The following is a 72089-nucleotide window of genomic DNA, read 5'->3' on the forward strand; positions in this document are numbered from 1 at the left end:
GAAAGAGCAATCAGGGAAGCCAAACAATCAAAGCAATTAAAACTGTTTACAGAAAAACAATCGGTTGAAATTTCGTTTTAACCGGTTGTTTATAGCAACAGAGACAAAAATTAAATCAAACAGTTTATAATGAGTGAGAGAGAGAGAGAGAGAGAGAGATTACACAATCAATTTATACTGGTTCACTCAACCTCTGAGCTACATCCAGTCCCCAGAACAACCACTAGGTATTTCACTAGCAATCAATCACAGATTACAAACACTCAACACCACAAAAAGGAGATCTTGACCACACAAGAACACTCACCCTTTTTTCTTTTCACACAACTACAGTTAGAACACCCTCTGACCTTACAGGTTAACAAACTTTACAAGTATAACAAAAAAAAACAATTACAAGAATAAAATAGGAACAAATTACACCTGGTATTTTAGGAATCACAGAGCTCCTAAGATCAGTTCTTAAACCAATGCACATCCTTTAGGCAATCTTCCAAAACTTTGAATCAAATCTCTTCTAAAAAACATGTTCAATCTCACTTTCTGTATGTTTTTTAATACAAAGAGAAACCATATTTATAGATCTTAAATCTAGTAGTTTTAGGGAGTTAATCATGAGCCAAATCAGTTTTAATTCAACTAAAAATAGATTTAACAGGTTTTTGAAAAGCTGTTAAGAAATGTGACAATCAACCGGTTGAAATGTTGTTTTAACCGGTTGAATTGGTTTTGATAGTTAGTTAACCAAATCAAAAACAATTTTGAAACCCTTCAAACAAGCTAGGTGTAAAACAACCGATTATATTGTGAATTCAACCGATTGTTTTTCTCTTTGCTTAGAAAAACATTTTTTTCTTCTAAAACATATTGATTCAGCCTGTACATAGGATTAAGAATCGCCTTTACAAGAATTCTAAACACCCTAGAACTAAGCTTCAATCAAAGCAGAAAAGCATCAAGCTCTTATCACATATTTGGTTTCATCAAAGCCTTCATGTTCTACAACAACATCTAGGAGCATCTTTGTATCATATTTGAGACCATTAAGAAATATGCTCAGTTGAGCAATATCTTCAAACCCATGATTTGGGCATTTTCTCGGCATCATTTTGAATCTCTCCCATGTCTCACAAAACGCTTCATTTGCTCTTTATCTGAACATAGAAATTTCAGACTTTACTTTTGTTAGAATATGTGGCCTTAAACGAGAAAGGGGTTAATTGTTTAAAGGGGGTTTTTGAAATTTTTTTCAGCTAGAACAAAATCCTTTGTATGAAACTCAATCAGAAATTCAGTTAGCCAAGATATAAAGCACAAAACAACAAAGCACCAGAAAAACAATCGGTTGTTTCTTCGAAACAATCGGTTGTTTATACCAGCAAAGAAATAACAACTGAATTTAAATGAGTTTAAGGGAAGAAAGAGATACACAAACAGTTTATACTGGTTCACTCTTAAACCAAGAGCTACATCCAGTCCCTAAAAGCCATTGGGCAATCCACTAAGCAATCAACACCGATTACACACAAACCACCAAAGAAGTGACATTGAACCCTTCAAGAAACACACTTCCTTTGGCATAGCACACACCAAGTATGTTGATCTTGACAACCTCGAGCACACAACACTCCTTGGCAACAACACCAGAATTTACAAAATGTTCAGAACGAATTACACTTGTTTACAGAACAATCTGAAATCAATACATATGTGATCCACCCTCTCTTGAGAAAACCCAAAGCTGAATGTGAATGTTCAAAACTTGAAAGCAATCTTTCTCAACTGAAAAACTCAAATATGTTTTTCTTGTTTGTTATAAAGCATAAATAAACTATTTATAACTTTCAAAGATTGGTCAAAGCATTTAATAGACTAGCGTATTCAGTTGAAAATCATTTAAAGCACACTCAACTAACAAAACAAAATTCTGTTAGGATTTTCAAACAAACAATCGATTGAAATCACGAAACAATCGATTGTTTTGGTTTGACAGCAAGTCAACCAACCAAAACAGTTTTCAACCTTTTCAAAAACACCTAAGAGAAAAACAATCGGTTGTTTCGACAAAACAACAAGTTGTTTTTCACTTAGTTAGAAAAACACTTTAATCTCAAAAAGGTTTTAAAACACATTATCTTTAGATTCAACAAAGAGTGTATTACACAACTAAACTACCCAGATCCTATCCTAAACACAACAGCAACTTCAGCCTTGCATCAAACACTTGGATTTGGATTTTTCAAAGCCTTTGATCACTCTTAATCAACAATCTCCCCTTATTTGATGAAGATAAATCCCTAGTTGCTTGTGTTGGACTTTGTTTGAATCTGAAGCAGTTCCTGCAAAACAACACTTTATGCAATACACAACATCTATAGTAGTAGGTTAGAAAAGAAATTCACTAAGCACTGTATCAGACAAACAACCGGTTGTTTCCTCTATTCAATCGATTCTTTCTTTCAGTAGAAGCAGGAAAATAGTTCCAATTTTAGAAATTGGAGAGATTTAATAGTTTGAAACATTTTATAGAGAGCAGACAACACCAAAACCAACCAATTTTCCCCCTATTTGTCTTCACAAATAGATTTTAAGAATTAAAAAACAGTTTAAGAGAGATTTTGAGAGTCAAGAATGCCTAACTCATTTCTTAAGAAGAAAAACCTTTCTTTTGGTAGAGGTTTTGTGAATATATCAGCCAGTTGCAGTTTTGTTTCAATGAATTTCACTTCACAATCTCCATTGCTCACATGATCCCATGTGAAGTGATGACGAATCTCAATGTGCTTAGTTCTTGAGCGTTGAATCTGATTTTTAGTGAGATTTATAGCACTTGTGTTGTCACAAAGCAAAGGAACCTTGTTAATCTTCAATCCAAAATTTGCAAGTTGTTGTTTAAGCCAAAGTATTTATGCACAGCAACTCCCAGCAGCAATGTATTCAGCCTCTGCAGTAGAAAGAGCTACACAAGCTTGCTTCTTACTATGCCAAGAGAAGAGGCTTGATCCAAGAAGATGACAAGTGTCACTTGAGCTTTTTCTGTCCAGCTTACACCCTGTAAAATCATAATCTGAATAACCAATTAAGTTTATAGAAGAGTGAGAAGGATACCATAGACCAACATTGGTTGTTCCTTTGAGATATTTAAGAATCCTTTTTGCATATTTGAAGTGAGATTCCTTTGGATTTGCTTGATATCTTGCACAAAGACATAAAACAAACATGATATTCAGTCTACTTGCTGTGAGATAGAGTAAGGAACCAATTAAACCTCTGTATTTTGTTTGATCTACCCCTTTTCCAACAGCATTTGCATCCATATAACAGCTTGAAGGCATGGGTGTGCTTGCTTCCTTACAACTTTCCATTTCAAATTTCTTGAGAATTTCTTTGCAATATTTTGATTGGCATAGAAAGATCCCATCCTTTGTTTGTTTGACCTGCAATCCAAGAAAGAGAGAAAGTTCCCCCATCATAGACATTTCAAACTCACCTTGCATAGCTGTCACAAATTCTTCACACAAACTGGGTAGCACCAAAGATGATCTCATCAACATAGATTTGCACTAGGATAATTTCATAATTTGACTTCTTGATGAAGAGAGTTTTGTCAATCATTCCTCTTTCATAATCATGTGACAAAAGGAAATTGCTAAGCCTCTCATACCACTGCCTTGGAGCTTGCTTAAGCCCATACAATGCCTTTTTCAACTTAAAAACATGATTGGGATGTTGATGATCCTCAAAACCCGGTGGTTGCTCAACATACACTTCTTCGTTGATAAAGCCATTAAGAAAAACACTCTTCACATCCATTTGAAAGAGTTTGAATCCACTCATACAAGCAAAAGCCAGCAGCAATCCCACAGCTTCCAATCTTGCAACAGGGGCAAAGGTTTCTCCATAGTCAATCCCTTCCTCTTGATTGTAGCCTTTGGCAACTAGCCTTGCCTTGTTCTTTGTAATTACTCCAGCCTCATCAAGCTTGTTTCTGAAAACCCATTTAGATCCAATCATGTTCATCTCATCTGTCTTGGGAACCAGAAACCACACATCATTCCTAACAAACTGATTCAACTCTTCTTGCATAGCTTCCACCTATTTTTCATCTTTAAGAGCTTCTTCAATAAACTTTGGTTCAACTTGAGAGACAAAAATAGTGTTCCTGCAGAATGTTTAGATAGAGCTACGTGTAGAAACACCCTCCTTTATCTGTCCAATGATGTTCTCCACTAACATTGTTAGAATATGTGGCCTTAAACGAGAAAGGGGTGAATTGTTTAAAGGGGGTTATTGAAAAATTTATCAGCTAGAACAAAATCCTTTGTATGAAACTCAATTAGAAATTCAGTTAGCCAAGATATAAAGCACAAAACAACAAAGCACCAGAAAAACAATCGGTTTTTTATACTAGCAAAGCAATAACAACTGAACTTAAATGAGTTTAAGGGAAGAAGGAGATACACAAACAGTTTATATTGGTTCACTCTTAAACCAAGAAGCCACTGAGCAATTTAGTAAGCAATCAAAGAAGTGACCTTGAACCCTTCAAGAAACACACTTCCTTTGGCACAACACACACCTAGAATGTTGATCTTGACAACCTCAAGAGCACACAACACTCCTTGGCAACAACACCAGAATTTACAAAATGTTCAGAACGAATTACACTTGTTTACAGAACAATCTGAAATCAATACATATGTGATCCACCCTCTCTTGAGAAAACCCAAAGCTGAATGTGAATGTTCAAAACTTGAAAGCAATCTTTCTCAACTGAAAAACTCAAATATGTTTTTCTTGTTTGTTATAAAGCATAAATAAACTATTTATAACTTTCAAAGATTGGTTAAAGCATTTAATAGACGAGCGTATTCAGTTGAAAATCATTTAAAGCACACTCAACTAACAAAACAAAATTCTGTTAGGATTTTCAAACAAACAATCGATTGAAATCACGAAACAATCGATTGTTTTGGTTTGACAGCAAGTCAACCAACCAAAACAGTTTTCAACCTTTTCAAAAACACCTAAGAGAAAAACAATCGGTTGTTTCGACAAAACAACAAGTTGTTTTTCACTTAGTTTGAAAAACACTTTAATCTCAAAAAGGTTTTAAAACACATTATCTTTAGATTCAACAAAGAGTGTATTACACAACTAAACTACCCAGATCCTATCCTAAACACAACAGCAACATCAGCCTTGCATCAAACACTTGGATTTGGATTTTTCAAAGCCTTTGATCACTCTTGATTAACAACTTTGATGTAGCGAGAGATTGGAAAAAATCTTTGCAGAAATTTTCCCTCTACACCCTGCTAGCTAGTGAGACTCTGATTTGGATGTGATTTGAGCCATTCTTTAGCCTTTCATGCCAATGAAAAAGGAAACAAACACATATAATCATTTTCAATATCACTTTATTGAAAGCCCATTGTTCCCACCAATTCATAAAATGTAGCCAAATGTGTATATGGATCCTCATAATGGGTACTGATGAGACTGAAAAGAACATGGGTTTCATGTCTAAGCCCCTATTGCATGTCATAATCTCTAAGTGTCCTCCTTGGAGGTGGTACTTGATGTTCTGTCATGTTGTTTTCCTCCTAAAAAATATTAGTCAAAAAAGAAGAAGTGGTTGAGGACTCCTCTCTAGTGTTTCTTTGCCTCTCTTTTATCTTTGTCTTTCTGTTGTTGTTTTTTTTTACTGCCCTTTCAATCTTTGTTTCAAATATAATTGGTCTTTTGTTATTTGACCTCTTAATATCATATAAGATAGGTAAATAAAGGGTGAGCACAAGGATTCACTAGCAGTAATAGAATATTTATTTAAAAAATTAAAATTGAAAAAAAATAAATTCAAATAAATCTGAAAATACAAACAAATCTGCAATTTAAAATAAAATGAACAAATTAAATATAATAAGCAAAAATAACATAATATTAAAAAAAAATTAACAAAAACATAAAAACAATTTGAGTATTCACAATATTTAGGAATTTCTTCTAAAAAATTCAATTGTTCCCTGATAACGATGCCAAAAACTTAATGACTCTTTTTATGACAAGTTTATCGAGTCAGAAGTTGTACCGTCCCGTATCCGGGCGTTGACAAAGTCAAGGTCAAAGTCAACGCCAGGAGTCAAAGTCAACACAAGGCGTCGCCTAGGTGAAGAGACGCCAAGTACCAGCGTCGCTAAGAGGAAGCGTCGCCAAGGCGAGGCGTCGCCTAGGTGGAGGCGTCGCCCAACCAGGGCGTCGCCAAGATCAAATATCATTAAGTCAAGGCAGTCACAGCGCGGTTCCCCAATACCCATGGGTAGGAAAGACCATGGAGGGAGCGACGCCGTGGAAAGGCCTCAGGTCCCGATAATCCGGGGTAGTGATAAAGAGAAGGAAAAGGTGGCTTCAAGGCCATAGTGATAGCACCAGTGTAGGGCAGCCTGACTCGTGAAGTACCCCTGCCGTCCCAGAGACGCCTTTGGGACAGATACGACTCAAGGGGAGGGTCATGCCTAAGGTAGCCAGGTGCAGGGTACGAGAGGAAGGTAGATACGCTCTCAAAGTGAGTGACTAGATGATTGGGGGCATGAGTTGGCACCCAAAAAGTCACCCCTTGCGCAGTAGCACTCCCAAGCAGGAGGACTCACACTTAGAAACGTCCCCAGATTGGGCCATGGCGCTGTGAGGCCCTCCACGTGTACGACAGCCAGGTCAGAATAGAAGCACCATTTAGTCAGGTACCAGGTAATTAAAGTCATTTAATACAGTTTCTGTTTTGAGCGTTTAAGGTACTATAAAGGCTCCCAAGCGTTTCAACGTCTTAAATGCGCTACGTTTTCTAATTTGACGCGTTAATTAAGTGCGTTACGTTTTATGATTAAAAGCGCTTTAAGGCGCTTTAAATGCTTGGGTAGTTTAAATATCGCCGAGCATGTTGGAAACAGGGTTGGAACCTTTGGCAAATTTCCCAAAAACTCTCTAGTTGCTTGCTCGAGCCTTGAGGTTACGCACAAGGGACTAGGGAAAGATCTTTGCTAGAAGGAGAAATAGACACTAGACACAGTTTCCTTTTTACCACCTTCAGAGTGCCATACGCGGTGCTCCGATATGGAGGTGCATAGTTTTTGGTGTTTCTTGCTGGCTGACTTGAGCGTCGGAGTGCAAACGGCCGCTAGGGCACCCTTTTGTCCTTCTTTGCAGGAATCCATAGGTAACCAGCGGGAAGGAGTCCCTAGCTGACGGTTGAGGTCGCGCACGAAGACGTCCCAGGTCAGCATGGACGCCACGGTCCGCCCCGTGCGCCAAAGAAGGAGAAAGTTTAACGAAGAGAGGCAGCTGGTGGTAAAGGATGAAACGCAGAAGCTGTTGAGTGTTGGCCACATCAGGGAGATTTAATACCCTGAGTGGCTAGCCAACGTCGTCTTGGTGAAGAAGGCGAATGGGAAGTGGAGGATGTGCGTGGACTTCACGGACTTGAATAAAGCGTGCCCGAAGGACTCGTACCCACTACCCAGCATCGACGCGTTGGTGGATAGTGCATCCGACAACAAGGTGCTGAGCTTCCTGGACGCATTCTCGGGGTACAACCAGATCAAGATGCACCCGAGAGATGAGAGTAAAACTGCATTCATGACGGATAGTTGCAGTTACTGTTATAAGGTGATGCCTTTTGGGCTGAAAAACGCAGGCGCCACATACCAAAGGCTAATGGACAAGGTCCTGACGCCCATGCTAGGGAGGAATGTGTAAGCCTACGTGGATGACATGGTAGTGGCGTCGCAGGATAGGTTACAACACATGGCAGACCTAGAGGAGTTGTTCGTCACAATATCCAAGTACCGCCTCAAGCTAAACCCTGAGAAGTGTGTCTTCGGGGTAGAGGCCGGTAAGTTCTTGGGTTTTATGCTCACAGAGAGGGGGATAGAAGCGAACCCCGACAAATGTGCAGCGATCATCGCCATGCGAAGCCCGACGTCGGTAAAGGAAGTGCAGCAGCTGACAGGGCGAATGGCGAATGGCGAATGGCGAATGGCGAATGGCACCCATATTTCCAGTGCCTCAAGAGAAATAGTCGCTTTGCATGGACTGACGAATGCGAAGCGGCTTTCATTAAGTTAAAAGAGTACCTGGCGACGCCACCGGTCCTCTGCAAACCGGTAACAGGTGTGCCCCTCCGACTATACTTCACGGTAACGGAGCGGGCTATCAGCTCTGTGTTAGTCCAGGAGCAGGACCAGAGTCAAAAGCCCATCTATTTCGTGAGCAAGGCATTACAAGGCGCTGAGACGAGATACCAGGCGCTGGAGAAGGCAGCGTTAGCAGTGGTGTTTTCAGCCAGGAGGCTCCGTCATTACTTCCACAGCTTTACGGTGGTAGTGATGACAAACCTCCCTATACAGAAGGTGCTGCAGAAGCCTGACGTGGCGGGAAGAATGGTGCGCTGGGCGGTGGAGCTGTCAGAATTCGACATTCAGTATGAGCCTAGAGGATCCATCAAAGGGCAAGTGTACGCAGATTTTATAGCGGAACTCTCGCCCGGAGGTGAACAAGAGGTGGAGGTGGGCTCGCAGTGGTTGCTCTCGGTTGATGGCTCTTCCAACCAACAAGGGAGTGGTGCGGTTATAGTCTTGGAGGGACCCAACGGCGTACTGATTGAGCAAGCTCTGCGCTTCGCTTTTAAGGCAAGTAATAATCAGGCGGAATATGAAGCCCTGAGAGCAGGAATGCTCCTGGCCAAGGAGATGGGCGCACAGAACCTCCTGGTGAAAAGCAATTCCCAGCTGATTACGGGGCAGGTGTCGGGTGAGTTCCAGGCGAAGGACCCACAGATGGCGGCGTATCTAAAATACGTCCAACTATTGAAGGGAGCATTTAATGCTCTTGAGCTGATACATGTCCCAAGGGAGCAGAATGTCAGAGCCGACCTGCTTGCCAAGCTGGCCAGCTCAGGCAAGGGGGGTAGGCAGAGGACAGTGATCCAAGAGACGCTCAAAGCTCCGCGTAAATTCGTGGAAGATAACAGGGTGGATGTCCTCCAGATCTGTACATCAAGAGAGAGTCCAAGGAATCATCGCTCTCTGACCCAAGATACGCTGAAGACGCCCCGCATCAGCATGTACGCGGATATGCCTGAAGAAGGAAGGCAAATGCAGGTATGTGTCCTAGTCGAGGGAGACACCTGGATGACGCCATACAAACGGTACCTGGCGGATGGGGCTCTCCCAGTGGAGCCGGAAGAGGGTAAGAAGGTCAAGAGAAATGCCACAAGATATACTCTGGTGGATGGAGTGTTGTTCAGGCATGGTTTCACTCACCCTATCCTAACGTGTGTAAGTGGCGACGAGTGTACAAGGATAATGGCGGAGCTCCACGAAGGCATTTGCGGGAGCCACGTAGGGGGAAGGTCCTTAGCCTCCAAGGTGATACGCGCAAGGTTCTTCTGGCCAACAGTAAAAGAGGACTGTGCGCGACACGCCCAATGCTGCAGGCAATGCCAAAAGCACGCTGACTGGCACAAGGCGCCGCCAGAAGAACTGCGATCCATATATAGCCCGTGGCCTTTTCATACATGAGGAATTGACATCCTGAGCCCGTTCCCACTGGCGATAAGGCAGATGAAGTATTTGATCGTTGCCATCGAGTACTTCACCAAGTGGATAGAGGCAGAGCCCGTGGCATAGATCACTGCGCATAAGGTACAACACTTTGTGTGGAAGAACATTGTGTGTAACTTTGGCGTACCTAGGCGTTTGATATCCGATAACGGGACCCATTTTGCCAGTCAGCAGTTGAGAAATCTGTGCGCTGAGATAGGTATCAAGCAAGTGTTCGCATCAGTCGAACACCCCCAGACCAACGGGCAAGTGGAGTCAGCAAACAGAGTTTTGCTGAGGGGGTTAAAGAGAAGGTTAGAGAAGGCCAAAGGGGCGTGGGCGGAGGAAGTTCCAAGGATCGTATGGGCATACCACACCACGCCCCAATCTTCTACCATGGAGACGCCTTTCAGTTTGGTGTATGGGTCAGACGCGATGATCCCGGTAGAGATACATGAAAGCTCACCACGTTTTCAAAACTTTGTGGTGGAGGAATCCAACGAAGAAAGGCGGGTAAACCTGGATCTGCTAGACAAAGCCAGGGAAGAAGCCAGAATAAAAGCTAAAGTGGTGAAGAGAAGAGTAGAGCGGCAATATAGCTCTAAGGTAAAGCCGCGACAGTTTCAGATTGGCGACCTAGTTATGAGGAAAGCCCACCCATACGAGCTGGAGAATAAGCTGTCTCCCAAGTGGACCGGACCCTTCAGAGTTACCGAGGCTAAGGGCAACGGTTCGTACAGCCTAGAGACCTTGGAAGGAGGTCCCATCCCGCGCAGTTGGAATGCAGCCAACCTGAAGTTTTATTTTAGTTGACTTATGTAAAGCAGCTATGTAACAGTCTTGTTAAAGGAGACGCTCTTTTTCCCTTTCCGGGGTTTTTTAATGAGGTCACCCAAATAAAAGAAAAAACAAGTTTGAGAAAAAACCGTGCCTTGGTTCTCAGTCGTTATCTTTCTCCGTTTGAAGTAGCGTGAGGCGTCGCTAGTAAAAAGGGCGTCGCCAAGAAAAAAGGCACCGCCAAGAAGATGGGCGTCGCCAAGAAAGAAGGCGTCGCCAAGAAGAAAGGTGTCGCCTGAGTGCAGGCGCCACTAAGAAACGTGACGGAGGAAAAACGCACAATATATGAGATGTATGCAAAAGTAAAGCGGCGTTACAAAAACCAAGTATGGTATAGTAAAGTTGATGTTACAAGCAGTGTTCGATACAAATGGGAGTAATGCGAATAGGGCAAACATTACAACTCACACAAAAACACAAACGAACAACTTTTCAGTGGCCATCGGTGTCAGCACAGGAAGAAGACGAAGCCCCGCTCTCAGTCTGCAGAGCTCGGGAAAGTCGTGACCTCCGCTCTTGGTTTATTTTCGAACCTGCACCAAGGGAGATGAATGTGTCAGAGACACCATGAAGCAAAACACACACAGATAGAAAGCAATAAAGGAGGAAGTTTCTAGGGCAGTGACTCATACATATATACTTTTCGAGAGTTCCAGCGTTGAACTCCAAACTGATCAAGGTGGCAGAGTCAAAACCTCCCGCCTCAGCGAGAATCCGGCAAACCACCTGGTCATTCGGGGCTAGCTTCTTGAAGGGTTTGGATTTGAGGGCCCTCGTCTCCCTCACCCAGTACAGTGGAAAACCATCCAGGGCGGAGGGAACGAGGTCAGAGCAGCAAATCTTGAAGAACCGGCCTTTCCACCCAGTGAATGAGTTTTGGAAGGGGGTCAGGAGAACTCTGCCAGGAACGTTACTAAGAGTTACCCAGAGGTTGTTCCTTTGCCTCTTCACCTCAAAGAAGTGAAGAAAGATGTCAACCGAGGGTGCACAACCCAGAAACCCGAAAAGGATGTCAAAGGCCTTGACAAAAGCCTAGTTGTTGGGATATAACTGGGCCGGAGCGGCATTGATCTCCGTCAGCAGTTCCTTCTCAAACCTGGAGAAGGGCAGGCGCACGCCGATGGTTTTGAAAACCACTTGATAGAAGTAAAAGAAGGGGATCCCGTCGTTGGCCCGTTCGTCTCCACATACTGGCTCCCCTAGAGTGCAAGGGAGCACAGCAATGTCGTCGTCGTGCCTCCTCGCGAAGGCACGGTGATTATAGGAGCATGAATCCCCTTTGTGTTCCCTTATGGCCCTGGTGGAGAGTAAGCATGAGCATTCGTCAAGAAGCTCGCTCGAAGCCCAAGTATACAGGTCCTTGGGGTTGACCCTGGGGGGAGTAGCACGAGAAGACATTCTTGAACAGAATCAGGGAGGTTTGATTCGATAAAACAACAGGTTGTTTTTCACTTAGTTGGAAAAACACTTGATTTCAAAAAGGTTTTAAATCACATCAGTTTTAGATTCAACAAAGGAGTGGATCACATTCTATTCTACCCAGATCCCACCCAAAAACAACAAAAACACCATCCTTTCATCAAACATCTTGAATTTGGATTCTTCAAAGCACTAGATCACTCTTGATCAACAATCTCCCCCTATTTGATGAAGACAAATCCCTGATTGCTTGTGTTAATCTTGATTGAATCTGAAACAGCACCTGCAAAACAAAAAGCTATGCAATCCAGAACATCTCTCATAGTAGGTTATGATCATACATCAACTAGTTTTCTGCATAAATCAAAAAGCAAAAAACCAGCCAAAACTAACCAAAAAACAACTCCATACAAACCAATAATGCAGCAGAAACTTAAAACAGAGATATAGCAAAGTTATAACAGTTTGTAGGACAACACAAAAACCATATTCTCCCCCTTATTTGTCTTCACAAATAGACTTTAGGAAGAGATAAAAACAGAATAATCCAAAATAAAGCAATACAAACATAGAAAGAACAACAAAGACTTGTCTTCCAAGCTTCACAATCGGTTGTTTCGTGATATCAACCGGTTGTTTTTCTTCAATCTTCTTTCCCATACTGCAGCTCAAACAACTGATTCTGAATAGCTTCAATCTGTTCATCAAGGGTCTGAAAACATGTATCCATGCTTTGAAATCTATTGTCAAAGTTATGAAAATTTGTAACACAAAGATCATGAAGATTCCTTTGGTTTTCAGCAAAGCCATCTAGCCTATTCACCATGTAACTCTCGAAGGAAGACATTGAAAGAGTCCTATTTCCTTGATGTCCAACACTTGTTCCAGCACCCAAGTCAGTAGCAGGTTGTTCTTCATCTTGAACATCCATATAAGCACCTTCAGCAACTTCTTGATCTTTTTCACCATGTTCAGCATGAAAGCCACTTGAGGAACCACCATGTTCACCATCCTTACTTGCCCATCTTCCATTGATCTTGGTAAAACCCATCTTGCTTAGTGATCCATTGTTCCCTTTGTTGATTCTCGAGCCAGCATACTTTAGGCCAGTCACAGCATCCCACACTTCATGAGTGATCTTCATATCCACACCCTTGACATGAGAGACAAGATTGTTACCTTCAAACTTTAAGTTGGTGTAGAAAACCCGAATGAGATATGGATAGATGTTCCCTTTCATCTCCAAGAACCTCTTCAGCAGTTGTTCTTTGAGTTTGAGAAGTCTTCTCACATCATCCAGCTTTTGACTCTTCAACCATCTAAAAGAGACAACTTTTGGATTGTTTATCACTTTTCTACTTGTTTCAAAGCGATATTTCTCAATCAATTCATTGTCTCCTAAAAACCAGCCTCAAGACGTCCTCCCGATCTTACAGCTCTGGTTTTAATCCTTTTTGAAGATAGTGGAATCCATGAAACCAGAAAGTGAGAAATCAGAAAAAAAAAAAAAAAAAAAAACAGAGGAAGATATGAGATGTTGTAAGAGATATGCCAATGGGTTGTTTTTTGTGTAGAAAAACAGCTGCAGGGGGTTTTATAGCATAGTAGATATCCTCTTTGATCCTTTGGATGCAGTGGGTTTCAGTCTTCAAGAATAAGAATCTGGTTCAATCTTGCACAGAACCACGTCAGCCCTTACCAGAAAAACACATGGTCAGCACATGTTGATTTGACTAGTCATAAAGGCACTTGAATTTCCAAGATATGGAATATATTCCTTTTATGACAAGAAGCAACTTTCTCCTAAATCAAATCAAACCTCATGACTGCTTTATTGACTCATAATCCCTTTAAAAAAAATATGTAAGGATATAGTGCATAAAGAAGTTAAATCAATTATATGCAGTGTTGTCAAAGAAGAAATAATCGGTTGTTTTTCTACAGCAGCAACAATGTTTTGAGATTTAAAACAAAAATAGAGAAGAATTAAAAAAATATAATTGTACATGTATAGATGAAGAATTTAGTATAAATTTATAATAGAAAAGCAAAGACAAAGAAGGTTTTATCCTTTTGTCATGAAGTCCCTTCAATGAGTCATTATTTATGATCAAGAATGCTTCTTTTGGCTTTCAAGACACCTTGAGGTGGTACAAAACCTTAATTCAGTTCCAGACAAAATCCTTTTCTTCCAAAAGTTTGATCAGATAACTCAAGACTCCATGCTTCTTTTTAGTATCCCTACAACAGAATAAATTCAAGCAACAAGATTTGGTCCCGTTATAAATGTAGGTCCTTTTGATTCAGCTTTATCACTAGGAACTTCAGAACTTTTGGGAATCCATCTCATAATACCTTTAGGAACATAATATTTCCTAATTTTACAGAATCTAACTGAGTGGCATCTTTTCATGCAGTAAAAGCATGTAACAACCGGTTGTTTCGATCTTTCAATCGATTGTTTTTCTGACACTTTTGAAAAAGGCTTTGAAATCACATTTTTCTTGTTTTGAGGATTAAACCCCAAACCAGATTTTCCAAAAACACATTTTTGGGATGTCAAGACCGTTTCAAAGTTGAATTTACCTTTTAAAAAATTATCCACAGAGATAGTAAACCTTACTCTCTTTATTATATACAAATACTATCTACTTCATTATAAAACTAAATCAAAATTATTCTCTGACTTAAAATAAACACGTTTAATATATAAAAATATTATCTAATTTATTAAAAACTAAATTAAAAATATTAAAAACTAAACATCCTATGAATTAGAATCAACATATTCAACACATACATACACATTTAATAAAAACATAAATAATAAATAAAACACTAACCTCAAAATGATATTGTGGCAAGTTGTAGCGTTGTAGAACAAGCAGTGCAACAAGTGGTGGCTTGGTCGCTGCTGCTCACGATGGCAAAAGTGGTGGCTTGGCCGTTGCTACTCAAACAGTTCACGACGGTGAGAATAGTCTTTGCGTGACGATCCTACTAATACTAATAATAATAAATAATAAATAATAATAATAATATTAACATTAATATTAATGATAATACTAATAATTATATTAATAATGATGTTAATAATATTATTATTAATGATTATAATAATAGTATTAATAATATTAATAACATAATAAAAATAATAATAATCAATATCATGATCATTAAATTACTTTGGTATAGTAGTACGATATAATAAAAACATGTTAGGCTTAGAGTACTCACTAAAATAAAATAAAAGGAAAATAAATATCTCAAGTTTCATTTGAACTCTTAAATTGGAGTCTAAGTATATTCCATTTCATAAAAGATGAGATGGCATGATAAACATTAAAATAGTTGGTAAAAAGATAATAAGGTAATTAATGTATATACTTAATTCTTTCTTAGTCAATTTTATTCTATATGCAGTATTATCACTGTAGGTTTAAGATAACAAAATCAAATCAAATATTTTTTAATTTTAATAGTGGTTTGCACAATCCAAGCGTCTACCAGGTTATTAGATTACAGACCTTACGATTAGATTAGATATTCTTATTTAGACCTTATTGTTAGATGGCCTATTGTATCTGAAAAATATTACAAACTTCTTGATGTTACAGATATTTTTTTTGTGAGTATCTTAGATATGTGTGTGATTGTATGCTTTTGTTTGATTGATTTAAAATGGTTTTTGAATTACTAATTAAAATATTTCCTTTTATATACATTTCTCTTATGTTCAAAATTACTTCAATAACTTACCTTTTGAGCTTAATTAATCATCAAAACTTAATTAATTATTACCAAAAGTAATAATTAAGAACATTTACAATGTAACAATGTTTTGAATCATGTTATTTTATTATAAGTGAATATTTGTGTTACTTAAATATTTAAACCGTCTTTCCAGTTTCGTTTATAAGAATCATATTTTTATAATTTAAAAAATTAATTTGATATTTAAATTTTTATAATTTAAAATATTAATTCGATTATATAATTATGTGGTCAAAATCTTAAATAATATTCAAGTTCTAAGTTTATGATCTCACAATATCAATATAATCGAGTAATATTTTTTAAAAATTATGTTTTAACTTTGGGCCTTAAAAGAGAAGTCAATTATTTTTATTTGGATGCACTCAAAGACAAAGTACTATTATACACTTTAAACTTAAGTAAAATAAATAATATTTCTTTTAACTTAATTTATTTCATATTCAAAATAACATTGAAAATGGTAGAAATGGTAATATTACTATTATTAACATTCATATTAATTGTATATAACATTAATAAAGTGAATTTTTCTATTGGATTTCACCTAGTAGGTAATTTGTCTAAAAACTCTATGAAGAATGATATGGTTGACTTCAATATGCTTAAGTTCTTTGATATTAACACCCAGAGTGGCAAAGTTCTTCATATTCTTCCTGTTATATGGTAGTTTCCTTGACCATGTTGAATTAAAATTAATACTGATGGTGTTGCTAGAGGTTATCCTAGTCTTGCTCCTTAGGGTGATATTTTCTGGGGAGTATGAGTAAGTTTATTGGTGGTTTCTCTACTTTCCTTGATATTCAAAATGCTTTGGTTGCTGAGTTTTATGGAGTTATACATGCTATTGAAAATGTTAAAAGATGGGTCTTACTAGTTTATGGCTTGAATGTGATTCTGCCTTGATTTGTGATGCATTTACTGTTAGGACTAATGATTCTCGAATTTTTCGTAATAGGTGGAACACTTTCCTTGAGTACTGTGGGAAAATCAGGTTTAGTATTTCTCACATTTTTCGTGAAGTGAATGTGTTGACAGGCTTGTTAACTTAGGATTAATAGGCTTCCAACTAGTCTTTCTTAGAATTCTTTATTAATAGGTATAAATTACCTAAGTATCGCTTTTCTCATATTTCTTTATATATGAGTGTTAGTCTAGTCTCCCCATATTTGCTTATATTTCCTTTCTTTCTTTTTTTCCTTTGTTCTAATAATACTTTTTTCGTGTGGTGACAAATAATTATTAATACTTGAGGTGTCATCCTAGTTGAGACATCCAGTTTCATAATGATACCTAACATGAGAACATTTTATATAAAAAGAAGAAGTGAATTCCTCTATTTGATGTACACAAATTCTTATCATTTTACCTTTTGAGTAACATTTTTTTAACTTAATTTATTTTATATTCAAAATAACATTGAAAATGATAGAAACGGTAAGAAATTAAACTACATTGTTAAATTTAATATTATGAAAAAAGGTAATTTGTGTTAGTTCATGTTCCTTTGATTTCTAGAAGTATAAAAGAAATATATTTATGATACAATTTTAATTATTTATTAAAATATAAACCATTTACATTTATTAAATGAATATTTAAAAATTAATTAATATGTTTTAAATGATCAAATATTACTTTAATATAAGAGAAGAGTGTTATATGAAAAAGGTTTTACCGACTAATCATCTAATAAAGTAACAGGTGTTACCTTGATTTCTAGAAGTATAAAATGAATATATTTATGATACAATTTTAATTCTTTATTAAATAAAAACCATGTTACATTCATTAAATGAGTATTTAAACTTTTGACCCACTAAATATGTAATAAAGTAAATATTTAATACATTTATTTTTTACTCTATGAAATACATAAAATTCTTAGTTGTCACTTTTACACTAAATATAACCTCATTTTCTCTTTTTACACTAATATAGTACTATAAATATGTGGATGATTTAATCATAAAGGAGAAGTAAGAAAAGAGTGAGTCTAAGAAGTAGTAAAGTAAAAGAAGGCAAATGGCTCTAGTGAAGGTTGCTTTGGTAGCACTTGTTTTCGCTTTGGTAGTTTGCAATGGTAAGTTATTTGAGCTTTTTTCTTTTTTTCATTTGATAAATCACCTTTTTGAATTTATGATTTTTAGTGATTCAAAAGTTTTATAGCCAACATGAATTTGTATTGTAATATTAGGGTGTGTTTTGTAGGGTTTGCATTAGATGCGGATATGTGTAAGCAGAATGATGATTGCAAGGGAAAATTAAGTTTATGTAAAGATTCAGCCATTTGTATTGATGAAGTTTGCAAGTGTAGGGCAGCCATACTAGGGAAGCCAGCAAAATGTAAAACTGCGTTTGATTGCCCATTTGTTTGTGCTCCACCATGTGATAAACAATATTGTGATCCAGTCTCTGGTCAATGCAAATGCTTGTGTCATTAACTCATAAATTTATCAATAAAATTGCATTTGGAATTATTATGCTACTACAATCGGATTGCCAAAAAATGACTAGCAGTACTAGTATTACAACTATTACTAGAAGTACTATTATTACTAGTATTACTAGCAGTACTTGTAATACTAGTATTACTACTATTACTAGCAGTACTAGTATTACTAGCACTACAAGTATTACTAACAGTACTAGTATTACAAGCACTATTAGCAGTACTAGTATTACTAGCATTACTCGCAGTACCAATATTACTAGCAGTACTAGTATGACTAGTATTACTAGCATTACTAGCAGTACCAGTATTAGTAGCAGTACTAGTATTACTAGCAGTACTAGTATTACTAACAGTTCTAGTATTACTAGAAGTACTAGTATTACTAGCAGTACTAGCAGTACTAGCATTACTAGCAATACTAGCATTACTAGCAGTACTAGCATTACTAACAGTACTAGCAGTACTAGCATTACTAGCAGTACTAGCATTACTAGCAGTACTGGTACTACTAGCAGTACTAGTATTCCTAGTGTTTCTAGCAGTACTAGTATTACTAACAATACTACTATTACTAGTATTACTAGCAGTATTAATATTACTAGTATTATTAGCAGTACTAGTATCAATAGCAGTACTAGTATTACTAATATTACTAGCAGTGCAAGTATCAATAGTAGTACTAGTATTACTAACAATACTAGTATTACTAATATTACTACCAGTATTAGTATTACTAGCACTACTAGTACTATTAACAGTACTAGTATCACTAACAGTATTAGTATTACTAACATTACTAGAAGTACTAATATAACTAGCACTACTAGTAGTACTACTATTACTAGTATTACCATCAGTACTAGCAGTACTAGTATTACTAGCAATACATGTATTACTGACATTACTAGCAGTACTAATATTATTAGCATTACTAGTACTAATACTCTTACTAATATTACTAACAGTATTAGTATTACTAGCAGTACTAGTATAACTAGTATTACTAGCATTACTAGTATTATTAGGAGTACTAGTATTACTAGCAGTACTAGTATTACTAACAGTACTAGTATTATTAGTAGTTATAGTATTACTAGCATTATTAGTACTACTAGCAGTACTAATTTTACTAACAGTACAAGTACTACTAGCAGTTTAAGTATATTAGCAGTTCTAGCAGTATTAGCAATACTAGTAATACTAGAAGTACTCGTATTACTAGCAGTACTAGTATTAATAGCAGTATAAGTATTACTACTATTACTAGTTGTACTAGTATTTCTAGCAATACTAGTATTACTAGCAGTACTAGTATTACTAATAGTACTAGTATTACTAGCAGTACTAGTATTTCAAGGAGTACTAGTATTACTAACAGTACTAGTATTACTAGTATTACTAGCAATACTAGTATCACTTGCAGTACTAGTGTCACTAGCAGTAAAAGTATCACTAGCAGTACTAGTATAACAAGCAGTACTAGTATCACTAGCAGTACTAGTATTACTAACATTATTAGTATTACTAGATGTACTAGCAGTACTAGTATTACTAGTAATACACGTATTACTAGTAATACTCGTATTACTAGTAATACACGTATTACTAGTAATACTCGTATTACTAGATATACTAGATTAGTAGTAGCACTAGTATTACTAACAGTATTAGTATTACTAGCAGAACTAGCAGTACTAGTATTACTAGTAGTACTCGTATTACTAGCAGTACTAGTATTAGTAGCAGTACTAGTATTACTAGCAATACTAGTATAATTAGCAGTACTAGTATTACTAATATTATTAGCAGTATTAGGATTACTAGCAGTACTAGTATTACTAGCAGTACTAGTATTACTAGCAGTACTCGTATTACTAGCAGTACTAGTATTAGTACACTAGTAGAAAAAGGTAAATTAACGACGGTTAAAATCGACATTTAAAGACGGTTCCAGAACCGTCGTTATTACAGGCGTCGTTAAAAGGTATGAATTTTTAACGACGGAACCGTCGTTAAAAGGTATGGACTTATAACGACGGTTGTGAAAACCGTTGTTAAAGGTGGTTTCTGTTTTTAAAAAAAAAATTTATGCGACTTTCAAAGACGGTTCCTACCGTCATTATAAGTATGCCTTTTAAAGACGGTTCCAAGTGGAACCGTCGTTTTATGTATTGATTAAAAAAAAAAAATTATTTTTTAAAAAATCTCAAATAACCTGCATAAAGTTTTCAATTCCAGAAAATAAAAACATTTCAAATCATAATTTAAATATAAATTTACATACAACAAATTATAACATAATACAAAAAAGTTTGGTAATATATGAAAAAATTTGTCATTGTAATGATTTATCTATACTAGAGTGTTATACATGGTTACAAAATACTTTGACCATGTTGTTCTCACATAGTCCAATGCTTCTAAATCTAGCGGGTGTTGGTCGTTGAACAACTGTGACATTTGAAATATTTTGAATTAGTGCATGAATAATAAATCTCAAATTTTAAAGTGTTTATTGTATTGAGGTATTACCTTATTCCAACCTTTCTTAATTTCAGCTTGCAAAATAGTCAACATCCACTGCATAACATAATAACCGCAATCATAATTTTGAGGTTGCCTGTTGGACTGCATGTGAAAATAAATGTATTAAATGAATGAGTGAAACACATTAAATTAAGTGAACAAATATACTTTAAATACCTTAAGGTACATCCAAGTGAGTTTTTGTGCGTTTGAAGTTCTCCTCCCACACAACATATTATATCCAGAGTAAGCACTAAAATAATAAGATTTCATGTTAGAATACATAACATTATATAATATATAAGTAATAATAAATGTTAAATGAAACTGTCGTACCTATCTCTAATGTTTTTAAAATAGGCAGGAGGTTTTTTATGCAAGGAGCAAAACCATGCAGCGGTATGATCTTGAACAGATATGATCAATAGTTGCCAATGACGCCTGTATAACAAATCAGTTAATTAGTTTCTCTTATTTCAATAATTTATTAAAACTTATTTAATAAATAAGAACTTACTCATGGATGTACGAAGCAAAATAAATGTGTTTTCCACCATTCTTTAAGGCAGTGGTGATGTATGTTTGTGTTTCCGACTTCTTGTTTCCAATTGATTGAGTGATTTGAGGGTCTAAAAACCCATATATATTATGTTTCCCCTCATCAAAGCATAATCTAGAAAGATACCTAAATTTCAATAAGTTAGTACTAATATATTTAATAAATCAAAAGTATAAAGAATTTAAAATTTGAACTTACATCATCCATAATTGCAGAATTGTTATGTTAATCTCTTGATCTCCGGATGCAAGGTCCAACAAATCAGACATGTGAACGTACAACGGTAGATTACTATGCCTTCCAAAAACATTGGCATCCCATGGAACCTCTAAGACGGTTGTATCTAAAGCTGTAGCAACTTCCACCAATGCCGCCAGAGGATCATCAATGGAGACTATTTTCTTCTTTCCCAGAGACAAATTTGTCTTAGGTTCCTGCTACTCATCAAAACAAAAAATACTTAAATTAGTTAGAATGTAATATATCATAATTGTATTAGTATTAGTGCAAATATATACCATAGAGTCTATAGGTCTGACGAGATGTCTAGGCAAGGCAACGAAAGTATGTAATGCCTCTGCCACAATTGTCACCTCTGATGTCGGCACAGAAACTGCAAGATCACCATAAAGGACCTTCTCCACCGTGACCTTCATGAAATTAGAAGGAAGAGGCACATTGTGTAACATTGTGACCCCTTCATAACACTTACCCAAGGCAACGAATCGGGTCAAAGAATTACACTCAACATATAATTCGCATTGGCTAGTTGAGCCAAAGTCATCCCCTGATAGATCAACTGCCGAACAACTCCCTTTAGTGCTGACTTTCTTAATAGGAGGCGGAGGTGGTTCATCTAATACCATAGTATTACTAGTATTACTATCAATACTAGTATTACTAGTATTACTATCAATACTAGTATTACTAGCAATACTAGTATAACTAGCAGTACTAGTATTACTAACAGTACTAGTACTCCTAGCAGTACAAGTACTACTAGTACTCCTTGCAGTACAAGTACTACTAGTACAACTAGCAGTACTTGTATTACTAGCACTCCTAGTATTACTAGCAGTACTAGGATTACTAGCAGTACTAGTATTAGTAACAGTACTAGTATTATTAACATTACTAGTATTATTAGAGTACTAGTATTACAAGCAGTAGCAAGACCACTATTACAAACAGTACTACTATTATTACCTGTACTAGTATTACTACCAGTACTAGAATTACTACCAGTACTAGAATTACTACCAGTACTAGAATTACTAGTATTACTAGCATTACTAATATTACTAACATTACTAGTATTACTAGCATTACTAGCAGTACTAGTATTACTCGCAGTACTAGTATTACTCGCAGTACTAGTATTACACGCAGCACTAGTATTACTCGTAGTACTAGTATTACTAACAGTATTACTATTACTAGATGTACTAGCAGTACTAGTATTACTAGTAGTACTCGTATTACTATATATACTACATTAGTAGTAGTAGTAGTATTACTAGCAGTACTAGTATTACTAACAGTATTAGTATTACTAGCAGAACTAGCAGTACTAGTATTACTAGTAGTATTCGTATTACTAGCAGTAGTAGTATTATTAGCAGTACTAGTATTACTAGCATTATTAGTATTACTAACAGTACTAGTATTACTAGCAGTACTAGCTAATACTAGTAATATTAATACTCCTAATACTAGTACGACTAGCAAATCTAGTATTTCTAGCAGTACTAGAATTACTAATATTACTAGCATTACTAGTATTACTAGCATTACTAGTATTACTAACATTACTAGTATTACTAGCATTACTAGTATTACTAGTATTACTAGCATTACTAGTATTACTCGCAGTACTAGTATTAATCGCAGTACTAGTATTACTCGCAGTACTAGTATTACTAACAGTATTAGTATTACTAGATGTACTAGCAATACTAGTATTACTAGTAGTACTCGTATTACTACCAGTACTAGTATTAGTAGTAGTACTAGTATTACTAGCAATACTAGTAATATTAGCAGTACTAGTATTACTAGTATTATTAGCAGTACTAGTATTACTAGTATCATTAGCAGTACTAGTATTACTAGCAGTACTCATATTACTAGCAGTACTAGTATTAGTAGTAGTACTAGCAGTACTAGTATTACTAGCAGTACTAGTATTATTAACAGTACTAGTATTACTAGCAGTACAAATATTAATAGTATTACTAACAGTCACAGTATTACTAGCAGTACTAGTACTACTAACAATACTAGTATTACTAGCAGTACTAATATTAATAGTATTACTAGCAGTAATAGTGCTACTAACAATACTAGCAGTACTAGCAATACTAACAGTACTAGTACTACTAGTACTACTAGCATTACTGGTACTATTAGCAATACTGGTACTACTAGCAGTACTGGTACTACTACCAGTACTAGTATTACTAGTATTTCTAGCAGTACTAGTATTACTAACATTATTAGTATTACCAGCAGTACTAGTATTACTAGTAGTACTCGTATTACTAGCAGTACTAGTATTAGTAGTAGTAATACTATTACTAGGAGTACTAGAATTACTAGCAGTACTAGTATAACTAGTATTATTAGCAGTAATAGTATTATTAGCAGTACTACTATTACTAGTATTATTAGCAGTACTAGTATTATTAACAGTACTAGTATTACTACCAGTAATAGTATTACTAGAAGTTTTAGTATTACTAGCAGTTCTACTATTACAAGCATTACTACCATTACAAGCAGTACTAGTATTACTATCAGTACTAGTATTACTAGCAATACTAGTATAACTAGCAGTAAAAGTACTACTAACAGTACTAGTACTCCTTCCAGTACAAGTACTACTAGTACAAATAGCAGTACTTGTATTACTAGCACTACTAGTATTACTAGCAGTACTTGGATTACTAGCAGTACTAGTATTACTCGCAGTACTAGTATTACTCGCAGTACTAGTATTACACGCAGTACTAGTATTACTCGTAGTACTAATATTACTAACAGTATTACCATTACTAGATGTACTAGCAGTACTAGTATTACTAGTAGTACTCGTATTACTAGATGTACTACATTAGTAGTAGTACTAGTATTACTAGCAGTACTAGTATTACTAACAGTATTAGTATTACTAGCAGAACTAGCAGTACTAGTATTACTAGTAGTATTCGTATTACTAGCAGTACTAGTATTATTAGCAGTACTAGTATTACTAGCATTATTAGTATTACTAACAGTACTAGTATTACTAGCAGTACTAGCTAATACTAGTAATATTAATACTTCTAATACTAGCAGTATTAGTACTACTAGCAAATCTAGTATTTCTAGCAGTACTAGAATTACTAATATTACTAGCATTGCTAGTATTACTAGCATTGCTAGTATTACTAGCATTACTAGTATTACTAGCATTACTAGTATTACTAGCATTACTAGTATTACTCGCAGTACTAGTATTAATCGCAGTACTAGTATTACTCGCAGTACTAGTATTACTAACAGTATTAGTATTACTAGATGTACTAGCAATACTAGTATTACTAGTAGTACTCGTATTACTAGCAGTACTAGTATTAGTAGTAGTACTAGTATTACTAGCAATACTAGTATTATTAGCAGTACTAGTATTACTAGTATTATTAGCAGTACTAGTATTACTAGCAGTACTCATATTACTAGCAGTACTAGTATTAGTAGTAGTACTAGTATTACTAGCAGTACTAGTCTTACTAGCAGTACTAGTATTATTAACAGTACTAGTATTACTAGCAGTACAAATATTAATAGTATTACTAACAGTCACAGTATTACTAGCAGTACTAGTACTACTAACAATACTAGTATTACTAGCAGTACTAATATTAATAGTATTACTAGCAGTAATAGTGCTACTAACAATACTAGCAGTACTAGCAATACTAACAGTACTAGTAGTACTGGTACTACTAGCATTACTGGTACTATTAGCAGTACTGGTACTACTAGCAGTACTGGTACTACTACCAGTACTAGTATTACTAGTATTTCTAGCAGTACTAGTATTACTAACATTATTAGTATTACCAGCAGTATTAGTATTACTAATAGTACTCGTATTACTAGCAGTACCAGTATTAGTAGTAGTAATACTATTACTAGGAGTACTAGAATTACTAGCAGTACTAGTATAACTAGTATTATTAGCATTAATAGTATTATTAGCAGTACTACTATTACTAGCAGTACTAGTATTAGTAGTAGGAGTACTATTACTAGCAGTACTAATATTACTAGTATTACTAGCAGTACTAATATTAATAGTATTACTAGCAGGAATAGTGCTACTAACAATACTAGCAGTACTAGCAATACTAACAGTACTAGTAGTACTGGTACTACTAGCATTACTGGTACTATTAGCAGTACTGGTACTACTAGCAGTACTGGTACTACTACCAGTACTAGTATTACTAGTATTTGTAGCAGTACTAGTATTACTAACATTATTAGTATTACCAGCAGTACTAGTATTACTAGTAGTATTCGTATTACTAGCAGTACTAGTATTAGTAGTAGTAATACTATTACTAGGAGTACTAGAATTACTAGCAGTACTAGTATAACTAGTATTATTAGCAGTAATAGTATTATTAGCAGTACTACTATTACTAGCAGTACTAGTATTAGTAGTAGGAGTACTATTACTAGCAGTACTAATATTACTAAGATTATTAGCAGTACTAGTATTACTAGCAGTACTCATATTACTAGCAGTACTAGTATTAGTAGTAGTACTAGTATTACTAGCAGTACTAGTATTATTAACACTACTAGTATTACTAGCAGTACAAATATTAATAGTATTACTAACAGTCACAGTATTACTAGCAGTACTAGTACTACTAACAATATTAGTATTACTAGCAGTACTAATATTAATAGTATTACTAGCAGTAATAGTGCTACTAACAATACTAGCAGTACTAGCAATACTAACAGTACTAGTAGTACTGGTACTACTAGCATTACCGGTACTATTAGCAGTACTGGTACTACTACCAGTACTAGTATTACTAGTATTTCTAGCAGTACTAGTATTACTAACATTATTAGTAGTACCAGCAGTACTAGTATTACTAGTAGTACTCGTATTACTAGCAGTACTAGTATTAGTAGTAGTAATACTATTACTAGGAGTACTAGAATTACTAGCAGTACTAGTATAACTAGTATTATTAGCAGTAATAGTATTATTAGCAGTACTACTATTACTAGCAGTACTAGTATTAGTAGTAGGAGTACTATTACTAGCAGTACTAATATTACTAGTATTATTAGCAGTACTAGTATTATTAACAGTACTAGTATTACTACCAGTAATAGTATTACTAGAAGTTTTAGTATTACTATCAGTTCTACTATTAAAAGCATTACTACCATTACAAGCAGTACTAGTATTACTAGCAATACTAGTATAACTAGCAGTACTAGTACTACTAACAGTACTAGTACTCCTTCCAGTACAAGTACTACTAGTACAAATAGCAGTACTTGTATTACTAGCACTACTAGTATTACTAGCAGTACATGGATTACTAGCAGTACTAGTATTACTCGCAGTACTAGTATTACTCGCAGTACTAGTATTACACGCAGTACTAGTATTACTCGTAGTACTAGTATTACTAACAGTATTACTATTACTAGATGTACTAGCAGTACTAGTATTACTAGTAGTACTCGTATTACTAGATATACTACATTAGTAGTAGTACTAGTATTACTAGCAGTACTAGTATTACTAACAGTATTAGTATTACTAGCAGAACTAGCAGTACTAGTATTACTAGTAGTATTCGTATTACTAGCAGTACTAGTATTATTAGCAGTACTAGTATTACTAGCATTATTAGTATTACTAACAGTACTAGTATTACTAGCAGTACTAGCTAATACTAGTAATATTAATACTCCTAATACTAGTACGACTAGCAAATCTAGTATTTCTAGCAGTACTAGAATTACTAATATTACTAGCATTACTAGTATTACTAGCATTACTAGTATTACTAACATTACTAGTATTACTAGCATTACTAGTATTACTAGTATTACTAGCATTACTAGTATTACTCGCAGTACTAGTATTAATCGCAGTACTAGTATTACTCGCAGTACTAGTATTACTAACAGTATTAGTATTACTAGATGTACTAGCAATACTAGTATTACTAGTAGTACTCGTATTACTACCAGTACTAGTATTAGTAGTAGTACTAGTATTACTAGCAATACTAGTAATATTAGCAGTACTAGTATTACTAGTATTATTAGCAGTACTAGTATTACTAGTATTATTAGCAGTACTAGTATTACTAGCAGTACTCATATTACTAGCAGTACTAGTATTAGTAGTAGTACTAGTATTACTAGCAGTACTAGTATTACTAGCAGTACTAGTATTATTAACAATACTAGTATTACTAGCAGTACAAATATTAATAGTATTACTAACAGTCACAGTATTACTAGCAGTACTAGTACTACTAACAATACTAGTATTACTAGCAGTACTAATATTAATAGTATTACTAGCAGTAATAGTGCTACTAACAATACTAGCAGTACTAGCAATACTAACAGTACTAGTAGTACTAGTACTACTAGCATTACTGGTACTCTTAGCAATACTGGTACTACTAGCAGTACTGGTACTACTACCAGTACTAGTATTACTAGTATTTCTAGCAGTACTAGTATTACTAACATTATTAGTATTACCAGCAGTACTAGTATTACTAGTAGTACTCGTATTACTAGCAGTACTAGTATTAGTAGTAGTAATACTATTACTAGGAGTACTAGAATTACTAGCAGTACTAGTATAACTAGTATTATTAGCAGTAATAGTATTATTAGCAGTACTACTATTACTAGCAGTACTAGTATTAGTAGTAGGAGTACTATTACTAGCAGTACTAATATTACTAGTATTATTAGCAGTACTAGTATTATTAACAGTACTAGTATTACTACCAGTAATAGTATTACTAGCAGTTCTACTATTACAAGCATTACTACCATTACAAGCAGTACTAGTATTACTATCAGTACTAGTATTACTAGCAATACTAGTATAACTAGCAGTACTAGTACTACTAACAGTACTAGTACTCCTTCCAGTACAAGTACTACTAGTACAAATAGCAGTACATGTATTACTAGCACTACTAGTATTACTAGCAGTACTTGGATTACTAGCAGTACTAGTATTTCTAGCAATACTAGTATTATTAGCAGTACTAGTATTACCAGCAATACATGTATTACAGACATTACTAGTCGTACAAATATTATTAACATTACTAGTACTAATACTATTACTAGTATTGCTAACGGTATTAGTATTACTAGCAGTACTAGTATAACTAGTATTACTAGCAATACTAGTATTATAAGGAGTACTAGTATTATTAGCAGTACTAGCAGTTCTAGTATTACTAGTATTATTAGTATAACTGGAAGTACTAGTATTACAAAAAGTACAACTATTACTAGCAGTACAAGTATACTAGCATTACTAGTATTATTAGCAGTACTAGTATTACTAGCAGTACTAGTATTACTAACAATATTAATATTACTAGCAGTTCTAGCAGTACTCGAATTACTAGCAGTACTACTCCTAGTATTAGTAGTAGTACTAGTATTACTAGCAGTACTAGTATTACTAGCATTACTAGCAGTACAACCATTACTAGCAGTATAACCATTACTAGCAGTACTAGTATTACTAACAGTACTACTATTTCTAGCAGTACTAGTATTACTAACAGTAATAGTAATACTAGCATTACTAGCAGTTCTAATATTACTAGCATTACTAGTAGCACTACTATTACTAGTATTACTAGCAATATTAGTATTATTAGCAGTAATAGTATTACTAGCAGTACTGTTATTACTAGCAGTACTAGTAATACTAGTAGTACTAGCAGTACTAGTTTTACTAGTATTACTAGCTGTACTACCATTACTAGTAGTATTAGTATTAATAACAGTACTAATATTACTAGCATTACTAGCTGTTTTAACATTACGAGCATTACTAGTAGCACTACTATTAGTAGTATTACTAGCAATATAAGATTACTAGCAGTACTATTATTACTAGTATTACTAGAAGTACTAATATTACTAACAATACAAGTATTACTAGCAGTACTAGTATTACTCGCAGTACTAGTATTACTCGCAGTACTAGTATTACACGCAGTACTAGTATTACTCGCAGTACTAGTATTACTATCAATACTAGTATTACTAGCAGTCCTAGTATTAGTAGCAGTACTAATATAACTAGCAGTAGTAGTATAACTAGCAGTACTAGTATTACTAGCATTACTAACAGTACTAGTATTAGTAGCAGTACTAGTATTAGTAGCAGTATTACCATTACTAGCAGTACTACCATTAGTAGTAGTACTAGTATTACTAGTAGTACAACCATTACTAGCAGTACAACCATTACTAGCAGTACTCTATAGGTTCCCAAACAAATAAAAAATTATAGGTTATGGATGCATGAGTATCTTTAAAAAAAGAACATGGTTTACCTTTAAAAGTCGATAGATTTCCAAAAACTTCACCCATTAACGCAACATATCAGAATAAAATGATATTAGCATAACGTCTCTCAATAAAATCAAAGTCCTAAACCCTAACTCCCAAAGTCCAATGCATTAGCACAAAACGATTATGAAATAAACAAAAAAAAAAACAGAATTAAAGATTAATGATATTCATTACCGAAGGAGTTGATGAAATGAATTTGGGAAACCGCGGAGATGGAGAGAAGAGACCAAGAAAGAGCCAACGAGTCAATAAAATGGTGACGTTTTTTGTCGCTGGTCTGTACATTGCAGTTCTTGGAACTTACGGAGAAAGAAAGAATGGGTTAGTTAGTTTCCACCTCCTTCACTTCCTTCTTCTTTAGTGTACTGTAACTAAGCACATTAATTCTTTTAACAAAACAGGGTCCACCAGACCCATTTATGCCCTTTTTAAAATTAAAAAACATTGGGGTTGTTATTAAATGTTATAATTCAAAAGGTTATGAGTAAATATTTTTAAAATATATTGATATAATATGTCTACATATAATAAAATATATTGTTATTAGGATAATAAAATTAAAAAATTAAGTGACACATTTTAAGAATATTTAGAACTTTTTAAAAAATTAATCACAATAAAAGAAATAGAATATAAATACATCCTTTTAGAGATCAATAGAAAATTTGAAAATATTTTTAAGGCATAAAAATAAAAATAAAATTGTTCGAAACTAAATGTTATATTTTTAAATTGAAGATATGAGCAGAAGGGAAACTGTACCGCCCTGGTGATCGGGTGTAATGACGTGGCACCCTGCTACAGTGTAGGCGTGTTGACAAGGCGCCAGGTTGGCAAGAAGGGAAGGAAGTCGGAGGGCGCGTGTAGTCGCCAGTTGTTAAGTTGGCGTGTTCCGATTTCCAGCTTACCAGAATAGGCGATCGCCAGGTTCAAGATGAAGTCGCCAGATGCAGACCCAGGCGACCAAGCAGTCGGAGATCGCCAGAGAAAGCACATCGCCGAAGATGAAGGAGAAGCAGATTATGAAGGCGGCCGGCGAGACCACAGGGAAGGTGTACGAAGGCCCTAACTCGCCAGTTCCAGTAGAGATCGCACTCCTAAGTTAGCTATGCACTGGGCAGTACCATGCATAAGTAACTTAGCCAAAATGAGAGCAGAAGCAGCGCCAAGTCAGGGAGCCTCCAGATGATGGCACGTGTACAGTTGGATGCGAGCCACGTGTCCAAGTCTGTAACTGCCAGGAGAGAGAAAGCCACCAGGTATATAAGAGTTCTTAACAGACTTTCTGAGGTACGCACGTTCAGTTCAAACACTTTACGCTTGCGAGTGACAGAGCTGTTTGTGAGAGAGAATTTGCACGGTTCTAGTTCTTAGTATTTGGTGATACCGTCACTGACTTGAGCATCGGAGTGCGATCGGCCGCAGCGGCGCCGTGTTGTTTCTTTGCTGGTTCTTGAAGTAGATCCAGGGAGGAACGAAGGTGATAAGCGGTGCGCACGTCGATCCTTTGACGAGGCATTCTCCAGCGCTCCGGTCAACAGGCAGGATCATCAGGCGCCCACCGTGGGGCCGTGTAAAACTTGCTCCCATCCACAGCGGGAGTTCGTGGAAGTTTTCGAGGTTTTCTGCGCGGTTGTGCGTTGGTGCAACCGTCGTTCGCAATTTCTTTGAGTTTCGTTCGGTGAGTTTGTGTTTTGTACCGTTTGTTTGGCTTTCAATCGGTGGAGTGAGGTCTTTGCTGCTTGCGCGCAATCTGTTTGGTGGAAGTTCGAAGTTCTTTTGTGGTTTTCTGCGAAGGTTTGCGGTTTTCTTGAGTTCTTGCCCAGTTTCTTGAGTTTTCTCCGATTGATCGTTGTTTCGATCGTGGTTGAAGTGTTGTTTGCTGTATTCCTGTGGTTCGCTGAAGTTAATGAGAAAGATGAGAAGCAATCGTTCCAGTCCTGTGGCTCCCGTCGCTGCTGAAGGCGACGCCGCCATGACCATGGCGCAGATGGCAGAGATGATCGCTCGTTGCAGGCAACCGTGGAAGCCTCGCGCGTAGAGCAGGCAAGGATACATGAGGACCTGGTCGCCTCTCGCGCTAGGAACGAGGAACTCAGCAAGGTAGCTGAGGAGCTGCGTCGAGCTCTTCAGGAGCAGCAGGGACGTTCTTCTGCTGAAGAGGTGGCACCGTCGACGCCACCTCGTGTGTTCCCAATGCCTTTTGTTCAGGCGATTACCGACACGCCAATTCCCACGAGCGTGGTTCCGGTTAAAGCTGTTTTTACCGGCGTGGAGGATCCAGAGGCTCATCTGACCACGTTCCACACGCAGATGATGCTGTCAGGAGGGTCAGACGCCGTTTACTGCAAGATGTTCGTGAGTACGCTCCAAGGAACGGCGATGGAGTGGTTTGTGAGCCTGCCTAATGGCCACATAACCAATTTTCAACAATTCTCGAAAATCTTTGTCGAGCAGTACATTGTGAACAAGGCACCGCCCAGGGTGTCCTATGATCTGTTTGATATAAGGCAGTACCATGGGGAGTCCCTCAGAGACTACCTCAATCGCTTCGGAGCGCAGATGGTCAGATCGCCGGCCAAGGATGAAGAAATGATGGTCTATGCCTTCAAGAAGGGCGTACAGCCAGGGCCATTCTGCGAGGCCTTGATCAGGGCTCATCCAGCGACGTTTGCTGAAGTCAGGCGACTTGCGGTGGCCCACATCGCCGACGAGAGTGAAGTCGCCGAGAAGAGAGGCAGCGTGGCTCCCGCCAGGCCGCGCGCCCAGACCAGGATCCAGCCACAGAGGGTGCTGGAAACGGCGGCGGCGGCCAGAAAAGACCAAAGGACTCGCTATCCTTACGATAGGAGAAATAAGGGAAGAAGCCAAGCGCGCCAACCACCAGCACGCCAACAACCAGCACGCCGGGAATACAATCGCCCGCCTAAGCACAAATTCGTCATGGGACTAGCGGACCTGATCGCTATCCCTAACATATCTGCTAGGTTGAAGGCGCCCGAGAAGGTGGGCGACAAGGTGCTGGGGTCAAAACCGGACGCCTGGTGCGAGTTCCACCAGTGTTTTGGCCACAACCTGGACTCGTGTTTGTCTTTAGGATACCAGCTCGACGATCTGGTTAAGAGCGGGTTCCTAAATGACTATCTGCTGGATAGAAGGACGGGGGGAGCGTCGAGTTCCCAGCCAGCAGGTGGAGAAGCCCACCAACACGAGATGCCTATCCATGGAGAGATCCACACCATTGCCGGGGGTTTCTCAGGTGGTGGATGCACCGCATCGCAGAGGAAAAAGTACGCGCGATCGGTGATGTCAGTGGACATGTTTGAAGATCACTCGCCGGAAGTGGACATCACGTTCACAAAGCAGGATCTTCGGGACGTTGTGCCTCATGACAACGATCCCATTGTTATTTCGTTGATCACGGCGGGAAGGAAGGTCCACAGAGTTCTGGTGGACCAAGGAAGCTCGGCAGACGTGATGTTCTGGCCGACTTTCACGCAGCTGGAATTGCCCCTTGACCAGCTAAGGCCCTATGGAGGATGCTTGTATGGATTCGCTGGCGACCAGGTGGAGGTCAGGGGGTACATCGAGTTGAGAACCACGTTTACAGATGAGGCTGGGTCGAGGACGGAGAAAATCAAGTACCTCATCGTAAACGCCCCCTCACCGTATAACATCCTGTTGGGAAGGCCCACTCTTAACAGGATAGGTGCCATTCCGTCGACTCGGCACATGAAGGTGAAGTTGCCGTCGATGGAAGGGGTGGTGATCACGATAAAGTCTGATCAGAAAGAAGCGAAAAGGTGCTATGAGAATAGCCTGAAAAACAAAAGATCAGTGAGCTATGTAACAACCACCCCGCCTCCCGGTGTGAAGCCCAGACCGCCGGTAACAGAGGAGGCCGCCGGAAGGGATGTAGAGATGGTAGATGCTGAGCTGGGGGAGAGGAATGCTGGCCTGGAGGAAGAAGAGGCGCAGGATCGCCCCGAGGAAGCAAGGGAACAGGGAATCGCCAGGGCGGTGATCGCCAGAGAATCCAGGCCCAAACCCGTCGAGCAGTGGCTCGAGAAGGAGATCGGAGGGAAAGTCTTCAAGCTAGGAAGATCTCTGGAGGTCGATCTCCAGGACCAGATCGCCAAGGTGATTGAGCGGCATCTGGACGCGTTTGCATGGTCCGCCTCGGACATGCCCGGGATCGATCCCGACTCCTTGTGCCATCATCTGGCGATGGACAACATGGTGAGACCGGTGCGACAAAGGAGAAGGAAATTCAACGAGGAGAGGAGGCAGGCGATCAGGGATGAAACCCAGAAACTCCTCGCTGCAGGCCACATCAGGGAAGTCCAGTACCCTGAATGGTTGGCGAATGTCGTACTGGTGAAGAAGAGTAACGGGAAATGGCGCATGTGCGTCGATTTCACCGATCTGAATAAAGCTTGCCCAAAGGATTCGTATCCTTTACCAAGCATTGATGCCCTGGTTGATAGTGCTGCAGGGTGCAAGCTGCTGAGTTTCCTGAATGCCTTCTCGGGCTATAATCAGATCAAGATGCATCCCATGGATGAAGAGAAAACAACCTTCATGACGGAGAGGTCGTGCTACTGCTATAAGGTGATGCCGTTTGGGCTGAAGAACGCGGGGGTCACGTACCAGAGGTTGATGGATCGAGTACTTGCACCAATGCTGGGAAGGAACGTGCAAGCTTACGTCGATGACATGGTCGTGACCTCGCAGGAGAAGAGCAAGCACGTTGCAGACTTGGAAGAATTGTTCACGACGATCGCCAAGTTCAAGTTGAAGCTCAACCCGGAGAAATGCATTTTCGGCGTGGAGGCTGGAAAATTTTTGGGTTTCCTCTTGACTGAAAGAGGAATAGAAGCTAACCCGGACAAGTGTGCCGCCATCTTGGCGATGAGAAGCCCGGCTACAGTGAAAGAAGTCCAGCAGCTGACAGGTCGGATGGCAGCTCTATCTCGCTTCGTGTCAGCTAGCGGAGAAAAGGGGCATCCCTATTTTCAGTGTCTGCGGCGCAATAACAAGTTCGCTTGGACGAAAGAGTGCGAGGAAGCTTTCGTCAAGCTGAAGGAGTATCTGGCGAGCCCGCCGGTTCTGTGCAAACCGCTGGCGGGAATCCCTCTCAGGTTGTATTTCGCTGTGACTGAGAGGGCGGTGAGTGCGGTGCTCGCCCAGGATCAGGATCAGGCTCAGGCTCAGAAGCCTATTTATTTTGTGAGCAAGGTGTTGCAGGGCCCAGAAACGAGATATCAGGCCCTGGAGAAGGCTGCACTGGCTGTGGTGTTTTCGGCGAGGAGGTTGCGCCACTACTTCCACAGTTTCACAATACTGGTGATGACTGACCTGCCCATCCAGAAGGTCTTGAAGAAACCTGACGTTGCGGGAAAAATGGTGAAGTGGGCAGTGGAGTTGTCAGAATTTGACATTAAATATGAGCCCCGAGGCCCGATCAAGGGGCAAATCTTTGCAGATTTTGTGGTCGAGCTCTCATCAGAGGCGACGCGGGTTGAAGGAGATGGTTTTCGTTGGGTGCTTTCGGTGGATGGATCGTCGAACCAGCAGGGCAGCGGTGCTGGAGTCATCTTGGAAGGACCCCACGGCGTACTGATCGAACAGTCTTTGAGGTTTGCCTTCAAGGCCAGCAACAATCAAGCAGAGTATGAGGCGCTGATCGCCGGGATTCTGCTGGCCAAGGAAATGGGGGCTAGGGTGCTGATGGCTAAGAGTGACTCGCTGCTAGTCACGGGGCAAGTAACAGGCGAGTTCCAGGCTAAAGATCCACAAATGGCGGCTTACTTGGCGTATATGCAGGAATTGAAGAGTTCCTTTGCCTCTTTTGAAGTAATACATGTGCCCCGAGAACAGAATGCCCGAGCTGACTTGCTTGCCAAGCTCGCCAGTTCAGGCAAGGGGGGTAGGCAGAGGACGGTGATTCAAGAAACTCTGAAGACGCCGAGGGCATTTGTAGCAGATCACCTGGTCCTTCAGATAAGCAAGTCGACGGAGAGAGCAGCGAGAAGCCATAAGTCTTTGACGCAAGAAACTCTGAGATCGCCGAGAATTAGAGCATGTCGAGGAGAGAAGGTGGACGTGATGCAGGTCTGCGCCACCCATGAGCCAGACACTTGGATAACGCAGTACAAGCGGTGCTTGGCAGATGGCCTCCTCCCGCTGGATCCAACAGAAGCTAGGAAGGTAAAGAAAAATTCCAGCAAGTATACATTGATTGATGGCGATCTGTACAGGTTTGGGTTCACTCACCCACTCTTGGAATGTATACACGGCGAGAAGTGCACGAGAATTATGGCAGAGCTCCACGAAGGTATATGTGGAAGCCATGTCGGGGGTCGAGCTCTGGCCGCGAGGACTCTCCGTGCAGGCTACTATTGGCCATCTATGAGAGAAGATTGCAAGAAGTATGCCCAGTGCTGCAAACAATGCCAGCAGCACGCCGATTGGCACAAGGCACCTCCCGAGGAGTTGAAGTCGATCTATAGCCCTTGGCCGTTTCATACTTGGGGAATCGACATCCTGGGACCTTTCCCACTGGCGATCAGGCAGATGAAGTACTTGGTGGTGGCGATTGAGTATTTCACCAAGTGGATCGAAGCAGAACCAGTGGCCCAGATCACCGCACACAAGATCGAAGGTTTTGTATGGAAGAACATCGTGTGTCGGTTTGGAGTGCCTAAGCGCCTGGTGTCAGATAATGGGACGCAGTTTGCGAGCCACCTGTTGAAGAAGCTTTGCGAAGGGGTTGGAATTCAACAAGTGTTTGCATCCGTCGAGCACCCTCAAACAAATGGCCAGGTGGAATCAGCTAATCGGGTGTTATTGAGAGGTTTGAAGAGAAGGCTTGAGAAAGCCAAGGGAAGTTGGGCTGAGGAGGTGCCCCGCATAGTCTGGGCGTACCACACCACCGAGCAGTCAGGAACCCATGAGACCCCGTTTAGCTTGGTCTATGGGTGCGACGCCATGATTCCGGTGGAGATCCAGGAGAGCTCGCCGAGATTCCAGAACTTTGTAGAGGAAGACTCGAATGAAGAGAGAAGGCTAAACCTGGATCTGCTGGATGAAGTCAGGGAAGAGGCGAGGCTGAAGGCTGAGGCGGTGAAGAGGAGGATCGAGCGAAGATACAACTCAAAGGTGATGCCAAGGCAGTTTAGAGAAGGCGATCTGGTGATGAGGAAGGCCCACCAGTACGAGATGGAGAACAAACTATTGCCCAAGTGGACTGGACCGTTCAGAATAACCGAGGCGCTCGGGAACGGGGTCTACCGCTTAGAGACGCTGGAAGGAGGGGCGATCCCTCGTACCTGGAACGCCACACACTTGAAGTTGTACTATAGTTAAGAGCTTTGTAAGTAAAGACAAACACAATGTTATATTACAATGTCTCTATTAAAACAGTTTGAAGGGGGCACTCTTTTTTCCCTAAGGAGGGTTTTTAATGAGGCCACCCAATAAAAGAAGAGTTTTCGAAGCATAAGGTGTTTTCAGATTGCATGTGTGCTATTTTCGAAAGTTTTGAAGAAAGACCTTGTCATTTGTACATGATTTAAGGCAAGAAAAGATATATCACGTGCTTTCTAAAAGGTTTTAAGTCCTCATCGTTTTTCGGCGATTGGAGGCACCAATTAAGTTTTAAAGTCCTCATCGTCTTTCGGCGATCGGAGGCACCAGATGAAAGACCTCAACGCCCTCGCGCGTTTCGAGGTAAGATGAAGTCCTCCTCGCCGTCGAGCGAGTGCAGGCGAGAAAGAGAAAAAGTCCTCCGTGTTTCTGGGAGCGAGAAGATGTAACTCCTGGGGCAATGTAGAGGCAAGTTAAAGACCTCCTCGCCGTTGAGCGAGCGCAGGCGAGAAAGAGAAAGGTCCTCAGTGCATCCAGGGGGGAGGAGATGTACGCCCTGGGCAAGTTGAGGCACCATATAAAGTCCTTATCGCCGTTGTGCGAGCTAAGGCCAGTTAAAGACCTCCTCGCCGTCGAGCGAGCGCAGGCGAGAGAAAGAAAAGGTCCTCAGTGCATCCAGGGGGAAGAGATGTACACCCTGGGCAAGTTGAGGCACCAGACAAAGTCCTTCTCGCCGTCGAGCGAGTTAAGGCCATTTAAAGTCCTTCTCGCTGATGAGCGAGTTCAGGCGAGTAAAAGTCCTTCTCGCCGATGAGCGAGTTCAGGCGAGTTAAAAGACCTTCTCGCTTACGTGCGAGCATAGGCAAGATAAAATCCTTCTCGTCTCGAACGAGTTCAGGTATGGCGAAGAGGGTGGAAGAAGCTTGAAAGGTGGCTAAGGTAGGTTCGAAGAGAACGCCTAGCCAGCCGGTCTTTTGCTCTGAAGTTCAGGAGGGCAAAGGAAGTTTCCAAAGGGCGTTTCTACCCCAGATAAAGAAACGATTGCCAAAGCATGAGGTTAGGGAAAGCTGATGTTACCAAGGGGTCTTGGCGATCGGGAAGAGTTTAAACGACGGCGAGAAGGTTGAAAGACTTGTTTGATAAAGCAGGTCGAGTGGGACGTTGTTCGAGCCAATGATTAAGTTACAGTTCGCTGTTCGAAGGGTATTCTTGCGATAAGGTTAGTTGCCTTAAGAATACAAGTTGTTTAAAGTGATTATTGCTTAAGTTTGAATTGGCTCGAGGCAGTTACGTCAAAAGTTGTATTCGCAAAATTGTTAAGTTAAATCCGACAAAGTTAAACATACAAAGAAGGCTAAAGCACTTAAAAGAGCCAGGGGAGAGAATATCCAAGTTTTGTGATTGAAATAAGTATCTGTTCAAAACACATATGCACGAGTTTTCATTACAAGGTATATACGAGCGAAATTATAAAGTAGCAGACGGGGTGGAGTTGGTTGAGCCTTCGGCGGGAACGACCTTTCCATCTACTACTTCGTTGTTCAACGACACCATGCTGAGGTCGAGATCGGGGAATAGGCATGCGAATTGTTCCCGAGCGGCTTCGAATCCAGCAACCAGAATCTGAGCAGAGCTTAGCCTAAGTTCTTCAATTTGCCTTTGAAGTTCTTCAACCTGTTTCTTGAGCTCCTTGTTCTGCTGCTCCAGCTCTTCGACCTGTTTTCGGAGTTGTTCGTTGGTCTCTTGAGCATGGAGAAGGTCGTCAGTAACCTTCTTAGATTCCGTTTGAGCCTGGGTCAACTCGGCAGCCATCTTTCCTTTTTCCTTGTTTGCCTCGGCGAGATCAGCCATGGCGTCATCCCTCTCTTTTTCTACTTGCCCAAGTAGCTTCTCGCGGTCGATCGACCTCTGCTCTAGTTTTTGCACCCTGGCGGCGTCAGCTTGAATGTGAGCCTCCAGGTCGCTCGCCTTGGTGCGCAGAGGCACGATTTTGCTTTCTAGCTCAACTTTCTCTTGGGCAAGATCATGGACTTTGCGGCGAAGGTCAGCAGCTTCCTTGCACGCCAGCCTGAGCTCGGTGTTGAGGGCATCCTCCACTCGAGTGTGATCAAGTTCTGCGAGCGTCAGGCTGAATGACATTTTCTCCACCTCGATCTTCATAGTTTATTTTCAGTTTTGAGGTGGTAGAGATCGTCTTGAAGCCTCCTGGTGGAGCTCTCCACAGCCCTCGTTATGATCGATGGGATATCCTCTGCTATGGTTTTGAGTTTGGCAGTCAGAGGTTCCCACATCCTTGTGACTTCGAGGGAAAGGTTCGCTGCTTGGAGAGGCGCCAGGGGGGCTTGTTGAGGGTTCTCGCCGCCACCTTCCTTAGCAGGATTTTCAGTGTTTGCTTCCTGGCGTGGCGACGCAACCGGGGATTCGGTAATTATAATTGGAGAGGTGTGAGCAACCTCATCCCCGGTCGGAACGTTCTCCGCAGCTGAAGTGTTTGAAGGGGGGCCCCCTCCAGCTGAGATGTGTGGCGTAGAGGCACTTGGGGGGTCCTCCAGAAAATTCGGCTCTTGAGCCTCAGCTGCTGGTGGCGCAGTGGCCAGTGGAGTTGCTTGGACTGGTGGTGAAGGGGCTTGTGGTGTTGGCGATGAGGGAGGAGGAGCGGGCGTCGATGGTGGTGATGAGGTTGGAAGAGGGGGTGGAGCAGGTGGAGAAGATGGTGCCACCCTCTTCCTTTTCGTGACAAGGCCATCCTCTGTGACCTCGTCGTCCTCTTCTTCCTCCTCTTGGACGACTTGGGGGGCTTTTCGCTTAGGCCTCTTAAGGACCAGTTTCTTGCGCTGGGTGGGTTCCTTGGGCGGTGATCGCCCATGAACGATGGCCTTCTCGACCGCCGAGTTAGGCACCGTCTGGGAACCGGTCGCCAACCCGTGGTTTCGGGCGAGCGCCTTTAAGTCGGCGAGCATGTTTTTACCCAACATATTGTCTGCATGAAACGAAAATGCATGAGTTAGCTCAGAGAAGAAAACGACAAGTGTATGAGGTAATAAAACAGCAAAACAGGTAGTATATGCAGAAATGGTAAAACCAAAGTCTTGTGCGTATCGCACAAGACGCCTAGAAACAATATCAGAAGCAGTATCAAAGCAACAGTTTGGATGTCCTAACCTATTTGGAATTCTAGCTGGTCCTCAAAGAATTCGAAGGAGATCAGGGTGGGGGTCAGGAATGTTATGTTGGCATCCGACACCCTCTTCCAGAATAGACAGAGGTCTCTGTCCAAAGCTCCCATGCTATCAGGACTTCTGGGCCTCCTGAAGCAGCTCTTGGACTCCTTCTTTCCCTTGTCCACCCAGTACAAGGGGAAGCCATCCAGAAGGGAGGTGTCTTTATCGTTTGCACGTACTTGGATGAACTTCCCCCTCCAGTCCTTGTACGATTGCTGGAAGATGGTAAAAATGGATCTCCCAGCAATTGCATTCAGGCTGACCCACAGGCGGTCTCCTGGGTGTTTGGCCTCAAAGAGGAACAAAAACACGTCCACTGACGCGGGCAGCCCCAGGTGGTCGCACGTTATTTGGAAGGCTCGAACAAACGCCCAGCTGTTGGGGTGAAGCTGGGCGGCAGCAATGTTGAGCTCGGTCAAGAGTTCCCTCTCGAATCGGGTGAGGGGAAACCTGAGCTTGACCTTCTTGAAGAAAGTTGTGTAAACAAAGCAAAAGGGCCCGTCGGCGCTTACTTTGTCATCAGCACACACTGGCAGAGCGGCGGGGCAAGGCAGCACCATCATCCTCTCGTCGTGCTCCTTGTGAAACGATTGATAGGCCTCGTCCCCCTTTGTCAACCGCAAAACTGCTCCCGCAGTGTTCACCGACGAGGTCTCCTTCAGAAGGGTTGGGGTGGCCCAAGGATATAATGTTTTGAAGTCTGGCAGAGGGACGGAGGCTCCTCCAGCGTTAGGTGGAGTCGCCTGGGCCAGAGCAGTTTGGGAAGATGCAGGCCTCTCAGCCTGCGAAGAGGAAGCACCACGAACTTGTGTTGGGTCGTGCGCTTGTGAAGAAGGGTTTCGTGCTGAAGGAGGGGGGTTCGGGGTGATCTTTGTGTGAGTCATGATAGCAACTGCAAAGGAAGAAGAAAGAAAAAACGATCAGGGGATTACAGAGGCTGACTCGGTCATGGAAGGAAGGTGAAACGACGAACGAATGTGAGTTCGTTGCGACGATCGACAATGCCCTAAGTTACGCAGAAGGAGAAATGGAAAAACAACCCACAGCGTATGCACCAGGCAGTTACAGGATGATGCAAATCGGTGAAAATGCAAGGAAACCCAGCAGATAAAGGAAAGTAATTACCTTTCGATGATCAGGAAGACGAGGGAGGAAGATGATGATCTGGAGCGTTGAAGAGCGTTGAGAGTTTTCGCAGAGGGAAGTTAGAGCGTTTGCAACACGAGGAAAGTGATGGAACAGTGGAGCGTAATGGGTTTAAGGGTTTTCGAAATGATTTTAGGAAGCGCTAACGGCAGATGAAGAGAGCCGTTGATGAAGCCACGTGTTGAACGATGAGTGAAGGGGTTGGTGGAGCGTCAGAGCAGCAGAAAGTACAATCGCTTGGAATTCCGCGTCAGTGCCACGTAGACCGGTGTTAACGAAGGCTCTTTCAATCTTTTCGCTAGACAAGTCTTCGCTTAAGACTGGGGGGCTTGTGTACCGCCCTGGTGATCGGGTGTAATGACGTGGCACCCTGCTACAGTGTAGGCGTGTTGACAAGGCGCCAGGTTGGCAAGAAGGGAAGGAAGTCGGAGGGCGCGTGTAGTCGCCAGTTGTTAATTTGGCGTGTTCCGATTTCCAGCTTACCAGAATAGGCGATCGCCAGGTTCAAGATGAAGTCGCCAGATGCAGACCCAGGCGACCAAGCAGTCGGAGATCGCCAGAGAAAGCACATCGCCGAAGATGAAGGAGAAGCAGATTATGAAGGCGGCCGGCGAGACCACAGGGAAGGTGTACGAAGGCCCTAACTCGCCAGTTCCAGTAGAGATCGCACTCCTAAGTTAGCTATGCACTGGGCAGTACCATGCATAAGTAACTTAGCCAAAATGAGAGCAGAAGCAGCGCCAAGTCAGGGAGCCTCCAGATGATGGCACGTGTACAGTTGGATGCGAGCCACGTGTCCAAGTCTGTAACTGCCAGGAGAGAGAAAGCCACCAGGTATATAAGAGTTCTTAACAGACTTTCTGAGGTACGCACGTTCAGTTCATACACTTTACGCTTGCGAGTGACAGAGCTGTTTGTGAGAGAGAATTTGCACGGTTCTAGTTCTTAGTATTTGGTGATACCGTCACTGACTTGAGCGTCGGAGTGCGATCGGCCGCAGCGGCGCCGTGTTGTTTCTTTGCAGGTTCTTGAAGTAGATCCAGGGAGGAACGAAGGTGATAAGCGGTGCGCACGTCGATCCTTTGACGAGGCATTCTCCAGCGCTCCGGTCAACAGGCAGGATCAGAAACTTTGAAGTTAATAAAGGGAACCTGAACAAAATAAATCCTTTTAGTTGAAGATACTCTTTTGATTCATATATGCCAACATATTTCATTCCTATTTTATTTGATTTTTTAGTTAATACTTGATAAGTGAAGAATCATTATTATTGTCTTTGGAACATGAATGATATTAGAAAATACTTTTATTTTTAGAACTAAATCAATTCAAGGACTTCAACTTCTAGGAACAAAGTTATAGTAGTTGGCTATTACTACTTCAATATTAGTGTAAAATTAAATTATTGTAACTCAATGGATTGATTGTAGTAGTTTACTTTCTACATAACCATGAGTAAGGCATTAACTTGATTTGGCCATAAGGAGCATAGGATTTTGAAATGTATTGCATCTATAATCATTAAGTGTAAATTTATTGCAACGTCTATTCAATCCCAACACCCTATATCATATTTGAAAACCTTTTTGTTGTACACTTGTTATCAGTTTTATCCAACATTGATATTCAATTAATAAATCCTTTGGTTTTAATGTATGCAATGATTTATATTATGCTTTATAAAAGGAAGTACAATTACTACATTTTCTTCTAGGGTTGTGGATATGACAACTATTTTATCAACTATGCTATAGTTGACTTGCTCCACTTGTCGAAAGAACGAACATAATACCCATGCACCCACATGACCACAAAAACATCCAATGTGCTTGGAAGCTTATAAACCCTTGAAGAATCAACAATGTCGACAATGTAAGACTTTGTTGGAGATCCCACATTCACTAGAGATGAGGACATTTCATTATATATAAGTGGGTGCAAACCTCAACCTTATGAGACGGTTTTATGAGGTTGAGTTAGGCTTAAAGTCCACTTCTTAATATGGTATCAGAGCCATTTCGAGCCTATCCTAACGAGTATTTGTTGGGTTTATCAGGCCACCCGCTATCGGGCCGTTATCGGACCACCCATCATATGTTATCCCACGCACGAGTTGTCACTCTCGGCGTGAGGGGGTGTGTTGGAGATCCCACATTGACTAGAGATGAGGACATTTCATTGTATATAAGTGGGTGCAAACCTCAACCTTATGAGCCGGTTTTATGATGTTGAGTTAGGCTTAAAGTCCACTTCTTAATTCTCTTTTGTTCATCTCTGTTATATTTTGTAATATGGTATCAGAGCTCTGGTTGCTACATTTATCTATGGGTGAAGTTTTTGATCCCTCACAAGGTCTTTGTTCTCCTTACCATGTTAGTTTATCAGATAATTCATCCTTGAATAGAGTTTACTCTCTCATTACACAACAAGAGAGGCATGTTTTTGGTGATCAATCCAAGGCAATGATTGCTACTAGCAAAGGAGGTTATAATAACAATGCTACGACCTATGGCATGGGTGGTGGCTATAGAGGAGGATATACTTCCACAATTTGCAGTTATTGTGAAAAAACAGGGCATACCATTGATACATGCTATAAAAAGCGTGGTTTTCCACCTTATTTCAAATTTAAAAATCAGAACCATCATCAAATTCATGCAGCCTTTCACAATACAAATTTTAATAATAATGAGCATAATCATGAAGGTTCAAAGTCATGCAGCCTTTCAGTAACAAAATTGGTTGATAGACTATTTTGTGTTCTTACCTTTGATTCTAATGGTTGTCACATTCAAGACAAAAACTCCTTGAAAATAATTGGTTCTGCTAAGATGCAAGATAAACTTTATATACTCAGGATCCCATCTTACTAGAAATTTCAAATTAAACCCCTTGAATCTACACACATCATCAATACAGTTAATGTTAGTGCTAGTGATCTAGAAACCCTTTGGAATTTTCAATTAGGTCATATTTCAAATAAATGTATTGATGTTATCAAGAATAAATTTCCTTTTGTTAAATATAACAAATCTTTTGTTTGTGATGTTTGTCATTTTGCAAAGCAAAAAAGACTTTCTTTTCCTATTAGTACATCTAAATCGAAAAAATGTATTGATTTGATTCATGTGGATATTTGGGGACCATACTCAATACCATCAATTCATGGCCATAAATATTTCTTAACCATAGTTGATGACTATTCGAGGTACACATGGATTTTTCTTTTGAAACAAAAATCTGAAGTTGTTAATGTTTTGGAAGAATAAAAATAATAAGAAGTGATAATGGAACTGATTTTGTCATGACTAAATTTTTTGTCAGTAAAGGAATAATACGTCAAACATCATGTGTCAATACTCCACAACAAAATAGTATAGTTGAAAGGAAACATGGTCATTTATTAGATGTAGCAAAAGCTCTTATGATACAATCTCATTTACCCAAAATTTATTGGTCATATTTTGTGATACATGCTGTGCATATTATAAACATGCTTCCCACACCTGTTTTAAACTATTCTTCTCCTCATGAAATGCTTTTCAAAACTGATGCAGATTTTAATGGATTAGAGGTGTTATGCTAGCACTTTGTGAACAAATAAAAGAAAATTTGATCCAAGAGCATCAAAATGTGTTTTTATTGGTTGTCCAAGGGGGACAAAAGGATATATTTTGTTGAATATTCAATCAAGAGAAATTTTTGTGTCTAGAGATGTTGTCTTTTATGAACATGTTTTTCCATACCAAAGGGTTCAAGATACTAGTAATGAAACTAACAGTCTCGATATTGATGATCAAATTTTGTTTGCTGAAGATCAATCTGTCTTAAGTCAGTCATCACAAGTCATTCTTGCACCTTGTGATAATACACCTTGTGATAATGTTGAAAATAGCAGTGATAAAAAACTGTGAGTCACAAATTGAGGTTCAGACGTAGATCGTTCCCATATAGACCAAAACCTCAATGAAAATCATGATATAGAACAAAGTTCTGAATTAGATCCATCTTTCCAAATGAGCACAAGAATAAAAAGACCACCTGAGTATTAAAGGATTATCATTGTAATCTTAATATTTCCAGTACATCTTCAAGATTTAAATATCCTTTGGATTTTGTTTTGTCTTATAGCAATTTATCACCTTCTTACAAATCTTTTGTTATGTCTCTTTCTTCACATGTTGAGCCAAACACTTATTCTGAAGCTATGAAACATGGCTGTTGGAGAAAAGCTATACAATGTGAGATATCTGCTTTAGAGTCAAATCAAACTTGGGAGACTGCTCTTTTGTCTAAGAACAAAGCTGCCATAGGTTGCAAATGGGTATTCAAAATAAAATATAAGGTTGATGGGACAATTGAAAGGTATAAAGCAAGGTTAGTGGCAAAGGGATATACACAAACAAAAGGCATTGACTACCTTGATACTTTCTCTCCAGTAGCAAAAATGACCACCATAAGGTTGCTTCTTTCTTTAGCTTCTATTTATAATTGGGAATTGAAACAATTAGATATAAACAATGCCTTTTTACATGGAGATTTGAAAGAAGATGTATACATGGTTGCTCCTCCTGGATTGACTTCTATTCCACCAGGAAAAGTTTGTAAACTAAAAAAGGCTTTATATGGTCTTAAGCAAGCTAGCAGAGAATGGTTTGTCAAACTGTCATCATTTTTGCTTTCTATGGGATATACTCAATCTATGAATGATCATTCCTTGTTCATTAATTCTTCTGAAGGATCTTTTACAGCATTATTGGTATATGTGGATGATATAATATTGACAGGAAATGATAAAGAAGAGATTGCTCGAATCAAACAAGCCTTGAATCAGATATTCAAGATTAAAGATCTTAGGAATTTAAGATATTTTCTTGGTCTAGAAGTAGCAAGAAGTAAGACAAGAATAATGGTAAATCAAAGGAAATATGCATTGGAATTATTAACAGATGCAGGTTTTTTAGCCTGCAAACCTGCACCCACTCTTATTAATAATCATGAGAAATTCTCTTCTACTGAAAGTGTTCCTTTCACAGATATTCAAGCCTACAGAAGAATGATTGGAAGACTTATGTATCTCACTAATACCCGACCTGACATAACATTTTCTGTGCAACAACTTTCTCAATTTCTTGCTAAGCCTACAATTGCTCACTATAATGCATCGATTAGAATTCTCAGATATATCAAAGGGGCTCCAAGTCTTGGTCTATTTTTCTCTTCCACTACCTCTGTTCATCTAAAAGCCTTTTGTGATAGTGATTGGGGCACCTGTAGTGATTCAAGACAATCAGTGACTGGTTTTAGTGTGTATCTTGGGAATTCTCTCATATCTTGGAAATCAAAGAAGCAAGGAACAATATCAAAGAGTTCTTGTGAAGCTGAATACAGGGCAATGGCTACTGTTACATGTGAAATTCAATGGCTAACTTATCTTCTTCAAGATTTCAAAGTTCCTTTTGAGCAACCATCTCTTTTATACTGTGACAATGACTCAGCAAGATATATTGCAGCAAATCCAGTGTTTCACGAGCGTACAAAACATATAGAAATAGATTGTCACGTGGTCCGGGAAAAATTAAAGAAGGGTCTCATCCATTTGCTTCCCATTTCCACCACAGAGCAACTGGCTGATATTTATACCAAAGCTTTAAGTTGTTCCAAGCTGGGTCTCATCAATATTTTCTCCCCAGCTTGTGGCGGGGTATTAAAGGATACGGATACCAGAGTCATAGAAGGATCCTAATATTAATTGGGTGTCTTTTCTAATTATCAGTTGTTTCTCTTTATAGAGGTGAATAACCTTTATTTTGTCTTGTGTGTTATAATTTTAGTATTTAATTATTGATTCTTTTCCTCTTTAGTTAAACCTAGAATGAGTGTACTACTTGTATATATTCAGACCATTTGTTTTGATTTGAATAACAAGAAAGAAGAGATATTCATTCTCATATCCTTTGTCTTCAGTTTACTCTTTTGTTCATATTTGTTCTCTTTTGTTCATCTCTGTTCTATTTTGTAATAGACTTCTTAAACTAATTGGAACTTACACTTTTCTTTAAGCTTCTTGTTTGAAACTCACCACTTCTTAAGGTAGTATCTTAGGTGGTGGGAGAACTAGTGGAAGCTTACTTTTGTGGCCAAAACTTTGGAGAAAAAGGAGTAATTGGAGAGATAAAAACATGAAGGAAGGATTTGGACTGAATTGAAATATAGAAGATACAAGAAAAGGCAAAATAAGACACCATTTGAGTTAGTGCTAGCTCACGCTTAGATTAATTCATTCGTCACGAAACTTTGAGATCATTTTACTTTGTAACTTTTTGTTCATTTGTCTTCTTTTGTTTGCTTGGTGTCTTGAAAAAAAGTCTTTGCCACAATCTCATCTCCATTGTAATAATTAAACCACTTTTAGTTCGTGAAAGTGTGTTAAGGGGCTCGAAGTGTCACTTGAACTTTAACTTAGGATTTTTGTCTAGGTTTTATTGCTTTTATTTTAATATAAACTCTTGCTTTTTAATTTGTTCTTTTTTTTTTAATTTTTAGGTCTCTGTGACAATTAGGACTCAATCCCTTTTACTAGGATGATTAGTGGACCTTCCTTTGGTCTCTTAGGACTCTTGCACACATATAATATGTAGCACTACAAGAAAATTGGTGATTACGTAATGATAATTACATAGGAATTTATACGAATTTATATTTGTATATAATTAGTGATTATATACTAATTTTACATACGAATCCAAATTCGTATGTAAATTGCTTATACATAGTGATTTTCTCGTATGTAACAATAAATAAATTACGTAAGATTTATCTGTACAAAGGTCTGTATCTAAGGTTGGCGCGTTGGAGCGAGAAATTTTTTGAAAAATAAAATTCGTATATTGCGTTAACTCCATCTGTACGTGGAAAAAGACATCCAATACATACATATGTTACATACGAATTTGTAAATTTTATTTTCTCTCTCATTTTTTCTTTACTTTCCTTCTTTTTTTTGTTGTACCCTAATCCTTTCCTTCTTTCTCTTCTTCAAGAATCCCTAAATTCTAACTTCACCTCATCCACCGCACAACACCACTTGACCACCACATTGTACCACCACACCCGCACCTTTCCACCATTGCATTGTACCATCGCACGAGATCACCGCCAACCCTTTTCACTGCAATCTCTTCACTTTTCCTTTCGTTTTTGTGAGTAATTTTACTACTAGATTCCTTTCCCTTTCTCTAATTAACATTTGGAGCATAAGCTTTTGCTTCCTTAGCTAGAATTTTTTCTTCCTCAATATCTTTCTCTTTAAAATTAGCTTGCTCCTTATCTTTGGTGTGGGTTAACTCATAAGGTTCCTCTTTAACTTCATTCTTTGAGTTCCTTTCCTTCTTAGAAACATCAACACTTGTTTCTACTATCCTTATTTCCTCCAATTGCTCTTTAAATGTTGGCTTTCTGGAAACATTTGTTATTGCAGGTTTTGACACACCTTCCTTTTGACCGTTTGGAGGTTCCTTATCTTTTTTCGATTTTTTGTTCCATTGTTGATGTTGTTGAACCAAGTGGTGTTCATGTTTTGAAGAATCCAAATCCTTTGAAGGATGTTGAAGCCTCTCCTATGCTTGATGTTGCTGTGCTGGTTTAAGCTTTGTTCTGGGGTAGTTTATATGTTGTAATCCACCCTGTGATTAAATCTAAATCATTAGCATTCTCAATCTTTGTGAAACTAAAATGTTTTCAAACTAAGTTAAAACAACCAATTGTTTTGTCGAAACAACCGATTGTTTATACTTAGGTGTTTTGAGAAAAAGATTGAAAATTGTTTTGAATGGTTGAACTATTAAAGTACCAAAACAACCGATTGATTCGAGGAAACAACCGATTGTTTGTTTTGGGATCATAACAGAAAAACTGTTTTCTTGTTGACTGAGCTTTAAATGTTCTAACTGCTTACGCTCCAGTCATTAAATGCTTTGACCAATCTTTTAAATGCAATTAAAGAGTTTGTTAAGATTTGATAACAAACTACATCTTTGAATAAATTCAGAAAAACAGATTTCACAATTAAGAATCTCTGACAAAGTTTTTCCAAAGAGTTTTTTCAAAGTGCTGAGATTGCTAAGAGTTTGTTATTGATCAAACTGTTGGAATAGGATTCTGCTTGTATTGATTTCAGATTATCTTCTATAACAAGTGTAATCCTTGTACTCTGTTGAACAATTCGTTTCTGTGTTTGCTGAGAATGGTTGTGTGTTCTTGAGGTGTTCAAGATCAACTATCTTAGTGTTGGCCAAGGAGAGTGTGTTTCTTGAGGTGTTCAAGGTTATTCTCTTTGTTGTGGTGTAAATGATCAAGTAGTGATTGCTTAGTGGATTTCCTCAGGGTTTCTAAGAAGACTGGATGTAGCTCTGGATTTGGAGTGAACCAGTATAAACAACTGTGTACAATTTCTCTATCTCTATCTCTTTAAATTTAGTTTTGTCAATTAATAACTGGTATAAACAACCGATTGTTTCGGTAAAACAACCGATTGTTTTTCCAGTATTGTGCTTTTGCTTTATGTTTTGAAAAACTGAATTCTTAATCAAGGTTTTCTTGAAGTATTTTTCATTCTAAGCTTAAAAGTTTACTAAAATCTTTCTTAAACAATTCACCCCCCCTCTCATTTAAGGCCATATATTCTAACAATTGGCATCAAGAGCTTAGTTCTTGAAAGTTATTCAAGTTGATCAAAAATCTTTTCTATGGCTGGAAAACTATCTTTTGAGGAAGGTGCTTCAATCTACAAACCTCCTTTATTCTATGGATTGAATTATAAGTTTTGGGAAGCAAGAATGAAAATCTTTATTGAATCTATTGATCAAAGAATTTGGGATTCAATTGAGAATGGTCCTTACATTCCAAAGTTCAAAAAGGATAATTCTTTCATTGCAAAACCTTTGTCCAAATGGACAAATGATGAATGTAAGATGGCCCAGCTTGATCGGTCTGCTCAAAACATTATAGCTTATGCACTATACACTAATGAATTTTTCAGGATATCAAAGTGCAAAACTGCTAAGGAAATGTGGGAGACACTCAAGGCTGCTCATGAACCAAAGGAAGAAATGACAAAAAGTCAAGCAAGAAGGATGAGAAGGCAAAATAAGAAAAGCCTCAATCTTTGCTTCATGGCCAGAAGGGAGGATGACTCAAGTAGTGTAAGTTCATCAAACTCTTCAAACTCTGAAAATTATGGTCAATTGCTTCAAGCCTTTCAAGAAACGCATGAAGAAGCCAACCGATTGGCTCTCTTGAACAATTGGTTAAAAGAAAAGAACAGCTGGCAAGAAAATAGAGTAAAGACACTGGAAGAGGATTTAGAACATTCAAAAATGGATTTTGAAAATCTGGAAATCATTTACAAAAACTCCTCTTGCAAGTGTGATACTCTAGTTTGTGAAAATTGCGAAAATCTTGAAAAGAAGGTCCACTATCTTGTTAAAATAGTGGATAAGCTTTCTAAAGGCCAATCCAACTTTGAGAGTGTGCTAGCATCTCAAAATTGTGTTTTTGGAAAATCTGGATTGGGTTTTAATCCACAAAACAAACAAGATAGATTTTCAAAATCATTTTCGAAAATGCCAGAAAAACAATCGATTGGACCATCGAAACAACCGATTGTTACATGCTTCTATTGCCTGAAAAAAGGTCATTCCATGAGGTTCTGTAAAATCAGAAAACATGTTGTTCCTAAAGGGCTTATGAAGTGGATTGCTAAGGGAAATAAAGCTTTAATTGTTAAGTATAAACCAGATGGACCCACATTCATAAGGGGACCAAATCTTTGTACTTGAAAATCCCTTTTGTAGGAAATCTTGGAGGAGAGCAAGCAACTATGGTACTTGGACAGTGGATGCTCCAAGCATATGACAGGGGACAAATCAAAGTTCCTGAGAATATCCTTTAAGCAAGAGGGTCATGTCACCTATGAAGACAACAACAAAGGAAGAATTCTTGGGAGAGGATCCATAGGAGATGAGAACATCTTGGTAATCCATGATGTGCTCTTTGTTGAAGGCCTAAAGCATAATCTGTTGAGCATTAGCCAACTTTGTGACAAAGGATATCAAGTGATGTTCAAGTCAAACACATGTGAAATCTGTCTACCTAACACGAAAGAGGTAATGTTGGTAGGTAAGAGAGTTAATAATGTGTATCTTCTAGATATCTCTTCACCATGTTCAATTGGATGTCTTCTATCCAAGCAAGATGAATCTTGGCTTTGGCATAGAAGAATTGCTCATATTCACATGAATCATTTGAACAAGCTAATATAAAAGGATCTTGTGTTTGGGTTGCCAAAACTCAAGTTTGAGAGGGATCACATTTGTGAAGCATGCCAAAAAGGGAAACAAGTGAAAAGTTCTTTTAAAACCAAAAATGTTGTCTCTTCTTTGAGACCTCTTGAACTTCTTCACATGGATCTCTTTGGACCCTCTAGAACTATGAGTCTTGGTGGAAATTATTATGCTCTTGTTATTGTTGATGATTTCTCTAGGTACACTTGGACTCTTTTCTTGGAATCAAAGAGTGATGCCTTTACTGCATTCAAAAATCTAGCAAGAAGACTACAAAACATAAAGAGCAGCAACATAGGTTCTATAAGGAGTGATCATGGAGGAGAATTTCAGAATGAGAAGTTTAGCAAATTCTGTGAGAAGTTGGGAATTCTGCACAATTTCTCTGCTCCAAGAACACCACAGCAAAATGGAGTTGTAGAGAGGAAGAACAAGTCTCTTGAAGAGCTTGCAAGAACAATGCTCAGTGAATCATCACTTCCTAAGTATTTTTGGGCAGATGCAGTGAGCACCTCTTGTTATGTGATAAATAGGGTGCTTATAAGGCCCATTTTGAAGAAAACTCCATATGAACTTTTCAATGGAAGGAAGCCCAGTATCAGTCACCTCAAAGTCTTTGGCTGTAGTTGTTTCGTTCTCAACAAGGAAAGGAAAGCTTGGGAAAGTTTGATGAGAAAGTGGACCTTGGTATATTCATTGGTTATTCACTTACAAGTCATGCATATAGAGTCTACAACAAGAGGTTGATGACTGTAGAAGAATCTGTTCACGTTGTCTTTGATAAGGTAGATCGTAGAATCAGTCAGATCCCAAAGACCAGTGCTGAGGAAGATGAACAGAGCATCAGTTTGGAGAAACTGGAAATCTGTGAAGAAAAACAACCGGTTGATTCGCAGAAACAACCGATTGAAATTCTGCAACACAGTGAGCTGTCCAAAGAGTGGAGGATTCCTACAGATCTGTCAGTGGATAACATCATAGGGCAAATAAAGGAAGGTGTCTCCACACGTAGCTCCATCTCAAACTTCTGCAGGCACACAACTTTTGTCTCTCAAATTGAACCAAAGTCAATTGAGGAAGCTCTCAAGGATGAGAAGTGGGTTGAAGCTATGCATGAAGAGCTAAATCAGTTTGAAAGGAATGAGGTATGGCTTCTTGTCCCTAAAACTAATGAAATGAATATTATTGGTTCGAAATGGGTTTTCAGGAACAAGCTAGATGAGGATGGTGTGATCACAAGGAACAAAGCAAGGCTTGTTGCCAAAGGCTACAATCAAGATTGGAGCCTGTGAGGCTGCTGCTGGCCTTTGCATGTATGAATGGTTTTAAACTCTTCCAAATGGATGTCAAGAGTGCCTTCTTGAATGGCTACATCAATGAGGAAGTCTATGTAGATCAACCACCAGGCTTTGAAGATCACAAGTATCCCAACCATGTCTTCAAGTTGAAGAAAGCTTTGTATGGACTGAAACAAGCTCCAAGGCAGTGGTATGAGAGGCTTAGCAACTTTCTGCTATCTCATGGTTATGAAAGAGGAATGGTAGACAAGACTCTCTTCATCAAGAAGTCAAATGCAGAAATAATTCTTGTGCAAATCTATGTTGATGATATCATCTTTGGTGCTACACAAGATAGACTGTGTGAAGAATTTGTGGCTGCAATGAAAGGTGAGTTTGAAATGTCTATGAAGGGAGAACTATCTTTCTTTCTTGGATTGCAGGTTAAGCAAACGAAGGATGGGATCTTCTTAAGTCAATCAAAGTATTGCAATGAGATTCTCAAGAAATTTGAAATGGAGAATTGCAAAGAAGCAAGCACTCCAATGCCATCAAGCTGTTACATGGATGCTGATGTTGCTGGAAAGAGTGTAGATCAAACAAAATACAGAGATTTGATTGGATCTTTGCTATATCTAACAGCTAGTAGGCATGACATCATGTTTGCGGTGTGTCTATGTGCAAGATATCAAACGAATCCTAAAGAGTCACACTTCAAAGCTGCTAAAAGAATTCTGAAATATCTCAAAAGAACATCATCTGTAGGATTATGGTATCCTTCTCACTCTCCAATACATTTAATTGGTTATTCAGATTCTGACTTTGCAGGTTGTAAGCTAGATAGAAAAAGCACAAGTGGCACTTGTCACCTTCTTGGCTCAAGTCTAATCTCATGGCATAACAAGAAGCAAGCATGTGTTGCTCTCTCTCTATTGCTGAAGCTGAATATATAGCTGCTGGTAGCTGTTGTGCCCAAATTCTATGGCTCAAGCAACAACTTGCAGATTTTGTTTTACAAATCAGCAAGGGTCCCTTGATGTGTGATAACACAAGTGCCATCAATCTCACCAAAAATCAGATTCAGCACTCAGGGACCAAACATATTGAGATAAGACATCATTTCATCAGGGATCATGTACAAAATGGGAACTATGAAGTGAAGTTTGTGGAGACCAAACTGCAGTTAGCTGACTTTTTCACAAAGCCTTTACCAAAAGAGAGGTTTTTCTTCTTAAGAAATGAGTTAGGTATTCTTGATCTTAATAATCTCTCTTAAATGTGTTTTTGGTACATGCTAAAGTCTATTTGTGAAGACAAATAGGGGGAGAATTTAATTGGTTCTTGTATATCTTTGTCTGATACTGCATAAAATGTTAAAATCTCTTATATAAAAGTGTTTTCTGCTGCTGCTGATAGAAACAACCGATTGTTTCGTGTAAACAACGGATTGTTTATTATGTTTCATGCTTTAAAAGAGTAATAAACTGACTTGCTACTGTAAGAAGCTTTGGATAGTATAAATGTTTTTTCTGCAGGAATTGCTTCAGATTTAATCAGATCAAACACAAGCACCAGGGATTTCTCTTCATAAAATAGGGGGAGATTGTTGAACCAAGTGGTGTTCATGTTTTGAAGAATCCAAATCCTTTGAAGGATGTTGAAGCCTTTACTATGCTTGATGTTGTTATGCTAGTTTAAGCTTTGTTCTGGGGTAGTTTATATGTTGTAATCCACCCTGTGATTAAATCGAAAGCATTAGCATTCTCAATCTTTGTGAAAGTAAAATGTTTTCAAACTAAGTTAAAACAACTGATTGTTTTGTCGAAACAACAGATTGTTTATACTTAGGTGTTTTGAGAAAAAGATTGAAAATTGTTTTGAATGGTTGAACTGTTAAAGTACCAAAACAACCGATTGATTCGAGGAAAAAACCGATTGTTTGTTTTGGGACCATAACAGAAAAACTGTTTTCTTGTTGACTGAGCTTTAAATGTTTTAACTGCTTACGCTCCAGTCATTAAATGCTTTGACCAATCTTTTAAATGCAATTAAAGAGTTTGTTAAGATTTGATAACAAACTACATCTTTGAATAAATTCAGAAAAACAGATTTGACAATTAAGAATCTTTGACAAAGTTTTGCCAAGGAGTTTTTTCAAAGTGTTGAGATTGCTAAGAGTTTGTTATTGATCAAAGTGTTGGAATAGGATTCTGCTTGTATTGATTTTAGATTATCTTCTGTAACAAGTGTAATCCTTGTACTCTGTTGAACAATTCGTTTCTGTGTTTGCTGAGATTGGTTGTGTATTCTTGAGGTGTTCAAGATCAACAATCTTAGTGTTGGCCAAGGAGAGTGTGTTTCTTGAGGTGTTCAAGGTCATTCTCTTTGTTGTGGTGTAAGTGATCAAGTAGTGATTGCTTAGTGGATTTCCTCAGAGTTTCTGAGAAGACTGGATGTAGCTCTGGATTTGGAGTGAACCAGTATAAACAACTGTGTACATTTTCTCTATCCCTATCTCTTTAAATTCAGTTTTGTCAATTAATAACTGGTATAAACAACCTATTGTTTCGGTAAAACAACTGATTGTTTTTCCAGTATTGTGCTTTTGCTTTATGTTTTGAAAAACGGAATTCTTAATCAAGGTTTTCTTGAAGTATTTTTCATTCTAAGCTTAAAAGTTTACTAAAATATTTCTTAAACAATTCACCCCCGTCTCGTTTAAGGCCATATATTCTAACAGGTGTTGATTTAGGTTCGATTTCCTCTAGACACTTTGGACATTTTTCAGTTGATTTTACTTTGGTTAGAATTCCTGGTGTTAGTCTTAGTTAAAATTCATCTTGACCTTGCTAGTACCTTCCAACTGTTTTGACTTTGGTTAGCATTGTTGTTGTTGGAGTTTGTACAAGTTCCTTTTGACCCTTTTCACGCTATTTTTCTGTTTCCATTTTGGTTGGCACTGTTGGTGTTGAACTACATGTTGGTGTTCCATTTGTTCTTAGTTTTATTATGGGTAAATAATATTTTTCTTAAGATTCTAGCTGTTACATATGCATATTTATGGATATATAATCCATTTGCAAATTTTATGCATAATAATCCACTACACCAAAAAGTAAAATTAGTTGCAAAAGAAAGTGAAGGTGATGCTAGGAACCCTAAATAGTGTCCACTAAGCCTTCATTATTAAAAAAAAATTAAAAAAAATAAAGCGTGGATAAACGTGGGTTATATGGACATAAACTAAAAAAAAAGATAAACAAAATTGCGTGGGTCAAACGGTCACAACTGAAACTATAAATAATAAATAATAATAATAATTTAAAATTTTGTAGGTTAAGCCCACACAAACATAATATATATATATATATTTAAATTAAATTTAAATATGTAATAAAATTATGAAGGTTAAGCCCACGCTTGTTTAAAAATTGTGTGGTCAATCTGTTGACTAACCACGCTTCTTTGAATAAACAATATAAAATATAATTTTGTGTGGGCAACATGTCGGCTAAGCCCACGCTTGTTTAAAAATTATGTGGCCAACATGTAGGCTAAGCCCACGCTTATTTAAATAAACAATATAAAATATAATTTTGTGTGGGGAGCATGTAGTTTAGGCCTACGCAAAAAACACACCACTTGTGTCCCACACACCCGCTACTATTTTTATGTCGAGCATATTAGCTTCCAAATTTTAATGATAACTACACTTTTGCGTCCATTTATTATAGCTAATGTCCCTTTTTGACCCATGCTAATAAACATATTTTTTGTAGTTATCCAATTCTTAGTTTTCTATATCTTATGAGTTACAGTAGCTGAATGAGACAAAAAAAAATAGTTGCTTATGACTTACCCTATATGAAATAGCTTTAGTACCATTGAATGCTGACAACAAAGAGAAGGAAAACAATAATTTAGTGACAGAACAAGACAACAAAATTATAAACAACTTTGATAAAGTAAATGACTGTTTGGACATTTTCTCTTTCTTCTTATTCAGCCATTTCTTTGATGACTTTGGACAGAAACTACTAAAGTTCAATCTATGAGGTACTATGTGAACGACTTACCATCCCAGTTGAAAATTTTCAGCTCTCTGACCTGCATCAATCTCTTCTTGGCTATTTCCTTCTGGCTCATACCAAATGATAGAAAAGCTATCCCTAGCAATCCTTTATATATGTTGTATAGTAACCAAACTTATTAATGTGCAGGCTTTCTAATATAGTGTAAATAATGACAGAAGGAGAAGATCTACACCTGCATAGGCTTTTAACAGGATAATAAACTATTAAAATCTGTAATGTGATAACTGCCAATGTGTAGTTTTTATGATTGAGAAAATTGAACACTTTGAAACTTAATTGTTGCTTAATGTTAAAAAATTACCTTAATCTGAGAATTATTGAATCCGATTATATATTTTGAACCAAGAAACAAATGAAGAAATTGAATCTCAACTTTTGTGTAAATTACAGATGAATATTAAGCATTGAAAGAAAGAAAGCAAAAACTTAATTGGATCACAAGAAGATTTAGCTCAAGCTAAACTTATCCAGATTTGATTAATGGTGCAGTACTAATCTAGCTCAGGCTAGAATTGCTAGCTCAAGCTAAAAAAGCACCGAAAGATCTAGCTTAAGCTAAATTGGCTTGCTTGAGCTAAAGTTCATTATATAAATTTTGAAACACGGTTAAAACAAGGCGGTGAAAAAAAAGTGATTTTAAAGAGAAGTTAGTGAGAGAAAGAGAAGAAAACCTTTGTTCTTAGGAGAAGAACTTGCTCAGATCAGCCATTCTTGTGCAATCCAAATCAAGAATGAAGATTGGAGAAGTTGTCATGAATGGCTAAGTGCTTTCTAACTTGGGATTGAATGTAATCTACTTTGATCAAATGTATTCTTGGTGATATATATAAATATATATAATATTCTCTTTTCTACTTGTTCTTGGTATTTTCGTTTCATGCTTATTGTTTGATTCTATCTTATCAATGTAGTCTTGATTTTGATCCTTAAATTTAACTGGAAAGTACCTTTAAGGATCTGAAATAGACGAAAATACTTGATAACTTGTATTGTTAGGAATAGATTTCAGGTTATTAATTGCATCATAATTTTGTTCATAAAGTTGGATGATTGGTTAGATATCTGAGGAATCAATATTTGATAAATTATCTTATGAATTTCATCTGTGAGGAATCAAGGTGAATGACTTTAAATTAAGCATAAAAAATAAGTAGTTTTGAGTATTATGTATTGTATTATTCCATAATACAGATGATTGAGATAGACACAATTCAACCCCAAGTATCGTTATCTATATTTGATAAGTTAGTTTTGTTACGTCTTGAATCAAATCTTAAACCTTTGAGTTACTTCTTGTGAAATCTTTAATTTGGTTATGAAAAAGTTCTCAACATTATTTTCTATACTTAATGAGTTTTATAACAGAACATCTTAATTAGAATTGTTCCCTGTGGATTCCACATTCGTACTTTAAAGAGTATTATATTGCAGTTGATTCGGTACACTTGCCGAGAAAAGTCAGCATAATGTTAATGACTCATTGAATAATATTCTGCATTTGATTCATCATATTACTTTTTTAATAAGATTATTACCAATAGAACAAAATTCGTTTCTCCTTGAACTTATGTCTTTACTACAATTTTCATAAATTTTACCTTATATTTTATCCTAGAAATATCTATTATTGCATGAGAAAGTAGGACATTTTCAGCAATAATAGAAGGTTCAGTAGCAAAGTTCCTTGCCTTACAAAATAGGTGAATGAGAATAGAGCATCATTTAGGCGGTTGGTATTTATTTATTCAGAAGGTAATTATTTATTCCCAGCACACTCACAAAAATATTTGTATTGCTTATGTTGTGTATTCTATGATATTAACCTTTATTTTAAAATGGGAAGTATTTGTAAATTAAAACACGATTAAACATGATTATGAATGCATACATTGGTGTTGACATATAGATCTTATCATATCATGATTCTCACATATATTCATACAATCAAGAAGGAATAGGTACTTACCTTGATCCATGAGTGATCCTACTTGAGCAATTACTTTATCTCCTTTGTCTCAATCTATCTCTTAGCAATTTCGTTCTTGTCACACACTTTCGTGATGGTTAATAGTGAGACAACTATTATTTATAGAGACAGAACCCTATTGCCCTTAATTCACAATTTCCATCAGATATAGGTTTTCATTAGATATCATCAAATATTTATTCTCACGTTAACCAACGAACCCTTTAATTCTATTATTATTATTAAATCATATTCGGGCCCAAAACCCTAACTCTAAGTCATGTGAGTCACTTTATAGAAATTAATTTACATAATTTCTTACAGTATTTATTGTACACTATTGTACACAATGTTGCAACTACTGGTGTTGTCCTTTCTACCACTATCTCTCATTCATAATTCATCTTAACAATGTAAGTTATGCAAAGAAATGTTTTTAAAGTAAAATATGATTTAGTCTTTAAAAAAATTGAATTTCAATTTAGTATCTTTCATTTTTTTTTTTAATTTGTTTTAGGCTCTTCTAATATGAAATACATTATTTTATGTTTTATATATATATGTGTGTTTTTTTAAATTACGTCTCATAAAGAGACATGAATTATTAAATAATTAAAAAATTAAAAATGAATTTTAGACACTTTAAAAAGATATTAATATATTTGTACATGTTTTTTACATGAATGATGTGGGTTGATTTTAGAATTGTTCATTTTATGGTGTGACACTTTACTTAGATTGAGATTTTAGGAATTTAAGAGTGAAGACCTTAGAAAAATCCCCACTGGACATTAACTAAACCAAGTGGTTAAGTAGATGTGAAGGTTCATTTTACAAAGGCAAAAGGAAAAGACAATTATAAGGTGAAAATGATGCTAGAAGGTGCGAAATTAAAGAACAAGGAAAATAAACCAAATAGAATTGTCGAATGGAAACAAGGAAAACCAAACAAGAACATGATACAAAGAGTAAAAATGGAATGGCAATGGAAGAATAAATGAAGGAAGGAGAAAGCTTATGTGATGGATTTGAGAAATGGAACACGCCATTTGGAGTGTGATTGACGTCCAAGATAAGTGAAGATAACCGCTACTTGAGAGCTCTAAATACGCACAAGATAAGACCTAAATGCTAAGAGGAATTCAAACCTCACTAACACCTCACACAATTTGTGCAGAGTAACTCTTCTTCTATTAATTTCAACTTGTCAAATACAATAGGTAGGCCTCCTATTTATAGGTGAAGGAGCCTTGGAGAACAAGCTAAGGGGGTAGGATGGGAAAAGGGAAAAAAATGGGCAGGTTTAGGGTTTGACTAAGTCAAACCTGCATCCTAGGCTTGTCCTTCTAGAAATTAGGTCAAAATGCTTTCCAAAAGGCTAGGAACAAGCTAAAATGTTACCCACACCCTCTGTTATGCTAAAGGTACCTTATTCTAGCCTATATTTGCTAATTGGACCTCCAAAGTGAGCCCAAATTATTTACAACATATGCTAATTATTAAAAGACTAGTAGGAAGAACATTAAATGCTTTGATCTTTGTTCATTTCTACCCCTGGTGAGGTCTTCGATTGCATGTTGAGATGACTTCTCATAGTGTGAATGGTAATTTGCATCCTTGGTCATCTTCTTGTTGGCTTGGCTTGCATCAATGATCATGTGTGAAATTAAATAGATGTAATGATTTTTACCTTTTCCATTTAGAGAATGGTGGGCATTGATTGTGATAAAGATAGGGTAATAAAACATGTTATGATGTTTATATATATACTCTGATTGTATGGTAATGATAGCCAAGTTTTGATTGTTGATCCTCAACTAGACGATACACATACATTCTTTCTGACTTCATCCATCAAATAACATAATTTTGTTTTTTATTCATATCATCCCACTAATGCTCATGTTAATCATAAATTTCCAATTTCAGTCTATTCAAAATCTTGCAACAACCAAATACTCAACAACAACAGAATCATATGGAAGATAATGATCAAGTACAACACGACAACAATCATAATCAACAACACAATTTACCTTTTGCTTATTATAATAATTATTAGCTTGTTAAGAAACTTTGTACTAACATTAGATTTCTTTTTATTAGATGTTTTCTTTGGATTGAATGAACTATATTTGGATATTTTGAATATTTGTAATATCATTATCACGTCAATAAACTTAGATCAAACTTTTTGCACATTTATTGCTATTTATTATAATATTTTACAGTATAAAATTATTTTTATCATGATTTTGAATATATATGTCTAGGTTTGGAGCCAAAGTTGATTTGTGGAAATAAAATTGGACATTACATACAGATTACTTTGTATGTAATTACATCAGACCATTACATATAGATTTTGATGTTTGTATTTACATGCAAAAATATCCATACGTAATAGTTAGATGTGATTACATATGAAAAAAATTTGTATATAAATACAACAAATCCTTACCTATAGATATGTCCATATGTAATTACATACGGATTTTACCGTATGTAACAGTTACCTATGGCACTTTTACATACGGATTTTTTTTCATATGTAACTATGTTTTACATACAAATTTTGTCTATCACATACAAATTTCTGCTATATGTAATACTAAATTTTCTTGTAGTGAAGTTTCTTTCAAGAAAAAACTTGATAAAACAATTTAGGAAATCTCTGAATAGGAAAGACTTGGTATTTAAGAGTGCTCATTAGGACCCACCTTTCTTTCTTCAGAATGAGACCTATAAGACTTTTGACACTTTGACCTTGTAAGGAACTTCTACTCTTGAAAACCTTTTATCACTCATCTTTCGAAACAAACATTTGTGAAAATATTTTCCTTTTTTAAATTGAAAATGAGTGATCATTAACATTCATTTAATGTTCATGGTAGTGCTAGGTACCCACAGGAAGAAATAAATCTAAGGGATAAGGTGAGGAGACTAAAAGAAAAAGACATAAACGAAATAAAAGGGATGTTTGCTCAACTAATGAGAAATCAGGAAAAGGCCTAAAGAAAACAGGGTGAGGGGTCTAGTAGGCGATGGAATTACAGTCATGACCCCACTCCCAAAATGAAGTGTTTATTAGTCACCACAACGGTGACTAGCTACTATCAACCACTCCTAAGACAACATAGGCTCAGAACCCATAACTTTCCTAAGAAACCTAAAGTAGACTTAAATTGGAAGATGAAGGTTGATTAAATATTTGAATTCGACTAGGTAGACCATCCGAGAAGAGTGTCCCTAACTACCTTAAGCTTTCACGAACCAGTTATGTATTGATAAAAAAAAATTGGTTAGAGACCTTAGGATCTATAACAATCCCTAAATAAGATATTGAAATAAACATAGAGAAGCCCTTAAGAAGAGACGCATACCCTCATACTATGGGAGGAAGTCAATGTATAAACACCAAAGACTCTAACAAAAATAAATGAGTGTAGAGGAGTACAAATAGAAAATGGAATTATTATTTATAAGAGTGGGGATTAGAGAGGAGTGTAAAATAATAGTGGATAGGTTCTAAATTGGTTTCAATCATGACATAGGGATATGGTTGAATTGTTGTCTCATAATGATTTAAATAACTTAATTCAACTACGTGTAAGGGTACAACAACAAATGCAGAGAAGAGTTATTTCTAAGAGAGATTGTCCCAACATACCCTACCCTAACAACAATCGTAAGAGGGAAGGTTACCCCTCCAAATAAAAAATATGAAGAGCCACGTGAATAGAGAAAGGAAAGGGAAAAACAAAAACAAAAACAAAAATATAATATAGGAAACCCTCTAGAGAAACTAAAACAAAAGGTATCAAGTGCTTCAAGTGTCTTGAAAGAGAACACTATACTTCCAAGTGTCTTCAGAAAGAACTGCGGTTTTAAAAGATGAAGGCATAAGAAACCAAAACAACTCACATTCTTCACCTAGTGAAGAAAAAGTCTTGGGTTCTAAAGAGGAAGTCCTTCCTTTTGAAGAAAACTTATTATTTGTGCGAAGGTTTCTTCAAAGTCAACCAGTTGAACTAAAACAATCATTCATGTGAAAACCTCTTTCAAACACTATGTAAAATTCTTGAAAATACTAATTTTGTTATTGTGGACAATGGTTGTAGTTGTAATGATTGTAGTACAAGATTGATGAAAAAGTTAGTCTTTACTACTAAACCCTGTCGAAAACCTTACAAACTTGTATGGATTAAAGATGGTGGTATAGTAGTTAATGAACAAGTGCACCCATTTTCATAGACAATTATATTGAAAATGTTTTGTGTGACATTGTTCCTGTGGAGATTAGACACATTATATTTGGTAGGTCATGACAATATAATCACAAATCTATGCATTATGGCTACACTAACAAAATAACTTTCACTCTCCAAAGAAACAAAATAATTTTAATCCCTCTCACACTTCAACAAGTGTGAGAAGACCAAATAAAAATGAAGGAGAAACTAGAAAAAGAAAAGATTGAAAAGAAAAAGGAAACAATAGAAAAGAAAAAGAGTTGAAACATATCTTGGGGGAAAATTATAGGAAAGGAAATATTAAGAAGGTATGTATGCATTTGAGTCAACATGTACCAAGGTAATAAATTTGATTTTCCTGTACCAAAATATAAAAAACGGCACTTAGACATAAAAGTCCATAATATTATATTTGTCATAAAAGATTTTACAAAAATCAAAATGGACCCTTTTTTTTACCCTCTTTAGAAACATGTGTCATCATAAAGAATTTCATTCAGATTTTGTTTGTTGTTTTATTTAAATGGATCTTTGATCATGGACGAAAAAATAAAAGATGAAAAATAAAGGTGATAGCTCTTGAGCATCATTCGGATTTGATAATAGATCCTACTCAAAAGGGAGGGTCTGAAAAAGGACCATCCAGCCACCACATCTTAGGCTTAGAGGAATGAAGAAGATAAATCCTTTTGGAAGGAGAATCAACATTTAAAGAATATTAATAATATTTTCCTTCTTTTAGTCTTATAAAAATTTATAGTAATAACTTTGTGTGAATAAAATAAAAGTAGAAAATTGTATAGGATTAAGGATTTCCTTATGTAAAAAGATAGAAGCATAAGTGAACTTAATTTAGGCCTAATTAGGGTTTGGCTTGGGAGTAAAAACCTTAATTTATGGAGTCAACATGTAGCCTTCTTCATTAGAGAAGTCAAAACCCTAATTAAAAAGGCAAGGAGGAAAAGCTACAGTCAACCCATGCACCCACACGCCACACAAACATCCAATGTGCTTGGAAGCTTATAAACCCTTAAAGAATCAACAATTTTAACAATGTCGGACTTCCTTTGTTATGCCTTGTTTTACATCAAGTGCAAATGCACTTTTGCTTACTTAGTCCCATACCACTACAAGAAAAAGTGGTTTTAATGGGGGTTTATTTGTAAGGGTTAAAACCTTATAGTTTCCCCACTAAACCATCGTTCCCTATGGTTTTTTTAAACCTCGGGAAAAGTCTTTCAAACTCCCGTTAAGTATCATGTGTTTAAGAATCTCTGTAAAATTCCATGGGTTTTAGGACCTCCGTTAAATACCATGGGTTTCAAAACCCCTGTAAAATACCATAGGTTTTAGAACCCTTGTAAAATATCATAGGTTTTAAAATCCCCGTAAAATACCATGAGTTTCAAAGCCCTCGTAAATTATCATGGGTTTCAAAACTTTCATAAAATATCATGGGTTTCAAAACCTCCGTAATATACCATAGATTTCATAACCTTCGTAAAATATCTTGGATTTCAAATTTCAAAACCTCTGTAAAATACCATAGGTTTTATAACCTCCGTAAAATATCATAGGTTTAAGAACTATGTACATTTATTTTTTTTATAAATTTATCAATTAAGCATTCATGTGTTTTTTCAACCACAATTATTTGCACATATTGCATTTATTTATCTATGTTTGTTAAAGTACTTATTCAATAAATAAAACAAATTTAATAAATGGATATAACATTCATCAATTGATAAAATATATCAAAATATTGATTAAAATGTATTTGTAAAATCAATCAATTGATTTATCTATTCAACCGGATTATCTTACAAGTTAACAGTTCTTTAAGAAATATCAACCAATTCTTTTATCGAAGCAATTGAATCTTTAATGCAACAGAAAACACAAAACTATATAAAGGAGTTTAATAGTGTAAGGAAAGAGAGATTCACACAAAGAGATATATACTAGTTCACTCTTAACCAAGAGCTACATTCCTAAGCTAACCACTAAAAATTCACTATACAATCAAAACTAGATTACAAGAACACACAACTTTTTTAGCACCACCATAATTTCAAGAACCACTTTTTGAAACTATTTTACACACAATACAGATTAGAAGAAAGAAATAGAATACACCTGGACTTTACAAAGAAGTAGGACAATTGAATAGAAAACCCAGATTCCTACTTTACACACAGGCAAAGATCCAGTACTCAAGAATGAATTAAAGCTCTTTGATCTTCTCTTGAAAACATTTTTCATAAAACTCTCTTCTTTTTCAAATGATAAAGATCCAGCCTTTATATAAATTTAAAAAGTGGTTAAAACTGTTTCATCTTTAATTCAAACAGTTAAAAGCATTTAAAAATAGTTTGAAAATCTATAACAGAATTTTGTTAAAAACACTTTATATATTTTCAAAACAAACTGATTGATTTATTTTTTTGTTAAAGACTGCACATAAAATAGTCAGTTTAATTATCGAAACAACTAACTATTTTGGCTTTGCAGAAAAGACAAAAGAAAACAAATCATTTTTCAAATCCTTTTAAAACACTAAGTGTAATTCATTCAGTTGTCATGATAAATTAACTGGTTGAAGAACTTATTTTAGTCATCAGACTTTGAACAAAAGCTTTTTCAACTGATTTAAATCACGAAACAACTAACAAAAATTAACACAGGTTTTAGAAAACAAAACATTCAAAAGAGATTTAGAATCATAAGAACTTGGACCATAACTAGGTGTAAATTAACAACTCAAAATCTACCTAACTAAACACACAAAATAGCAGACCCTTCGAGTTTTTAAAGTTGGATTTGAAAATCATCAAAGCGCCTAGTTCAATAACTTTGAATTTTGAATGAGAATTCAACTTGCATTTAAGTTTTCTTTTTGTTCTTCAATGTTAAAAATGGGAGTATTCTTCTCATAGGTTTTCCACCAAGGAACCTTCCTTGGAAGTGAGTACTTCTCACATTTCTCCCTAAGAAAATTGGAGAAAGTTGAAAGTTCTTTTTCAAGTCAATCATTGTCGCTTAGAGGATGTTTCCATCACTATGTTGAGTTTCTGACCAAATAATCAGGTTCTACTAGGCAAACTACCTATACGAAGTACGCAAGTTTTCCTTCGAATCGCAAGCACTTCAAACCAACCCCATTCAAGTATTATTTATATAAGGTACTTCTAACTCAATCAATTATTCTTTCACAAGTCACTCCTGACTTAATCCAAGTTTTCTTTCAACAATTTTCTCCTACCTTAACCCAACCCAAGTATTCTTTGAACAAAAAGTCATTTTTGACTTAAGACAAAAATAATGTATTTGTAGTAAAAATATCACAGTTTTTGCTCATTAAAGAGGGTAGTATCACTACAAGAAAATAAAGATCTAGCCACTGAATTTAGTGACCGAAAAAATAGTGGTCGCAATTTGGGATTGAAATAGCCATTGAACATCCTTAGTGTCAAATTTGTGATCGTAATAGCAACCGAATGAAACATTAATAATGTTAGTTAGTTTTACGACTGAACTAGTGACTGAAAATGAAAGTAGCGAAAAAGTTGGTCGCTAAAGTGGTGGATGTATTGAATAAATTTTAAAAAATCATATCCGCAAACGAATATGTTTATTTGTTAGCCACCAATTTTCTTTCGGTCGATAAATGGAATTGCTTATTTTTGTCATCGAATTTGCGACCCAATATGTTTAATTTGTAGTCATCGATATTTTTTAAATCACTAATTTGAATTGCTTAATTTTGTCACTGAATTAGTGATTAAATTAACATTTACATTTTTATTTAATTATTTATATATATATATATATATATTAAAATAAATAATATAAAAAATGAAAAAAGAAGATAAAAATAATATTAATATCAATAATAATATTTCATATTAATTAATAAGCATATTTAGAAAAAAAAAAACATAATTGTTATAGATAATAATTATATTGATAAATACTAATATTATTACTAATAATAATAATATAATTAATAGAATTTTTCATATTAATATAATAATAATGTAATGGTAATTTTATTTTTCTGAATAGGATTGTAATTAATATAATTATTATTAGAATTAATAATATTAATATTAGTTGATATTATGTTATCTGCATCACTTTTCCCTTTCATTTTCGAACCATAAACATGAACAACCCTAAACTTTTCATTCTTCAAGCATTCAGTTTTGAGCACTTGAATCTTGGAGATTAGCATATATCAATCGAGTTCTTCATAAGTGACAAATAAACTAACTTGTTCATCTTTGTTAGAAAAAAGTTTGAGTTGTTCAAGAATTATTAAGTTGTTTGATCTGTACGATTTAGGGTTTGGGGTTTGAGATTTTAGGTTTAGGGTTTAGGGTTTAGGGTAAAACACTCACGTAAAACCATCTTTGAAATGCTCACTCCACTCAAGAACAAATATTGGATCTCATCAAATTTTGGTGGCAAAACTTTTTGCGACGGAATAGCGATGGCAATTTCAGTCACGAAATTGCGACCAACTTATTATTCGGTCGCTAAATGCTTTGTGACTAGGTTTTCACTTACATCTTTATTTGGTGACTATTTCAATCATGAATGTGCTTAGCGACCGATTGTAGTGCTTTTAACGGCTGATTTTAGTCATCGTTCAAAGTGATTTTTTTTAGTGATGTCATCATTCAAGTTAAAAGAAATTGTATTAAAAATTAACTTACATATAATATATTAACATTTATTTCTTATAAATACTTTTATTTTATTATTCACTTTATTGTAAATATTCTAAGTATTTAAAAACCCATAAATGAAATCATAATATAAATTTATAATAATTATAAATGTGAACAATAGAGTTCAAAATTAGATTTTCGAAAAATTAAATTATAAACAAAAATTTAAATTGGGACAATAAACTCTGAATTTGTATGGTTTATTAAAAGTAATTTCCAAATGCATTTTTATTTATGAGTGGTCTAATTTGTGACATTCTTTGTCGTTTTATGTGCAATCCAACAGTGGTAGCATAATAATTCCAACAAATCTCTCTAAATTTATAGTAGTTATTGTTTAAATTTTATTAGTTATTAAAAATTTATTTAAATGTTTTTTTTTATTTCACTTTCCTGAAAAACAAAGGTCAACATTCAATCTTTGCCAACATTAATTCTGAATTTGTATAGACCATCGGTTAGATCACAATACCACATAGTGGAATACAAACAAATGAACAATCATACAAAGTTATACATTTTGTTGGCTTCCCTAGTATGGTTGTCCTGCACTTAGTAACTTCATCAACACAAATGCTTGAATCTTTATATGAACATAACTTTTCCTTGCGATTATCATTCCCCTTTCATTTGGGAAAGAATGAGGTTTCAAATTTGAACTTTTTATTCAATAATGAAAAATTTGAATACATGAGCTTTGCTTAAGGTATTTTTATAGATGAGGAGAGTGAGGGTAGATTGCTCTTCATTACATAATATCCACACTTCTATCTCTTTAAATTAAATACAAATAATTGTTTAATACTTTATATTACAATTAAATAATAGTGAGACAAATAACTCTCTCTAGAAAATTAACCTCCACGACAACTCTAGAAAATTTTGGTCTTACCTATTCATCCAAGAAAAATGTCCATTCTTTTTAGATCTAAAGAAACCTGGTACTTAAAAAAATAAACTTTAATGCATCTTAATGTCTTCCATATCTCTACCTTTAAAAAGAGAGGAGTCTTCAAATTGAAAATTTCACTAAATAAAAAAATAAAATTCATATTTAACTAATTAAAGTGCTCAAGTTAATTCTTTATTATCTCTCTTAATGAGTTACTAATATTAGTAAATATGATTGTTTGATTGTAATTCATTACATAATATCCACACTTATATCTCCTCAAATTAAATACAAATAATTGTTTAATATTTTATATTACAATTAAATAATAGTGAGACAAGTAAGTATTTGAAAAGATTTTTTTTCATTTTGAAAACAGTGGAGGATGCTCTCCCATTAAAAAGGTTTGAAAACATTATCAAGATAATCAATTATTTGTGAACTATGATAACTAATTTTGATCAGGATAATAATCATTATGTTCAATTATTATGTTCAGAAAGTTAGACGATCAAGTTTTAAAAGAAAAATTGCTTAAGATTATCTTAGAGTTTGGTAGGTTCTAATACCGTCATACGTCATATGATATGAAAGTAGAATTTAAGTATAACTCAACCTTAAAAAATAGCTTATAAAGTTAGATTTACATAACACTTATATATTATTATTTAACCATATTTTTAATCGATCTGAGATCTCTAAAACACTCTCTCATGCTAAGGAATGAACATCTTGACCATAATATTTAGATATTTATGAATGGTCTAATTTGTGACCTTTTTTATCATTTTGTTGGCAATCCGATAAGAGTAGCGTAATAGTTCCAAGAAATCTTGCTAGGATAATTTGAACTCTTCAACATTAATGTTTGAAACTACCATTTTAATATTTTAATAATTTTATGATTTTTCATGCACGTTTTAAATATTACATATTTTTATTTTAAATTTTAAGGATGATTAATACAACATTTTCCTTGATTTATATATATAATGAAATTTTCATTAATAATTCGTATTAAAAACTATGCTATAATAATTTTTAGTAGTTGAGTTGAAAGTGTGTTTCCATATGTACTTAATTAACTTTTACATGTTGAATGTCATTTTAATTGAAATGTCAAGATTTATAGTCATGTATACATTTCAAATGAAAAAAAAATTGTATTCAAAATTAATTTACACATAATCTATTAGCATTTATTTCTTATAAATATTTTATCATATTATTCAATTTATTCGAAATATCCTTATTATTTAAAAGCCCAAAAATCGAAACATAATATAAATTTATAATAATTATGGTTTAAATTTTATTAGTTAATGTTCTCTTCGATTTACCTGGATCGGACCTTGGTGGCAAACTCCGAGCTGACTTTTCTTTTTTGTTGTTGCTGCTTTGTGATGCAAATAATTCATAGTGAGGGGAGTTTCACCTATTGACAAGACTCTAACGATCAAGTCAATGAGAGCATATAACTATGAGCATATGAATATAGAGTATCTATATGGTTTTAGTATCACCAGATTGAAACTTACCTTAAGGGTCTTGAGGCTTTTTAAAGCATTCGTAGATTTACCTTCAAGAGTTAATAACATAAAGATATTTTGTTAATATATCTCCCTTCCGGAGTTAATAACATAAAGATATTTTGTTAATATATCATCTTTATTTTAGGGGTGCAGGTAGAACATTATCTTTAACTGTTTATTTTCATCGAATCTTAGAGTAAGTATTTGTGTCTTAGTTAATTCAGTTATTCATTCACCTGTTTTTAATTTAGCTATCTTATTAAAATACTTTGCCAGCTATTTGGGCCGACAACTTGACGCGTCACTGGGCCCATCACCTTTTTGGGCCAAGCTAGGTATTCAACTTTTATAAACTAGGTGATCAAAATGGTGCACTTAAATGCTCAGATCAGACCACGAGCACGTCAGACCAGTACAATAATTAAAAATTACTTAAATGTCTTTTTCTTTTATTTAAGTTTCTTTAAAAAAGAAGTAAAAATTTAGTCTCTACCAACATTGAATTTGTATTTTTTTATTAAAGTAACTTCCAAATGCATTTTTTATTGGTAAATTTGTGAGAGTTACTGACACAAGCATTTGCATAGACCATCAATTGGATCACAATATTGTTTATCACATCACTTATTGTACCGCCCTGGTAGTCGGAAGTGATGACGTGGCATCGAGCTATTATATAGGCGTGTTGCATGGGACACCTGGCTGGCAGAAGGGAAGGAAGTCGGGGGGTTCGTGTAGTCGCCAGTTATTAAGTTGGCGTGCTCCGATCTCCAGCATACCTAAACCGGCGGTCACCGGGTTGAAGATGAAGTCGCCAGATGTGAACCCAGGCGACCAAGTGATTAGAAGTCGCCGAAACAAGGACATCGCCGAAGATGAAGGCAGATAGTCATTTCCCAGTTGGCCAGAGGATGACGTCGGGAGACAGCTTACTTGAACATATACGGTGAAGCAGGTAGGGCAGATCATGAAGGCGGCCGGCGAGACCACAGGGAAGGTGTGTACGAAGGCACCCGAACTCGCCATCCAGAAGAGATCACGCTCCAAGGCAACTATGCACTGAGTAGCATCATACATAAGTAACTTAGCCAAAAAACCTGAAGAGTAAGAAGTAGCGCCCAAGTCAAGGATGCTCCAGATGACGGCACGTGTACAGCTGGATGCGAGCCACGTGTCCAGATGTGTAACTGCCAGGAGAGAGAAAGTGCCCAGGTATATAAGAGTTTCCAACGAACTTCTGAGGTACGCACGTTCAGATTGTTTCTTTACGCTTGCAAATCTTGAGTACGCTGAGAGAGAACTAGTCACGGTCCCTTAGAGTTCTTGAGCTTTTACTCTTAAGTAATTGGTGGTTCAGTCGCTGACTTGGGCGTCGGAGCGTGATCGGCCGCAGCGACGCCGTTTCGTCTTTTGCAGGTTCTTGAGGTGGATCGCGGTGAA

The 72089-nt window shown here is 36.9% G+C and overlaps 3 protein-coding genes, 1 long non-coding RNA gene and 1 pseudogene across 4 annotated transcripts; 2 read left to right on the forward strand and 3 right to left on the reverse strand.

Annotated features, from left to right (window-relative positions):
• Nucleotides 1-1076: 1076 nt before the first annotated feature.
• LOC137811623 (small nucleolar RNA R71) lies at nucleotides 1077-1183 on the forward strand (annotated as a pseudogene).
• Nucleotides 1184-2906: 1723 nt separating this feature from the next.
• On the reverse strand, nucleotides 2907-3365 carry LOC137806389 (uncharacterized mitochondrial protein AtMg00810-like). Its single transcript, XM_068606474.1, has one exon. The coding sequence runs from the start codon at nucleotides 3363-3365 to the stop codon at nucleotides 2907-2909; it is 459 nt and encodes a 152-aa protein (XP_068462575.1).
• A 14243-nt stretch (nucleotides 3366-17608) lies between these two features.
• Nucleotides 17609-18106, forward strand: LOC137833393 (uncharacterized). Its single transcript, XR_011084699.1, has 2 exons — nucleotides 17609-17709; nucleotides 17838-18106. It is a non-coding gene; the product is annotated as an uncharacterized lncRNA (long non-coding RNA).
• A 141-nt stretch (nucleotides 18107-18247) lies between these two features.
• On the reverse strand, nucleotides 18248-25949 carry LOC137806390 (uncharacterized). The gene is made up of 14 exons (XM_068606490.1): nucleotides 25019-25949; nucleotides 24323-24353; nucleotides 23924-24273; nucleotides 23856-23868; nucleotides 23442-23778; nucleotides 21916-22317; nucleotides 21685-21816; nucleotides 20614-20709; nucleotides 19831-19978; nucleotides 19715-19730; nucleotides 19216-19425; nucleotides 18537-19147; nucleotides 18384-18436; nucleotides 18248-18253 (listed from the first exon to the last, which is right to left on the reverse strand). Exons 1-14 carry the CDS (start codon nucleotides 25947-25949, stop codon nucleotides 18248-18250), a joined length of 3336 nt encoding a protein of 1111 aa, XP_068462591.1.
• LOC137806393 (uncharacterized threonine-rich GPI-anchored glycoprotein PJ4664.02-like) lies at nucleotides 25946-39040 on the reverse strand. Its single transcript, XM_068606504.1, has 7 exons — nucleotides 38960-39040; nucleotides 29457-29727; nucleotides 28746-29271; nucleotides 27738-28704; nucleotides 27440-27444; nucleotides 26072-26943; nucleotides 25946-25953 (listed from the first exon to the last, which is right to left on the reverse strand). Exons 1-7 carry the CDS (start codon nucleotides 39038-39040, stop codon nucleotides 25946-25948), a joined length of 2730 nt encoding a protein of 909 aa, XP_068462605.1.
• Between the last annotated feature and the right edge of the window lie 33049 nt (nucleotides 39041-72089).

Source organism: Phaseolus vulgaris, chromosome 11 (genome assembly GCF_000499845.2).
Source record: "Phaseolus vulgaris cultivar G19833 chromosome 11, P. vulgaris v2.0, whole genome shotgun sequence".
In the NCBI taxonomy this organism is placed as follows: domain Eukaryota; kingdom Viridiplantae; phylum Streptophyta; class Magnoliopsida; order Fabales; family Fabaceae; genus Phaseolus; species Phaseolus vulgaris.

What these genes read in the sequence shown, in the direction of transcription:
- LOC137806389 (XM_068606474.1), bottom strand. Translation starts at nt 3,365, where the DNA reads ATGGAAAGTTGTAAGGAAGCAAGCACACCCATGCCTTCAAGCTGTTAT.
- LOC137806390 (XM_068606490.1), bottom strand. Translation starts at nt 25,949, where the DNA reads ATGAGTACTGCTAGTAATACTAGTACTGCTAATAATCTTAGTAATATT. An exon ending in CTAGCCAATGCGAATTATAT is followed by an intron (nt 21,817 to 21,915) that starts GTTGAGTGTAAT and finishes AATTTCATGAAG; the next exon opens with GTCACGGTGGAGAAGGTCCT. An exon ending in TCAGACCTATAGACTCTATG is followed by an intron (nt 20,710 to 21,684) that starts GTATATATTTGC and finishes TTTCACATGCAG; the next exon opens with TCCAACAGGCAACCTCAAAA.
- LOC137806393 (XM_068606504.1), bottom strand. Translation starts at nt 39,040, where the DNA reads ATGGCTGATCTCGCCGAGGCAAACAAGGAAAAAGGAAAGATGGCTGCC. An exon ending in CTCAAACGGAATCTAAGAAG is followed by an intron (nt 29,728 to 38,959) that starts GTTACTGACGAC and finishes GGGAACCTATAG; the next exon opens with AGTACTGCTAGTAATGGTTG. An exon ending in AATGCTAGTATACTTGTACT is followed by an intron (nt 28,705 to 28,745) that starts GCTAGTAATAGT and finishes TAGTACTTCCAG; the next exon opens with TTATACTAATAATACTAGTA.